At 26.9% G+C, this 72,089-nt stretch overlaps 4 protein-coding genes across 5 annotated transcripts in view; 2 read left to right on the plus strand and 2 right to left on the minus strand.

The window, feature by feature from the left end:
- Positions 1 to 15,946: 15,946 nt before the first annotated feature.
- On the minus strand, positions 15,947 to 41,889 carry LOC105367839 (sodium-dependent neutral amino acid transporter B(0)AT3). The gene is given in 14 exon segments (XM_011506658.1): positions 15,947 to 16,152; positions 16,749 to 17,012; positions 17,986 to 18,145; positions 19,519 to 19,720; positions 31,407 to 31,609; positions 32,112 to 32,313; positions 32,471 to 32,541; positions 32,544 to 32,574; positions 34,268 to 34,429; positions 35,061 to 35,144; positions 35,325 to 35,432; positions 36,260 to 36,375; positions 40,376 to 40,577; positions 41,704 to 41,889. Coding segments are annotated over 14 exon segments (2,196 nt in total). The 3' UTR covers position 15,947.
- Positions 22,507 to 34,322, plus strand: LOC105367837 (multidrug resistance-associated protein 4-like). The gene is made up of 16 exons (XM_011506657.1): positions 22,507 to 22,580; positions 23,387 to 23,497; positions 23,579 to 23,713; positions 24,239 to 24,443; positions 24,730 to 24,952; positions 25,020 to 25,176; positions 25,361 to 25,607; positions 25,766 to 25,960; positions 26,210 to 26,496; positions 27,036 to 27,219; positions 27,298 to 27,704; positions 27,810 to 28,063; positions 28,156 to 28,386; positions 28,832 to 29,364; positions 29,613 to 30,242; positions 34,276 to 34,322. The coding sequence occupies exons 1-16, from the start codon at positions 22,507 to 22,509 to the stop codon at positions 34,291 to 34,293; spliced, it is 3,891 nt and encodes a 1,296-aa protein (XP_011504959.1). The 3' UTR covers positions 34,294 to 34,322.
- Positions 41,890 to 62,851: 20,962 nt separating the features above from the next.
- On the minus strand, positions 62,852 to 65,602 carry LOC105367841 (uncharacterized). Its single transcript, XM_011506660.1, has 5 exons — positions 65,443 to 65,602; positions 65,079 to 65,214; positions 64,105 to 64,262; positions 63,053 to 63,165; positions 62,852 to 62,934 (listed from the first exon to the last, which is right to left on the minus strand). The coding sequence occupies exons 1-5, from the start codon at positions 65,586 to 65,588 to the stop codon at positions 62,891 to 62,893; spliced, it is 597 nt and encodes a 198-aa protein (XP_011504962.1). The 5' UTR covers positions 65,589 to 65,602; the 3' UTR covers positions 62,852 to 62,890.
- A 4,503-nt stretch (positions 65,603 to 70,105) lies between these two features.
- LPCAT (lysophosphatidylcholine acyltransferase) overlaps positions 70,106 to 72,089 on the plus strand; it is a 41,412-nt gene continuing 39,428 nt past the window's right edge. For both annotated transcript variants that reach the window (XM_011506663.1, XM_011506662.1), the window contains exon 1: positions 70,106 to 70,586. In XM_011506663.1, coding sequence (XP_011504965.1) covers positions 70,419 to 70,586 — 168 coding nt within the window. In that variant the 5' untranslated portion in view covers positions 70,106 to 70,418. The remainder of the gene's footprint in view (positions 70,587 to 72,089) is intronic.

Consider the following 72,089-nt stretch of genomic DNA (forward strand, 5'->3'; position numbering starts at 1 on the left):
TAACGTAGTGCTCAATAAATAACATTTATTGTATTGTAAATAATAGCTCATAGTTATAATTCATTATTATTTGGTAAAATTAATAGCAAGCGAATATAAATTAAGCAAGAGCAATAAATACAGCTTACAATACGTAATAAAAAAATTTTGAATCATCGGGCAATTAATACTTACAATTAAAAGCTACTTTCATTAATAATAAATTAAACGATTATGCCGTTTCATGTGTACTATGAAGATGCCATGATACAATTAGTTCGTTACAAAAAAAACAAAAGAATTTTGCTTTTATAATGTATACTATTTCTATGAAATTTTAATCAATAATAATCGCTTTATATAAATTATTTGTATAAATAATTATTAATACTCATTAAAATATATACATATAAATTTATTACATATTCGGCAGATATATTACTTATATTTAAGTCCATTAATTATGTTAACGTTCAGGCTTATACGAATATTATTCAAATTGATTTTTATTGTTTAAAGTCGCTAGTAATATTATAAAGTAAAATTTCGCCTTAAAATTCTTAATGACATTTTTTTTTTTAAGTAAAAAATTTGTATAAATTCAAATTAAATAAATTGATATATTTAGTTATTAGTTTCAAGTAATATTCGGTACTCTCATTTTTAAGGAATTAGAAGCATTTTAAAATATTTTAAAATCTCTTAATATGCCGCATTAAAAATTAGTTTATATAAATGGATCAATTATTGATAAATTAGTATGATAAAATAATTATGTGCGCCTTATATATTAGAAATTTAGCGAATAAAAAGTTTTTCGATCGACTATTTAAGATGAATGTTACGAATTTATCCAATTGAATGCAATGAATAATAATTTTAATAGTAATAAGAAGCCAAACAAATAAAATTGAAAGCAAAATGTTATTTATCCGTTAATTTAAATTATAATTATAATTAAATTTAATTAATGTGCATTCGTGTTAACTTTTAATTAATAAATATTCTAGGTATTTTTGATTACTCATTAGACTTTATTCGATTTCAATTACTGAAGTATAAAAAAATATTCTTTCTTTCTCGATAAGTTCGTAATAAAAGCGAATGGAATAAGTAAAAAAAAAAAAAAAAAAAAAATCACCTACAATCACGATATAATTTAATTTCTAATTGAAACGTTTTTACTTTTACTTAGACTGATTATTCAAACAAAAAGAAAAAAATATAAATCGAGAAATCGATGATGAATAAATAAAAGATGTAATTTTAATATTAGGTAACATTATTTATTATATTAATACGTATTAATATATTAATAATTTTTCTTAATTGTTAGTGTCGATTGATAGTGATTGTGTACTTTGGATTCATCGGTTATAATTTCAATACAAACAATCTTCCTTTCTCAGTCTAATTATAAGTTTAAAAATAAAGTTATTGGATGTAAAAACGATGATGTGTGTTTTATTTTTAATGAAATTTCTAATATAAAGGAACTAATAAACAATTGTAGTACATGCGAAATTGGCTAATAAATTTACAATAATTATGTATTTCATTGTTAAAATAAAAAAAAACTTGAAATAGTGAAAGGGTGCATAATATTTCATTTCAATTATACCACATCAATAAAATGTTTTGCGTCAAAAAGACCGAACTCGAAATAAAAAATTATCCAAAATTTGTATAAATCCGTAAAAGTTATCATAGAGGTTAATTCACAGCTAATAATGTAGTTTGTGTTAATAAATTCCTTAATATTATACAAAGAAAATGATATAAATATATCGTAAAAAGTTCTCTCCCACGAATAATTTGAAATAAATCGCTTAATTAAAAATGTAGTGGCTTCGAACAAAAGTATTCGTTAAAAATAAAATATGAATTGTAGATTTTAATTAATTCTTATGTAGGAAATTAATTAAAGCTCTTAATTCTGCATGAATGTTTATTACGACGTAGAGTCTTGTTAAATTTGCACATTAAAATAAAATTTTTATATCTAAAGATATTTTTCAAGGCACTCTTTTCAATACATTCTTAATAATATTGTGTATTTTTTTGTTTTTCTTTCATTTTTTTTTCTTTTTTTTTTCTATTTTTTTTCCCCCCATTAGAGTATACTATAATTTCATTGTTAAAAGTCGAATCTTTATTTAAAAGGCACGAATTAGAATAATTTCAATCTTTCTATAAAAATTTTTTAACTTCTTTTGAAATTCTTTATTTTTTTTTAGGGACGAAAGAGGAACGGCGTAAACTAAAGATACAAACACATACGATGAAGAATCGATTATAGATGAGGCGATGAATTGACCACGACACCGTCGCATTTTTTTTTTTTTTTTTTTTTTTAATTAATTATACAAACGTGATAATATGACTACTCCACTTTGCAAGAAACTCGAACATAATATTTATAAATTGTGGCCTTGCTCATTTGTACGTGTCTCCACAATGATCGTAAGATTAATGATAATATCAATTGTAATATGTAGTTGTGTCGACGTTGAAAGATTAAGCGAATTCAAACTGTTAGATTTTATGGGCGTTTGTGAATTTTTTAAATTTAATTTTTCATACAATTGGACGAATTTGGAATGTTTTCGTTTTATATATTGTAAATTTCTATAAGTTTTTTTAAAGAAAGTTGAAAGTTTTGATTCATTTTCGCTATTGTCTTATTATTTGTTACATGGTGAATAAAATGATAACAATGTTTTTTAATCGTTTAATTTTCTTAATTGTATCACAACGAATTTAAGTTTTCTTTTTTCATGCGCCATCAGTGTATGTGTACGTGTGTGTGTATGTATATATATATATATATATATATATATGTACATACACACACGCGCGCACACGCACACGCACACATATCGCAAAATTAATTATTTCAAATTATTCATAGATTTTTTGTTCTTTTATAAGATTTATAAGATTGTTTGTACATTTATAGTTCATAACGTAACGTGAAATAATAAATGCGCTCAAGTATTGCTTTATATTGCATTAAATTTTCATCTAAATAGTGAAATTACGAACTATTTGCTAATAAAATAATAACTTGGAAAACTTTATTCAAAATTTTCAACATTTTCAGTATACGGTAAACTTCACCTTTAATTTATTTCCATTTGAATATATTATTAAGCAAAATAAAAAAGGTTGTTGGAGTATTGCAATTCTAAATACTTTAAACAAACTTTTTGATAGCTCGAAATTTATTTCATAAAAAAAAAAAAATAAAACAATACAAAAAAAATTCTATAAAAAAAACATAAATAAATAACACCGACAAACTTATTAAAAACTCAATAAAAACATTTTAAGAGTTTAGAATGCCCACCATTATAAATAAATATTTTTCGAATATTTTGCATGTTTAGCTAATATTTTGTCATACCCGAACATTGTCGAAAAGTAAATAAGTAAAATCATATTCGAATGAAGAAACAATAAATTATTCAATTGCAAGATGAAAAAATTAATGAATGCATCGCATAAATTCGTGAAAGAACACAAAAGAGAGAACAATAAAATGTAACCAACAGGATTAAGAAAATAAAAGGATTATAGACGAGAATGATAGAACCCATTTTTTTTTTAATGAAAATTTCTAATGAGAACATATGATATTGTAATTATGGATAATCAACTGGAATGAATTTTGATGATTTTTGCGATGGAGATGAAAAAAAAAGAAACAAAAAAAAAATTATGAAAATTACGATTGACACAAACAATGAGAATGAACGTTGTATATGATTAATATTGTGCGGATGAGTTTTACGATGTTAATTTATACATATAAAATACTTGTAGGTTGTTTTTCTTTCTATTCTTTTGCCTTCCATTCAAAAAATAAAAATATACATCCATGCGAAAATGTGAAAACATCGATGATAATATGCTATTGAGAATGACATGATTAAAGATCCGTCATAAATTTAGAATGATTGTTTTTATTTTGTTCAGTCCTACCACTATCATCCTATTGTTGAATATTCAAGATTTTAATAACATCATTTAAAAGAAGAAAAAAAGTTTTTTAAACTCAACTCAACTTTATTTGCTCAAATATTATTTACTTTATCTGTAAATGTTCATTTTCATGAAAATAATTGTTCTATCAACTTTTTATACATTCACATCTTAATTTTTTATATTTGCCTTTTATCTCCAATTGTTCATTAAATAATCACGTAATTATTATCAATTTTCAGAATAATATGGAACTGTACTTATAAAACAATTTTTCCCCAAAATCTATACAAAATATCCGTATAATTGAAAATAAGCATATACATTTTTATTTTAATCTTTTACTATTTCATAGTTATAAATAACAATATGCATATATATTATATAGGCGGTGGAATGTCATATATTAAACAAATTTCTCTTCAATATATTTCACACGCATGTTTTCCAAAAAAAATAAAACTAAATTTGTATTGTTAAAAGTAAAAGTAAAGAATTTATTTATTCATTTAAAAGAGAGTGATATTATTTTATTAATGTTCGCGTTTATTGCTAAAAGTGTCATTTTATTTTTAACTTAAATTCATTTAATTTAAGACTTCTGACTGTTAATATCATCAAAGAATTCCATATAAACGCAAACTTTTTCAAAAAACAATCAGAATCTAGGAAATTACAAAATTTATTATATAATTTATTTATTTATTGAAATTATTTTCTTATTACACGTATACATAGTACACGATAGTAATGGATAATATTAATTGTTATTCAAAATTAAAAAACTTTTATCTCATATGCATCTCAAGGGAAGAAATAGCTTAGTCTTATTCATAAACGCTCTCATGTATCTTCCTACTTTGTTGCATTCTCTCTGAATTTTCTTTTTAACGAATACTCGTATCTAGTCGTTACACTGTTATCTTAGAATCTATAAATTCTCATATGACTTGTCAATTCTCGATAAAGATCCAATTGAATTTTAGTTCTTTTTTTTTTAATTCTAATCTTCTTTTTTTTCCAAAACAATACATAGGATGACTTTAGTAAAAATACGCGTCGCAAATATTATATTTTCCCAGGAAAGTTTTCGTTTTTAATTTCAAGTCGTTGAACTTCGTTTCTAAACAAGTAGGATTAATAGATTAGATCTGCTTTTGCAGTATAGGTATCTCCGTTAGTAAACTTAGTATTATATAATTTTAATATTCAATAAAAACTACGATCGTTTTATCGAATTTTTGAATTGTGAAATTAATCTATTTAACCTTTCAATAGATTTTAATTGTGAATTAATTTATTAATAACTTGTTGGAGTTTAATTGGTTTAATAACTTCATTATTATCTATGTATTGAATTCTATTTATATTTATAATGATTATGATCATCTATGAACAGTAAAATAACAAATAACTTATGTCATTCATAACTTCATAAATTCATAATAAGTATTATATAAAAATTTCAAAATACATTACTGAAATGTCATGTTTCACAATATAAAAGTGGCAAATAAAATTATTAAAAATTATTATTAAAAATTTATGATAAATACAAAATTGTATCAAAGCATTAAAGTATTAATGTAGTGATTATCAGCGGTAGTTCGAACAATTATTACATTTGTAATAATAATAATAATGTTTACAAATACTATAAAACAGTTTTAAAGTATTACCGAATTATATTCAAGTCGGCTGATTAAATTAATATATAAAAGAAAAACAGATTAAAATACCATATTAATAATTTGCCACTAATTTAAAAGATAAGATAAATTAGAAAATTTTACATTAATAAATACGGACTATGAAAATAAAATGAAATTTAAATTTTTCTTTTATTAAACACATTTTTTTTTTCATTTTATGTTAATTTTGATTAAATTTAGTAAATGAAAAATGTAATTTCCTCTTTATTTCAAATGATTTAAAACAAAAAAAAATTGAAAAATTGTATTCAACAGCATGAAAATATTCGGGATGCTTCGATAATATTCACTTATATATATATATATATATATATATATATATATATATCTTTTATATAGAATAATTTTATATTAATAAAAAAAATTATTTTTTACTATAACTTTTTAGATCAACCTTATTTTCATTGCACTCATACATTTAAAACAATTAGACATATTAGATAAGGTAGATATAAGTTTATTTAATTGTAATAATACACATAAATTATTACTGTACAATATCTGTAATAAGAAATAATATAAAATAAATTTTCCTTGCTAATTGATAAAATTTCAATGTTTGCAATACTTTCTGAATATAAATGTCTTTCAGGGCTTATAATAATTTATATATATATATATATATATATATATATATATATATATATATATATATAAGTGAATATTATCGAAGCATCCCGAATATTTTCATGCTGTTGAATACAATTTTTCAATTTTTTTTTGTTTTAATAAAACTTTAAAAAATTAGAATATTTATAATTACAGTTTTTCGACATTATATGATGAATTATTTATTTTAAATACCTTTCATTCGTAAGAATACTATTATTAGCTTAAATTTGTCGGTATTAGTCACACATTGAGAATTTAAAAGTAAATGATTAAAAATTAAGTAAATACGCATTGACAATAATGTTTCAATTGCCAGAAAATTACAATTGCATGATTACGTTTAAAAAAAAAAGAACAGGAGAAAATTAGCTTTCCGTAAATCTTTTAACCGAGTACTTTTTGTCTAATGTAATATAAGAAAAATCTAAAGGTAATATATGCCTTGTAAATATGGGAACAATCAAAATCTGATAGACTTTTCGATTCACTTAGATTTATTATCAATCTAATGAGTAATTGACTCATAAATTATTTGTATTTTTGCAAATCCTTCGTAGACTTTCAGTTGTCAATCGCGATTATGCCTAATATAAAATCACTTACACTAAACGGTATATTAGTGTAAAATTTAATTTTTACTCGATTAATTAATATCAAAGATAATGATAAATGATATAATAGACGATAGGTTCTGGCTTTTATAATAGAAATTTTTTAAACATTTATCTATGAAAAAGATTGTCTTATCAACATACGCGTATACAACAATACAGTGTATGGATCTCTATCCATAATATAAATTGATTATAGCACTTGTAATCTAAGAATTAATGATAAATTATGAAAAGCGCATATACTATTATTAACTTTATAAAAAGACATTTCAAATATACAGTTACACTATCTGTCTGTGACGTGTGTATGAGTGACTGACTGACTTTTATCGCTAAATAATTGTAAAGGAATTTGCATGATTTCATCATCATAAACCTGAAAGTTATATAAAATTAAATTATAATTAATCTAAAAAGTGCAAATGCTTCGTGTAATTTTTTAACACGTTTGTGCTAACAAATACAATGCTTTAATTAACAATTGGCTTAAAATGACTTAATAACAAAGATAATAAATAATCTATTAAAATAATTTCAGTTTCAAATGTTTTTTTTTTGTTTTTGTTTTTTGTTTTTTCTATAACAGTGATAAACAAAAATTAAACAATAAATTTTAACTAAAAGTCTTTTAAATATTTCATTTAATTTATGTATCTTTTAACATTTTTCCTTTGCTTATTCATATTATTTTTATATTTTATGACTTCTATAATGGTCAGTTGGATCGAAAAACAATTTTGTTTTATTTCTTAAATCAATCTTGAGTTTATTTTTATTGCTTAATATGACTAATGGAATGATTGGTAAGAAGGCCCATTGATAAATAAATATTATTTCAGCTGTCGATGTATGTATATACTAATATTGACATATTATTACATTTTTATCGTGACTTATATTTACGAATACTTGCATTGTTATGAGCATCTTTATAGAAATACTATTTTTATGAAAAGAAATTTAAAGAGTTCACTTGATACGGATATATTAGTAATATATTTGGAATTATAAATTATTCATCATAACAATATTTAAAAAAAAAAAAAAAGAAACAATAAATTATGTCATTCGTAAAATAAAGTTTTTTTTTTTTTTTTTTTTTTTTTATAAAACGTTTATATTTATCGTTGATACACTTTTCTTGAAACATTTTATAAAAATTTATATATTCCCTATCAAGCAATCCATCCCTATTTACATATTCAAGATTTTCAAAAGTGATTTTTTCCACTTCATATTCACTTATTATTATTTTAATGATTATTTAATAAAATAACCACTATTTACAAACTAAAAAAATTTATTTTCAAATATCGGTAGAAAATTATAAATAAGGAAATTGCAAATATTACTTGTGTATCATATTTAATGATTATGGTTATTGTCGGTCGAAAGAAAAATTATTAACGATCATAAATAAACATAGATTAAATTTTTAAACTAATGAATTCCTTACCTTCTAATTACTTAATAATAAGCTTATGAAAAAGCCATTAACAATTAAAACTTATTTAAACAGCTATTTGTTCGGGAATAAGTTTATAATTCAATGTTGTAAATTTCATTAAATCTATATTATAGAGAATTATAAGGATTTTATAGATGAATTATATCATTATGATTATATGGATGATTTATAGGGCAATAAACATTAACAGTCTGTCTCACGTACGGTATTTATTGTAACATATAACTGACAACAATATAATATTTACAGCTTTTAAGTATGGGCATTATTATATTTAATTCCCTTTAGAGGACATATATATATATATATATATATATATATATATATATATACATAAATAAATAAATACATAGTGCGTGGGGTGCGTGTCACGCGTGCTTGCGCTTGTATGCGCCTACGTATGTATAAACTTATGTTTATATATATATATATATATATATATATATATATATATATGTACTCATTATCACTTCAAACTAATAGTTATTTTTAAATGAACAGCCAATCTGTTTATTACAATTATTATGCAAGCTACTCTATTTTTACGGACTTTTCTCTTAAAAATTTTCTAATATTCTCATTTTCTCAGTTTTTTCCGCCGAAATATTTGTAACGTACGTTATCGTTACTGATATTTTTCTATTGTACTTTTTATTCATTTCTCATTACGATTCTTTACTCTCAGTTTTTCATTAATATATCAAAACTGAATCGGTGCTTTCTCTTTTGCAGAAAACTAATTGTATAAATTTACTAGATGGATGGACACATTACTATAAAATATCTTTTATTATCGCGCATGTTTCCTTGAATATTATGATTCTTGTGAAAAAATGTTCAGCCGATTTCAGACTTTCTTTGAGCGTATTGTAATTGTTGATCGGTTTGATTTTCAGCTTTTGAAAAATTTTTCTAACACCAGTTTGTTAATTTTATCGTTACCAATTTAAGCGATGTAAATTCAACAAAACTCTTTCTCCCTTTTGTCGAAAGATTTTCAATACTTAAACTTCGTGTATATTTTTATTGTCTTATTAGTAATAATTTTAGGCGCTTCATAATAATATTGTACCATTTTTCAATATCACTAAAATTAATATAAAGAACAATTCCCATTTATTATTTACTCGTGGATAGGTTTTGATAATTTAAAAACAATTTACATATAAGCGCGAGAGAGGTGAAGCGAAGACACTGCGTGAGATTTTTATCTGCGGCACATTAAGAAATCGAAGTTAAGTCAACGGACACATAATTAATATAATAAATTTTTGAATACCAACGCAAAATAAATGCAGTTATAGTTCAGTAATAGTTTCTATACTTTTTTTTTTTTTTTTTTTTTTTTTTTTTTTTATTTTCCAGTTAATAATCGAAAAATTAAGTGATTTTTGTTCCTATTCATTATTTACTTAACGTTAAAACTACTTCTTAATATAATGAAGAATGCTTTATAGTGAAAATAAAATGTTTTTTAGTATGAAATAATTATATATTTTTAATATGCATGAAAACCGTATTTATCCAATCTATATATTATTATTTTTATAAATTGCGTTGATTAAACGTATAAATGATATAAAAGTTATTTTTTGTTTAAATACCTCAATATAACATTTCCAATAAAATCTACTGAATTTTAATTGCACTTACTCGTCTTTATTCCATATTTTTGTATTAATCTTCGCGTCTACAAAACCCATTGATATGAATATTTGTATTTTTGTATACTATTCTTAACGATCCGTAATGTATTTTTTTTTCTTTCTTTTTTCCGTGCACACGGCAGATATCGAATTTATGTACATCGCGTGTACGTAAATAAACATCCATTGAATTACTCGATAATAAATTAATAATGATAATAATAATAGCAATGTGTTAATACAAGTAATAGTATCACGCAAGCATATTAGAATTCATTACAATTCATACAAAGCAGAAATTAAATCTACGTTTACTTTTCAAAACTTCAAAATTTTAAAGTATTGTAAAAATTCTGAAATAAGATGCTTTATAAAAGAACAAAAAATCTCGTATAGTAAAATTCTGTTTGTATGTAATTTTCATAACATTGCAATTAGCACCATTTTTATGTCCCTACAATATCTTTGAGAAAAGTTACAAATTATTTTAACTTTTCAAATAATTAACAGCAATGAACTTATTTAAATATGCAAAGTAGTTAAATGACGTGCATAATTACAACATATTATTAATACTATTAAATATATATTAGTTTTTTTTATATACGCAACGACTGAAATAGTACTTGTTATTTAATCCAATTCGGTAAAATTTATTAATATAACATCTATTTATAAGTGAAGTCTGATATTATGGCACTTGTACTTAACATAAATTTGATAAATATTGAATAATTGTTTATTATAATGTAATCTTGTTTTTACAAAATGCATACACATCTTGAGATTAAATATTCTATATTATATAATAGGAATAAATTTATTTAAAAATATAGTTTATCAACTGATAGATAATTTCGATTGCTCTCTTACTCGATTAAAATAAGAATATATAAATTATAATAATAGAATATACAAATATATAATATTTTTTAAAATATTCGTTAATCGATTTGGATTGTATGTAATTATAAAAATCTATCTTTACCTGGAATTATGGAATTATTCAATATTTTCACAAAGGATTCATCTCGCGATCTAATATACATTTATTACATTGGATTCAATATATTTTTCGAATAGATAAATGAAGTCTAATATTAAATTACTTTCTTATATCATAGTGTAATTAAAATAAAGTAAAAACAGCAAATTACTTAAGCAACGATAATGTTATTAATAATGCAAAAGCATTTCGTTCCAAGAGAATTATGATATATCGCCATTTCTCTATTGTCCTTTAAAGTATATAAATTAATGATTAAATTGCGGATGATAAGAATTCAGTTTCCATACATTTGTCTACTTAGTTATATAATTATGTCTACTTATTTATATAATTTATATAAATTATTTATATAAAATAATTTTGAATAAATTAGTCAATGATAATTCATTGAACAGTTACACATCGATACGATTGAGAATATTTTATGTACCGACAGAAAGCAGTGATTTAAAACTATTTAGAATAGAAATTCACGTATAAGTTTCGGTTATATATATATATATATATATATATATATATATATATTTTTTTTTGTTTGTTTATTATTATTTTCCATATCCTTGAAATTCTAGGAGCTTGGAATGAATATATATATATATATATATATATATACATACATACATATACGCATATACATAATTGGTATATCTCTCAAAATAATCTAATCACCAATTTCCTATGATAATGTGATTGATTGTGTTAAAATAAACTATTTAATTGAAATAAATTTAATAATAAGTATTTATTTAAAATGTATATAAATCGAAGTACACTTTTCTTTCTTATATATACATACACGTAAATTTTATTTCTGTATGCATAATTTTCTATTCTGAATCGAAGAATTGGAATTTCTTTTTGAAACATCAACATATACTTAATATAAAATTCAGACATTTTTTCAATTATTATTTTAAATTTATTATTTATTTATGAGATTTCATAGATTTAATTGATTTTCACTGGCCTTTATAAATAAAGCGAATAATGGTACTTTTAAGTATCCTATAATAGAGATAATTAGTTATTGTCAAAATTATCTTCCATTCCATTAAAATTGATCTTCCAAGCTCCTTCGACTATTACTACCATAATAAGACATTTTTTAATTAATTTTTTTTCTTTCCCCCGATTAAATGTAGGCCCCTGTGAACATTGTTATTTATATAACAAAAACTACAGGTAAAAGTTCATTGTTTTTATTATTGTCGTTCCCTAATTATCGTGTAATCATTTTCGTTATGAATTTTATTTTATCCCATCCTCGTCTTTCTAATTATTGTCGGTAACAGATTAATTTTATTGTCATTCATATTTATTGCAGAGATAATCATATTGTATAAAAATCAGACAGTAATTATATATTAAATATATATATATATATATATATATATATATATATATATAATATAAATAACGATAACGAGACAAAAATTATCGTTAAAAATTAAAACAAAATGAATATTTGTATTGAAATAAAATTAGAACATATATGGTTCATTGATTGGAGTATTGATTTTATCATTTGCAAACAAATATATTCATTAGATAGTGAGAATATTTTTTACAATCTATATTTGAATTAGTTGTATTTCAATTAATCTTCAGATAATTTATTTGTATGAAAAAAAAAAAAAAAAAAAATAATAGAAATATTGAACCGAAACATCCCATCTGATTTATCTCAATATTTTTACCAATGCGTAGCACTTGGGGTCGTGATGTCATTTTCTTATTTTTATATATGATTTCGCTCATTCATCCGATCGATCGAGAACACACACCACTGTCTTGTTCATATAATTGATAATAATTACGTGCTCCTTAAAATCTCGTTGCTACCACTATGAATTTACTTTCAATCACGATATTCTAGTCGATCGATTCTGTTTACTTCTTGTAATCACATTATCTCTTCATTCTTTTTTTCATCAATTTTATTTTTTATTTTTTCGCTCATTAAGAACTGCCAATTATTTGAACAATTTTCTATCCGTTAGATCTAAGTCGCGTGATAAAGCAAGCCGAGTATTTCAATATATACGAATAGATTCGAATGCTTAAATAGTTACAGCTCTAATCGTAGTGTCAGCATAAATTTTATCCATATCCGTGATCAATGGTTTACATTAGTTTTTATAAACATCCATCTAAAAACTTTATTAATTATTTTTGCAACTTACGTATCACATTTCTTTGCGTATACTATGGTAAAGAAAGATAATACGTAAACTATTATATATGTCTTTGATTTTAGCTTACCGTTGTATTAGTAAAAAGAAAATACCTTAAAAGGAAGAATTTTTTTTCTTTTTTTTTTTGTTTATTTTTCTCTTTTATGTTTATTATTATTTCAAACAGAAAAAAAAGTGTGCGGAATGTGAGGGAGAAATTGCGAAAAAAGTGAAAAGTCACTAACTACGCGTCAGATCGACTGCTGCAAAGATAGTAGATTTAACGACTTTATATATATATATATATTTCTTTGATTATTTAAGGTGTATTTACTGAAAAAAGTTGAAATGGAAGGATAAGATCAAGAGTTACAGCAGGACTTGATCTGTCCATACCCATGCCCGATGGACGGCTCCTATAGCTAAAAATTGTACAACATGTCGTTTACGCCTGCCTCTTGACAACATACATTGCTATCAACATTTCTTCACTTCTTCAACAAGTTGTATTATAAAAATTTCGATGCAATCAATATATATATATATATATATATATATATATATATATATTGTATTGTAGATAATGGATTCGAGCAATTGCTGACAATTTTACCGTATGCCCACTAGTTAATTTATGATATTATTAAAATATTCCAATTGCAAGCTTGGAAACTTAGAAATTATATTTAATAACAGTGTCATTATTAGTTCGAGAAAATTAATTTCTAAAGAGAAGCGTGTAGATTGTTTTAGAAAAATGTCAACATTTACGTATGATCGGCCTTGTAGTGTCGATTATTTTTTTTCTAAACGATTAATATTTGTTAAATTGATATTATTTAATAATTTCTTTAATGGTTAATAAACCTCTTAAATTTGACGATATGGCAGAGTAACAATTTGTTTCTCAACTATCCGTCTCGTTCGCAAGTACGATTTATATGCGATAGTTAAACCTTCAACTTACAGCGCTTAAGGTTATTTTATTAACCGTCAAAATTTCTCATCACAATCATTCATACAGACTCTTTGAAAATTCACAGCTTGAATAACTATTGGACGAGAACTAAGAGTGCACATATTAAAGTTTAAAATAACTATACAATCTCGGCAATAATGATTATTCAATTTTCGAATTCCACACTTGACAAAATTCAATAAATAATATATCTAATTGACAAATCTATAACGATTTCTATCAATTTACCTCTCAGTAATTGAATTATTTAAATAAAGCAATAAATAATTATCTTTCCAGACGTAACAGGCCAAATTAATATCAAATTTTCAATTGTAAGCTTAATTACTGTTAAGCTTAAATTTTTAGTAAAAAAAAAAAAAAAAAAAAAAAAAAAAAAAAAAAAAAAAAAAAGAAAAGAAAAAAAGATAAAGAATTTTAAGGTATTGTCAATAATTATTGAATTATTAGGCAAACGAGCGACAAAATGGTTATTGTCCGTATCGTTTAAAGCTCTCTTCGTCTTCATCGGTGCTATTGTAATTTGAAAGAACAAAAAATCACGATCAATTGCAAATTTCTTGCGTATTTAAATCGTCGTGAAAGGCTTTGTTTACTCGACGTATTTCAAAATTGAAATCATTGAGCGTGAAAGAGAAGAAAAACAGCTCGCACCAGCTGTTGTTCATACAACTATTTCTCTAATATTTACGAATTTTATAAATTTCGTCAAATGATAAACCGACGCGGCTAATTTTAAATCGAGAAGATCGGCATTCGACTGCACATTCTCTCGATTTCAGAGGTTAATTGACTGACATCTTCCTTGCATTTGCTTATGTGAACTAATTCAAGACGATAGTCGACAGTTTATGTGGTTAAGAGGGCGACTGAATAATAATTTTTTTTACATAAATGACAAGCCAGTAATTATTAACGCTTGAATGCTGATAATGAGCTTTTATTTAGTATGATCTAATAGAAAAATTATCTTCCGTTTCTGTTCGATATGTGTTCGATGTATGTATAACAATTGAAATCTAAGTGAACGATCTCTCGAACGTGTATTTTTTCGAAAAAATCGATTAAAAGCCGAGGATTCCAGGACGATATGTGTAAGAATTACTGTAATTCAGTCGACGTTTTAAAATCCCTTCACCTAACCACTACCACTTCAATCCATCATCCTTGCCTTTTAAAAACGCTATCCTTAAGTGAGCAGCGCCTATCCTAGTGTATAAATGTCAGTCGCCCTACACCTTGATAAATCTAAAGTCTCTCCCTCGTTTAATCCACCAATCGGCGACAAAGCATTATTTTCGCACGTAATCAACATTATCGCCAACCTTTCGTCCAAATTAAACGCATTAAATTGTAGATCTCACCAAAAAAAAAAAAGAAGGAAATAAAGAAAAGAAAGGAAAAGAAAACAACAATAACAACAATAACAACAAAAACAACAACAACCACAACAACCACAACAACATCATCAGCAGCAGCAGCAGCAACAACAACAACAACAACAACAACAATAACAAATAATAATAATAATAATAATAATAATAATAATAATAATAATAATAATAATAATAATAATAATAATGATGAAACAAAGAGCTCGCTCTTTTATCCTTTTTTCTTCTTCTTCTTTTTCTTCTTCATCTTCTTCTTCTTTTGCTTCTTCTTCTTCTGTTTTTCTTCTGTTTTTCTTCCTTTTTTGTTGTTTTTCTTTTTTACGTACTCGTGCGCATCAAATAATACAAGATGCGTAATAACGTTCGTTTTTAGGTTTTAGGTTAGATCTAGATCTTCGTCGTCATCGTCGTCGGGTCCACCAGTCGGACAGCATAAACCCTCGGATCCGTCGGTACGAATACAGAAAAGCAAAGTCTCCGCGACAGTGACCTCGTGTGGCATTATGCCATGGAATTCCTTAAGGTCGGCTGCTGGGAACCAAGCTTTTTCGTTGTCGTCGATTATTAAAATGTTGAAATATCTGTTGAGAAGCAAACGTTTTCAGTTATTTCGTCGTTATTGCGAAGGATGATGAGAAAATTCGTTTTCTTTTCTTCATTTTTTTTCTTTCTTTCTTTCTTTCGTTACCTGATATCTCTTCGATTAAATGTATAATATAGTATACAGTTTAGCATAATCAAATTACAAAAAAAAAAAAAAAAAAAAAAAAAAAAAAAACAAACAATGAATTTATATTAAATTTCTTAATGGATAAATAATTCATAGAGGACAATTACAATTCATACAAAGACAGCATTCTTTCATTATAAACTACATAAATCTTAACTTAAAAATCTTAACGATCCGTTGCTGGAATCTGCATAACAACAATTATCGATACTTCGGTATGGATTCATCACGTCATTATTTCGCATAATTTCGATATTTATTTTCACTCAAAATTTCTTATTTGACCTCACCTCATACGCCTCACTCTTCGCAATCACATCTTTTAAACAATAAGTGCCTGAATAATACTTACAAAATTCAAAGTGAACGCAATACGTGCATTTAATATCGGCGTATCTTTTTCGTTAAAAGCTACGACACAAAAGAGGTGCATTTGAAAAAACGTACCTGCAGATGGCCACAACAGGAATCCAGAGAATCGAAGCGAGTATGAGCATGAAGATGAGGACGAGGGCCCAGACCGGCCATTCTTGGCGCTCGGTAACGCCCTTACTTGCCACCCACGCTTGATATCCGCTGCCCTCGACGACAATCTCGACGAACGATGCCACGAGGATACTCAGCATTGCCAGAGGACTCAAGTATTTCCAACAGATGAGCCAATAGAGGCCGGGACGGTTTCCCGTCATTAGCTCGATGTCATCGGCGAACCTAATGCACCATTAGCTTTAATGGTGGGCTGACTATCGATTTAAATCGTAACATCAACTTCGACGTGCGCAAAGACGTGATAAAAACTAATGTAATTGTTGATTAATGATGATATTGATAATGTGGGCAAGTGTTGGTTGTTACGGCTTTTTCATATTACGACGCGCGTCCATTAACATTATTTGCGATAATTGCTCGAGCGAAAAATCATTTAGTAAGCCGTTTTAACCTCTAAGCCAATTAAGACATATATATATTTTTACGTTTAAATTATATTATGTATTTGACAATTTGTCGTAATAAATGTGTAAATTCATTGGTCGTAAATCTTAAATCCTTGCTTCTTCCCTTTGTTCTTCCCTTAATTATATTTGTACGTACTATGACCAACTATGTGCCGAATTTTCAAAAACTTGTAATATGTCATTAATTATAACGCCTACACTGACTTTGTTTTTCTTTTTTTCTTTTTTTTCTTCATTAGTGTTTCACAAGATAATAACGATAATAATCATATCCTTTATTGTAAATTTTGATAATCGATTGCCCTTTAAGCAACGTGAAACATTTATTTGGTATTTCCAAAAGATTTCAACGATCCTCACAAGTAATGCTTTCACCGCATCAATATTTTTAATTATTTGTCGATAACTTAATGCTCGGCTATTGTAAGTTTTTCCACTAACGACTATAAATTACTTTTAAAGATTTTGAATAATATGTGGATTTACGGCCTTGCACCAGGCCCCATGAAATAACAACGAACCACCGATGTTCCAAGTAAATAGGGACTTGATTTTATAAATTATCGTCAAATTTGCATTCTAATAATCCTCGCCATAACATTGAACAATAAAAAATAAGCGTAACCTGTATAAAAATAAGCATAAATGGCAATCTTACAAAAAAAAGAAAAAAAAAAAAAAAAGACACACACACACACGAACCTTTCCCATTTTATCGTTCCAATTACCTTTTTATACCATAGACATAAGAGACGCCGATGCATTCAAAAAATGCAATGATGAGTAACGGAAAGTTACCGCTAAAGTTATCGAACAAAACGAAAACATAACTTCCTGCACCATGAGCAAATGCCATTGAGATAGTGCAACAGACTAGACAAATGCCACCTAAAATAGAACAAATTTATTTTAATACATTGATTACAATTTGACTTGGAATTGATAAGGATTTTACTATTGGATCTTTTATGGAGGAATAAATATTATTCATATTATTTGACTTTAAGGGAAAGCTTTCTTTTTTTCTTTTTTTTTTTTTTTATGTTTTTTTTCCTTTTATTTTCTTCTTTTACTTCTTTTTTTTTTTAATTAGTTGACAGTGAATCATTAAATAATAATCAGTTCGCTGATTGTCACATGTCTACAACGATATATCGAATGGTATTTAGTAAATTAGTAGTGAAATGGATTTTCGAATCAAGTCGATTTGTATCATAAAGATAAGAGATCTAATTTTTATTTTCTATGTTAAATAATTGTTTGCTCTTATTTAAAAATAATATATGATTACGGACATGTATATTAAGAAATTATTATTTGTTTGATATTGATAAAATAACCTATTGTTATATGAGTGCTAACAACATAGTAACCTAATGAATCGATTATTTAGAAGGAAAAGTTGAATGATAAGATTATAAAAAATGATAACAAAATTTAATATTTATATCGAATGAATTTATTATTTTTACAAAAATCAGAAAATTGTTAATGTATACGTATACGTATACTTTGATAATTTAGGATGAATTAAATTAAATGTGCATTATGAATTAAAATACCTCATTAATAATTAATTAATGTACTTCATTTTTAATTGCAAGCATTTATTAATATAGGAAAGGAATAGTTTTTTTTTTTTTTTTTTTTTTTTTTTTTAGTGACTTTAATATATACACAATTTGTTCCCTTAAAATCTCAATTGAAATGGAAGTCGCAAATAATTTGCTCAAATTTAGAAAGTGAAATATTTTTAAATCTTATATTATAGCAAAGCTTTGTTAACTATGTATTTTAAATTCAATGATAATGCTTTACAAATTTTTCTCTCTATACTAAACCGAATGAACAATACGTAAAGCAATTGGTAAGTGAGGAAAAAAAAATAATAAAATAAAATAAAATAAAATTGCAAAACATTGATTTTAAATAGGAGAATCGGTACGTTCAATTTACAGGTCTTCGGAGTGAAGAAGAATAATCTAATAATGACAAAGTAATGTTGAGTAGCCGAATTGAAGTAGTGAAATGCATGCATTATTGATATATATATATATATATATATATATAAAACAAAAAAGAAGTAAAAGAAGAAAAAAAAACAGAAAAAAAACTTGTAATCTCGATGAGAGAGCGTAGAGTTCGCAATTTTCGCATCTTCCATTTCAAATTCGTGACTTTTAACGGAGCGAATGTGGCGCTTGGAATTAAAAGCTCGTTTAATCGATTTTCTCCAAATGGTATTTGAATAGGAAACTTACCGGTAAGTATCTCCTTACGGAGGTTCGGAAAGAGCTTCATGTCAACGATGCTCGTGACGACGCCCTCTAGAGTACCAAATTGCGAGTCAATTCCCAGCGTGAAGAGCATGAGAAAGAAGAGTACCGACCAAAATTGAGCGCCTGGAAATTGGTTGATCGCCTCTGTGAAGATTATAAAGGCCAATCCGGTACCCGACGCCGACTACAAAGTTTCTTATTAGTTCCAACACTATTGCGTCTCTCTCTCTCTCTCTCCCTCTCTCTCTTGTATTATTGCTAAAGAGTTGCAATTGCTTTAACATTAAATTATATAACATTGATTAATCGAAGAATTCAATAATGTAGGGCAACAACGAGTCTCTTAATACATCACTTTATTAAGTACTCGTATTAATCATTGGGTTATCATAAGAATTGTATTAATATTTATCCAAGTTTCTTCTATCTCAGCACTTGATAAATTCTCTTCTTCGTTTCTATTTTCTCCCAATTATTCACCCACTCTCGCAATAAATTAACATCCTTACAATTCCATACACTAGCAGTCAATTTATATAGAATATATATATATATATATATATATATATAAAAACTTTATAAAAAGCAAAATAGAATTTGAACAATTTAAACATTGACGGAGTGCATAGTTGTTTTATAATTCTCAAAAGAAAATCAACTGGCGCTCATTGTAACGAGCTTAAGTTTAAAAAGATATAATTCAATTGATGTTGCATTTATAGCTTCGCTGAATGGACATTGAACTTACAATAAGACTGTGCACTGTCATCGGCCACATGCTTCTTTAACGGCCCGTCTCAAAAAAATTTTCATGGTAATTGAAACTTGTCAATCTAGCGCTCTTATTCGTTTATTTATACGTTGGTTAATTCGAATTAAAAAGCTAAGAAAAGTCGATAATCACATTATGCCTCATTGGTTCTTGTATTCCCATTAAGATTACGAGACTTCAAAACTATCTAATGTAACACAAAAATCGCGACGATAGTGTGACCAACGCATTTATACGAAAAGCTTAAAATTCAAAAATAACCGTTCGATTTTAAGACAATTGCTTAACCTCGTATTTCATGCCCGAATTTTTATTTTATATAATAAAACCTAATTAATCAAAGTTATTATGTAAGCATAGTATTTGACATTACATTACGAGTTGTTGATGTGTATCGTCACGATAAGATATCTTAAAAATTCAATTTTAATGTACACAATACTTTTTTAAAATTCTTATCAGATTTTTACTATCGAGTATGTATTATAATAGATTTTTATCTACAAGTGACTCAAGATACGCTACTTAATTCTCAAACATCAATATTTCGTTGACTTAAAGTTTGTTATTAAGCAATTACAACTTCATTGGCAGTCAATTGTGAAATTTTGCAAAAAATATAATTTACAATTGTTAGCAATTAAACATTTATATAATAGCTCGATAAGTAGTGGAAATAGATAATTATGCTTATGTAAATAAGCATTATTAGAAAAATCCATTTGTATACAAATTATGCGGACGTTAAAACATTTTATTCAATAATACAAAATTACAATTCTTAAATCAATTAGTTTCAATCTGACTACGTAAATATTCATATTATTTATAAGATTATTAATAATCTTTACTTAGGCTCTGATGTAAAAATCATCGATTTGTTTGCTTAATATTATTAATTTTCTTCTTTAATAAAATCAAGATACTTTCGGAAATCTTAAACTGCAATAAATATTTTTTATTTAATTGATCATAATTCTATCCATTTAAATATAAATTAATTTCATTGCTCAATCAATTACAATTAATCAATCGATTCAATTCAGATTATTAAATTAACTCGCAGTCATCAAATATTCGTTAGATATATGAGAATTATTTCATTTGTCCTATTAAATGATTTATTTAGAAAATTTAAGTGTGTCTTATTTAAGTTACTTATATATATATATATATATATATATATATATATTTATATTTAATTAACTATATAGAATCGTAAATGACATGGTATCGATAGTAAGTAATGCGAATCCGTATTATGGCTAATTACTATTAATTTTCATATAACATTGCAAAATTTTTCAGTAAAGAGTTATTTCACGCACTTCTATACATGTAAAATTAATTTTTACTCAACTAATGTACAAAGTATAATGTAGTAATACTCAAAAGTAACATGTAATTTATTAATAATTATCAATTAATTTTCATTTTATTTTCACTAAACAGGCTGTAAATTGTTATTAGCTTAAAATTTCGATAAATAAACTTAATTAGACGCTACAAATGTAAGATTTTTTAAATTTTTTCTTACATAAATATGTTATACTCTATTATATTCTATAAAAGCCAAATCCATCAAATCTCATGGAAATAGAAAAATCAATTTATTCTAAAAAAAAAAAATACGTAAATATTATTGTAATATTTTTAATCATTCCCGTAATGTGTGTGTGTGTATATATAATATATATATATATATATATATATATATATATACTTGCTATTCATTGATGAAAAAAAAAAAAAAATAATAAAAAAAAAAATGTAATCATTACAGATTTTACGTAAATTTTAATATAGAAAATAAAAATAAATAACTTGGTTTGATTTACAATCTACACAAAAAAAGGCGCCACCATTATACAGAAATTACAAGAGTAAAAGCAAACACCTCCCTCCATCCCTCTCTCACTCTCTCTCTCTCTCTCTTTCTCTCTCTCTCTCTCTCTCTCTCTCTCTCTCTCTCTCTCCCTCCCTACATTTCTTTTTTTCTCTATCTGGTTCTTCGTATTTCTTGAATAGGAAACATTCGTTTATCATCAGTGCATTATACACGACAGTGACTGGAAGTGCGTATTTACTTAGTATATTTGAGTGTTTTGTTGACATGTAATTGTATATTTATGTGAGGAGAGTCTAATTTTTGTTTCGCTAAAATTAAGACTTTTAAAATTTATTAAAACAAAAAAAAAATGGATAATATTGGGAGGAGTTACAGGCCAAATCCCATGCCAACGGTCAATTTTTTTAGTAAATTGTTTTATTGGTAAGTGTATAGGTTTTTATAGTTATTAGTAGAATATATTGCAAATTATGTTGGAAAATATAATTTGTGAATTAAATTAATAAATAAATAAAAGTAAACTAAAAAATTGCATAATGAAATTTGTTATACTCGTTGGCAATGAAACAATAATAATTGATAATTTAATTATCTGATTTAACAATGAGAATTAATTTAATAGATATTGTAAGTTGTAAATGCTGTTATTCAGAGAGCAAAGTAAAAAGTCGTGTTATCAATAAATATTCACATCTTCAAAACGTATACTCGAACGACGGACTTTTATTGATGCTTCTGTAATTAATTTATTAACTTATGGCAAACAAAACATCAAAGTTTGCCTTCATACAAAGAGACAGATAAATTTTTCTTGAAGTAATAATGATATATTATCAACAAATTTAGAGTGATAAAATAAAATTATCTTCTATAGAATAAGGAAAGCCAAACTCTTATAATATATAATTGCGTCAATAAATGTCAGAATCTAACAAATTTTTAATCATTATTAAATAACAAACGATCACTAGTAACGTTTATCTAATTTTCATTAACATGTATTATATACGATTTCATTCATTAAAAATAGCAATAATGAAAAACAAACAAAATAAAAAAAAAAAAAAAAAACCAAGATATAAAGTAAGAGTAATTGTATGATTGAAATCAAAGTCTTTTAGATTTATCATAAATCAAACTTGTACAGCAAATAAAATGAAAATTTATTTTTTATGATTCATCAATAAAATTGAATTATTGAGAATTACTAATAAAATTATTTATTTCAGTTGGCTCTTTCCAATATTTATGTATGGTGAAAATCACAATATAGAAATAAAGGATCTTTATGAAATTTTACCGGAAAATCGTAGTGATTTTGTCGCTGATAAACTAGAAAAGTATATGAAAAAACATTTAAACAAACCCTTGATAATATAAAAGACGAATGTATTTATAAATTATGTTTTACAATCTTATAGAGCTTGGAAAGTAGAATTTAATGAAGCTTGTAAGAAGAGAATAAAACCTAGTTTATTCAAGGCAATTCGAAAAGCTTTTCAGAAAAATATTTTTAAATATGCTATTCACTTTTTCGTATCATATCTTATATTTAAGTAAGTCAATTTTTCGATATAATAAAAGTAAAAATAATCGTAAAAAGACTCTTTAAGTTTATTTTGTAACAGTTTACCGAATTACGAGCTCATAATCGTATAATAAAATTAAAGTATATTATTTCGCAAACAACATTTGTAATATCATTATTATTAATAAACTTTGTGAGAAATTTATTTATATTCTAATTTAATTTTACGGCATATAATATCGCGATCTCATAAGTACGTAATGGTTTATCGGTGTAAAGCTATTATGCAAATATAAATAAATATTTAGGCAGAAGATAAAATATACCGTACGGATTAAAATAAATCAAAGTATTAAATATATATTATTTTATAAACAATAATAAATTTCGCAAAGTCGCTCTTTCACTTTCCCCCTGTATGAGTTGCAAACAAAATGTCCTTTAAATATATATATATATATATTGAGAGAGATTTTATCATCATCCACAAGATTAATCAACCTAACGTTGCCAAATATAAAACAGAAATATTTATTTTAAACTTAATTATTAGAATAATGCAACCACAGGTAATGAGCTATTTAATTTGGCATTTCGATGAGCGATCGACATCAAGTACAATGGAGGCTTATGGTTACGCTACGACTTTTCTTTTTATAACCATTTTCGACCAAATTTTATTCAGTCATCTGATTTTTGGATTACGAACCGTCGGTATAAATGTCAGAGTTGCTTGTGCTTCTCTCATTTACAAAAAGGTAACAATGACATGATTAATCTTATTGAATCTTCTCCTGTTCTGTGCTCACTACTAATCTGCAAACAACGTCTTCTATAATATTTGAAATTGCTATCTTTAGCAATTGTTTAATAAATTTTCTACTATTTTTATTCATTTATATCGTCATAATATTTTGTCCAAATAAGCTTGTGAATTAATTGATTATTTATAATGACCGATGAATTTATGATAATAAATTTTACAAGCTTTATTAGCTTTAAAAAAAGAACTTAGAATTTTAATTAATGAAAGATCAATAACAGATTCTAAAACTGCCTCACTCTTCTAAATTCATCAATGAAGGGAGAATAATCACTTTGCTATCGAATGACGTTGACAAACTGGAAATTTCCTTTATATTTATACACGCTTTATGGATTATGCCAATGCAAACAATTTTAATTACCTACATAATTTGGCAAATCGTTGGCATTGCATCAATAGCTGGTGTCCTTAGTTTAATACTACAAACAATTCCAATTCAAGGTAAATATAAATTGTAATTTTGTATTTTAAACGCTTAATGTCCAATAATTAAGAGGCTCGATTTCAGTATTTAGTGGAAGAATGATTGCTCTCTTCCGTAGAAAAATTTCCATGAAAACAGATGGAAGATTACAACTGACGCGTGAAATTATCCAAGGAATTCGCGTGATAAAAATGTATACATGGGAGAAACCGTTCGAGCAATTAATGTTTTTCGCCAGAAGGTTTCTATCAAAATTTATTAAGAAAGAATAGTTGTTATATATATATACATATGAATTTTGTATTAAAAAAAAAAAAAAATGCATATTTAAATTTTTATTATTATATTTTTATATTTTTTATAAGCCAACGGCAAAAGCTTAGGCGTTTTAAATGTGATACATTTTACGTTTTTACAAAATACAGGCACGAAATTGGCATAATATCAAGAGCTGCTTATTTAAAAAGCATACTTTGGGCTTTAACAGCATTTGCTCAACGTACACCATTCTTAATCACAGTTATGATTTATGTACTTCAAGGTAACAGTATATCAGCTCACACGATCTTCACTTTGGTCCAATATTTCAATATTTTGCATCTGATGGGCTTTTGTTTTTTACGAGCTGTTAATTTGTTGTCCGAGGCAATTGCCTCGATCAGGCGAATTCAGGTAAGGAATATCACTGACTTGGCACGTCATAAACTTCCATTTAATCATAAATTGCTATATACTGCTAATTAATTATTGTCGTACAGCTATGAGAAATTAATAGCTTAAAAAAGTACAAGATATATTATTTATACACTAAAAAAATTCTTCTCGCGCAGGAATTCTTACTTCTGGAGGAGCAAATGTCTAATACCAATATTTTGAAATCTAATAACGAAGAGACGATAATATCATTAATAGGAGTAACAGTATCATCTACAGAGAGATCGGAGCATAATTTTTTAAACAATATCAATATTAATATAAAGCGAAACTTATTATATGCTATTGTAGGTCCAGTTGCTGCAGGAAAGGTAATTAGCAAATATTAGCTAAACGGAGATTTTAGTTTTGTTTGTTTTTTTTTTGTTTTCTTTTTTTGTTTTTTTTTTGTTTTTTTTTTTGTTTTTTTTTTTTGTTTTTATTTTTGTTTTTGTTATTATAATAAAACAATTGTTAGTTTATAAGCATTATGTATGTTAGAATTTTGATAAAACAGCTTATATGTCTCTAGCAAGAAAACAAAACAATAATCGAACCTTAAGTATATCGTTCCTTTTCAGACTTCTCTTTTAAAATTAATTTTGAAGGAATATATCCCACTCAAAGGTCAAATCCTTCTTAATGGCAACATATCGTATGCTAGTCAAGATCCCTGGCTTTTTCGAGGCACAATAAGAAGTAATATTATTTTTGGTAGAGCCTACGACGTAAAAAGGTACAAACAAGTCATCAAAGCGTGTGCTTTGTCCGAGGACTTTCAACACTTTCCCGATGGCGATAAAACTCTGATTGGAGAAAGCGGTATTACTTTAAGCGGAGGTCAGTGTGCAAGAGTTAATTTGGCCAGGTAAACTATCCAATTATTTAACACAGAGGTTATTAATGATGATTAATTATGTAAATTACCTCTCGCAGTAATCCTATTTCTTATTTGTCATAAGTATGTCTTATCTATTAAGATCTGCAGAAAAAAAATCTATAAAGAATATATATATATATATATATATATATATATATATGTAATGTAAAAATTAACTTTAGCAAGAATTAATTATTATAAATTAACTTAAATAAATTATTTTTAGCTCTTTGGGCAGTAAAACAATCGTGAAACCATTATGAATTATACGTAAAAATTTATTTATTTCAATAGATCGTATTTTTAAAATTTTTTAATAAATATTATTTTTTCAAAATTATAAGCAATTCTTTTATGATAATTAAAATGAAAGGATTATCAAATATTTATATGTATTTTTTATTTTTTAAGAAATAAGATTATAATATCATAATAGTAGGCCAAATATATTCAAAAGTAATGGAATTTTTTTTTTTTGAATTATTTAGTGTAAATTTATAAATTGTATGTAAATTCTGTTTTCATAGAGCAGTTTACAGGAATGCTGATATTTATTTATTGGACGATCCTTTTTCCGCAGTCGATAGTCGAGTTAGTAAGCATTTGTTTAAAAATTGTATCAATGGTATTTTAAAAGATAAAACTCGCATTCTTGTAACACATCAACTGGAATATTTAAAAGAAGCCGATGAGATAATTTTTATCGCCGATGTGAGACTTTTCGAAAAACTTTAAAATAACAAAATTAATTGTACATTATATTTTCATAACGAATTTGGCTATTAACAGGGACAAATAAAATTTCAAGGTAACTTTACTAGCTTTCAAGAAGTCGACGAACTAGTTCAATATTTAAATGTCAACGATAACAAAGTAAGCGACTTTCCTGACAATAAGGAAAATTTCGATAAGTCCATTTTATCGTATGAATCACGTTACGATAATGATCTCACCGATAAAGATAAGGAGAAGGATGTGGAAGCGACGGAAAAGCTAATAGGTCCGGATAATATTATAGGAAAAGGAAAGAAAATAGATGAGTCGAAGGAGAGTAAATTAGAAGTAATACACGGGAATTCAGTGTATTGGAAGTATTTTGCAGCTGGTGGTTCGTGCATTGCTCCCCTCGCAACATTGCTTGCTTTTCTAATTGTTCAATTTTTGTCCAGCAGTTCGGATTACTTTATTGGATATTGGTAAAACATTTACAAGGATATAATTTTCACCAATAAGCTTCATCGATAAATTATTAACAAAAAAAAAAAAAAAAAAAAAAAAAAAAAAAAAATATGTTTCTTTAGGACTAGAATGCAAGATATTAATCGAAATTATTCGCACTTTGTACAATACGGTAATTCAAGTGTGTCTAAGCAACTTGACACTTACACGGCCATTTACATATTGTCCAGTTTAATGGTTGGAGCCTTTATTATATCTATAGTTAAGATGGCACTGTACACGACCGTTTGTAAAAATTCCAATGAAAACATTCACAACAAGATGGCATCTAGTCTTTTGAGAGCGACGATACATTTTTTTCAAACGAATAATTCCGGTACGTCGCTAGCTATTACGTTTTCAATATATAAATTATTATTATTATTTTTTTTTTTCATCTCAATGGCACTAATGCGAATACTCTTTTAGGAAGAATTTTAAATAGATTTTCCAAAGATTTAGGCATGGTTGATGAAAGATTACAAGCAATGTTGTTGGAAACTATCGATTTTTTCTTCATCGTACTAGGTGTCGTAATACAAATACTTATTATTAATTGGAAATTAATTATACTGGTAATTATCCTGGTGTACGTATTTTGGAAAGGTCGAGTAATTGCTATTAAAACAACTCGTAGTATTATGAAACTCGAAGCCCAAGGTAATATATATATATATATATATATACATTTTATCCAATATAATTATTATTAATGAGCAAAAGAGTAGTTTTTCTTTAATTACAAATCTCATGTAAATGCCTAATATTCTCTTGAAATTACCATTGTTATGTTTTCAAATGGTTTTTCATATTACGCAATATGGAGCAGTGGATAATAACGCTTTAATCGTTTATATAATGTAATTAAAACAATTTATGGGAATAGCCAATACTTCATTCGTGGCTAAATTTATTTTTAAAATATAATATTTTTTTTTTTTTTTTTTTTTTTTCCTTTGCCTTTGAATAATTTATGAATTATCTTAATTACTTGGATATGGTGTAATTTTGTTTATGCAGCATTAATATTCTCCTCGTCTTATTCCGCTTATTACATCCCTATATATTCCTTACAAAATAGATTAATCTATTGATTATTGTTTAGCCAAAAGTCCAGTATTTTCTCACGTTAATTCTTCCTTTGCGGGAGTACTAACTATTCGCTCTTGTCATGCTGAATCGATTATCTGTAAAGAATTTGATGATTACCAGGATAATCACACGGTCGCTGCTTCGATCTCTCAATATGTCCTCATAGCGTACAGTTTATGGCTCGATTTGATGACTTTGATATTTATGACACTTTTAACTTATAGTTTCATAGTATTTCGAGAAAATCAAACTAGTGGTGCTGACGTGGGACTTGCAATCACACAAGTGCTTGTTCTATGTAATATTTTATCGAGAGGAGTAAAATTAACCGCTGATATTGAAACGCAAATGGTTTCCGTTCATAGACTTTTCGAATATACTGAATTAGAAGAAGAATGTTCATCGAGTAATGAAATTGATTACAAATTGCCAAGAGCTTGGCCAAATCAAGGAAAGATCGAATTTGATAGTCTTTGCTTAAGATATTCCCCGAACGGTCCATTAATTTTGAAAAATCTAACGTTTAATATAGAAGGAGGTGCAAAGGTAATGTGAAATTAATATCTTGTAAAAGAGTACCTTTCATTTAATATATATTAAAAATAAAAATTATCACACTACTACTATCAGCTTATTCTTATATTACTTATAAAACAAGTGATAACATTATTTTTTAAGAATATCGCTGTTTTAACCGATCTTTCAAGTCGGGAGTGGGTGGGTGGTTAGGTGGGTGGGGGGAGGGGCGGGCGGGGGAATCAATACATTATTAATATATGATAATTAATTTTTAGATTGGTATAGTCGGACGAACAGGCGCAGGCAAATCATCTTTAACGATTGCGCTCTTTCGTTTGGCCGACATTGAAGGCTCAATATTAATCGATAATATAGACACGCGTAATGTCGATTTGAAGCTTTTACGTAACAAAATATCGATTCTCCCTCAAGAGCCTATTTTGTTTTCATTATCATTAAGAAAGAATCTTGATCCCACGGATGAATATGACGATGATTTGATTTGGTCGGCCATTCGCGATGTCGAATTAAATGAAATATTTGATTCCTTGGATTGCGTACTCCATAGAAATAATTTAAGTACCGGGCAACGTCAGCTTTTGTGCTTAGCTCGGGCCATATTGAAGAAAAATAAGATTTTAATTCTCGACGAGGCTACTGCAAATGTGGATATTAACACAGATGCTTTAATTCAGAAGATTATTCGAGCGAAATTTGCAAATTGTACAGTGATAACGATCGCCCATCGATTAAATACAGTTATGAAATGTGATAAAATTTTGGTAATGGATCACGGAAAAGTAGTCGAATACGATTCACCTGACGTGCTCTTAAAGACAAACGATGGTTATTTATCGAAAATGTTACAACACAGTGTTAAGGAGGATTTTACAACGATCTCAGATGTAAGTTTCAATTAATTTATTAAAAAATTCTTTTCATATATAAGTATGTTTAATCATTGTAAGCCACGATTATGCGCAACAATGTAATATTCTATTATAAATAAACTTCAAAATAGTTTAAAGAAAATTTCCGGACAAAAATAAAGAGTCTTAATATTTCAAACATACGTACACTAAAATTAATTATGATTAATTAATATCCTATTTTGAAAATTTATCGATAATTTATTTCAAAATAATATATATATATATATATATATATATATATATACGTATGTAATTTTATTTGATTAAAAATTTATAGTATAACCCGATAAATATTCTAATAACTTCAGCAAGTTTCAATGGCTTAATGTATAATTTAACGTTTAAAATTTATCGAATAGAAATTCTTCGACAAAAACACTTCGACAAAAATATTCGAATTATCAAATATTTCTATATAATTTAGCATAATTCACTTTTTTTTTTTTATGAGACTATTAGTATTTACAAGTATTTAAAATGTTATTATTATTTCAGATATCAAAGGACGAATAAATAAAATTTTTTTCGTAAATTAAAGTAGCAATGATTTGAATGAACAGTATTTTTTATAAAATACATTATTAAATTATATGCTAAATACTTATATATTATTTATATATTTTATATAGCATATAGAAACAATATAAGAGTGTATAAATCAGAAAATAATAATAAACAAATAAAGAAAATTTTTATAGAAATAAATAAATTCTTAAATTTTTATTCTAAATTAAATCCTTCAAATGTTTTATTGAAGAATATAATATAAACAAGAAAGTACTACCAGTAAGAATATGTGAATTACCACAACAAAAGATAAAAATCATGTCAATAACTAAAACAAAAGTAATTACTATTATCTATGACCTCATAAATTTTACAATATATGCAATATTTAGCTGATCCGATGTCTGAATTAGTTACAAATCATATTTATCAGGATCTTTTATCCCTAAAATGCAACTACTCAAGTCTTCTCACTCTGCTATAAAATTTAAATCCAAAGTAAAATTTGATTGCCTTACTACTCTACTATTGATATTACCTGGGCAAAGTGTGCATCTTTATTAATTAAACGCACCAATAATCATGTCGAAATATTGTTACTTTGGCGTACATAATTTAAGCCGTACTCACATTATCAAGCTCCTTCTGCAAATCGCATTCGGGAAGTTCGGGCATAAATAGATTTTCGAGGCTCATGTTTGCATTAGTGAAATTGAGTAGCGAACCGCTGATTGGTAGATTATGCGGGATCTTTCCGGGGCTACCAAAAATATTAATTAACGTTGCATTTCTCTCGGCGAGGCAATGCTCGTACACCATCGTGGCCTTGAAACCTTTTATAGAAAAAATTATCGACATTACATTCTATCAATATTCATTTAATTACTTTCAAGAAGCAGAAACATTAATCTCAACGATTCAAGTTGCTATAGTAAACGTGATTTTGCAATTTTACCTTATCTTCTTGTGCTTTCGCACGGCAATTGGTAAGTTTACGTCGAACGCTTATATTATGTATTATTGATATCGATAAGAGGATGGAGATTTCTGAAAGAAAAGCGCGTTCACTGATATTCGTATACGAAAAGGAAATTAGCATGGGTTTGTGCCGAGACAAGTAAATTGATTAGAATAAAAATTATACAAACGCTCGCCTCTCACCTTCGAGCTCCTCCCTCCTTCAATAAAGAATGCAAAATTAAAATCGCGAGTTGATATATCTCTGCGTTACCACTAGCCCGATGTTACAGATGAAAAAATTGTCGCGCTTTAAACCGGATAAATAAACATTTATTATCAAAACAACGAGAGGAGAGATGAAGGTAAATGTCCTACCGATAATGGAGAAAACGACAATGCCCGCGAACATTGAAGTGAAGCAGTTCGTGAGGCTGACCATGATAGCGTCGCGATAGCAATTGTTGTTAACGGGGTTGTAAGATGAGAAGGCGATCAGGCCACCGAATGCCAATCCGAGGGAGAAAAATATTTGCGTGCCGGCCTCCAACCAAACCACCGGATCCGTCAGTGTGTACCACTTGAAATATCAAAAAAAAAAAAAAAAAAAAAAAAAAAAAAAAAAAATAAATAAATAAATAAATAAATAAATAAATATGTATATATGTATTATATATAGAGAGTGGATGCATCGTAGTTTGGTAAATACGTGCAGCAAATAAATTGCTGATCATTACCTTTGGTGTAAAAAGGTGGCGCAGGCCGTCAGACATTCCGGGCAACGTTACGCCCCGGAAGAAAAAGATCCGAGGTAGGGAAATGTGGCTGTGACGTATACGACCTGTTGATAACAAATATTTTACAATGTTACATTTCGCGCTTGGTTGAATGGTAAGTTTAGGCTCGAAAAATATATTTTACAGCTAAGTCAGCTTGAATCAGACTCAATAACACGATAGGAGAATAAATAATAAATATTTAAGAAAATAATACAACTAATATTCCGCGTGTATAATAAGGGAAATTGAATTGAAAATTCGTAAATACATTTTCATGTTTTATTTGACAATGTTTGTTAAATATAAAGTTAACACAAATAGCAAATTTGCCATATACATAATTGTGTATTAATTTTCTTTTCAATAAATATTTAATCGGAGCGAAAGATGATGAGTAAAATTTTTTTGTATTTTTACCAAAGTTTGTTTCATAAAGGATCTATTATAATTTATTCGTAAAATGCAATATTATTTAAAAAATAAATAATTTATTCGTAAATATCGATATGTTCTTCTATAAAGTGATTTTCTAAAATTCTATCAGGATCCGACTGTTATATTTATCTTTATATCTTATCGATTTTAACCACGCAATTAGAAAAATAAGATTGGAATTTAGTAATTCAGAGGGACATTAGTGCAGATTCATTTAATTCGAGATTTTAAATAAATATTTATGGAACGATAAACTTTTAAACAAAGTCGAATATGAAAACAGATACAACCTACAATCGATCAATTAACAATTTAAAATACAAATCTATTTCATCGATAAAAAGAAAAATTCAATAACAATATTCGAACAGAATAATGCAAGAAAAATATTTTTTATTTTAACGAAAGTTTATGTAAATATATATATATATATATATATATATGTATGTGTGTGCGCGCGTGTGTGTATAATTGAATTTTATGCAGGTATAAATATAATATAATAAAATACAAACGCAGAGGTAAATTAGAATTCAAAGTCATATCTTAAGTAAAGGTATTAGTCAAAATTCTGATAGATTTTTAGAATTGTAAAGTTGCTGATACTTTTAGTAAGTCTCAAATAATTCAAGGTACTCGAGAGAGTAAGAATATTTTCAGAATTGGGACACAAATATTTATCTATTTAGAAGATATCTCATTATCTATTATTTAATACCTTATCTATTATAATGTAGATATAACTGCACAAATGACAAATTATTAATTATGATATTTACTAATAAAATTTATAATCAAGTTAAAACACACAAAAGTATTGAATGTATACGTATACACACACACACACCCACACACACACACACACACACGCACGCACGCACACACACACACACACGCACGCACGCACACGCACACACATATATATAAAAGAGAAAATGGCAGAGCTTTTACATTTATAAGGGTAACAATAATCATTTTTTGCTAAAAATAATATTTTTTGTTCCTTTTGATGGGATCGTCGTAATAGGAAAACTATCCCGATAAGATTTAATCGTTTGGTGAAACTGAAAATGGGGAAAAGTGATTCTCTCTCATTGTTCTCGAGCTGTTAAAACGTAAAAATAGCTAAAACTTTTAAAGTAAATAATTCCCATTCAAGTGGCACTTTTTTTTTTTTTTTTGTTTTTAACTCAGCCATTGAATAATTTATTTTCCAAAAAGTTCTCCCACAAGTATCCTTACAATTGCCAATAATTGTTACCAAACTAGCAAGATAAACATCACCAATGATATAACCGAAGTTAGTGAGAAAAAATTTACCTTCCCAGATGAGGCGATTCCTTTAATCATGCACATGTAGACGAGGATCCACGCGACGACCAGCGCCAGCGCGATTTTCCAATTGAAGACATCCGGTGTGTTTATATCCTTGGAAACCATTAAAGTTGTCCGATACCAGAAATATTGCGTTGGACTACTTTGCTGCAAGATCCAGACAATTGAACATCCTTGTCCACGATTTTACACGAGCATATTGTATTTTGATAAGAACTTAATTATATCGATGCCATAGTACTCCGTAATGTTAATAAACATATATTAATGCAACAATGAGAAAAGTTACTTTTCAAAACAATAAACTGAAAGTGCCGTAGCATTTAATATCAATGTATTGAAATAATTTGTGAACAAGGTGATGAACAAAAAAAAAAAGTTATTTTTATAGTATTAATGTTCATCATTACCTTATAAATAAAATAATTTTTTTCCTTTAGCAATTTAGATTTATGATAAAATGACAAGATAACAACGTAAATAATATACGAATGCTCGAAAGAAGAAAAACTCTGAAAAACAGAAATCTATAATGAAACGAGAAACTTTTAATTTAAAAAATAAGTTTTCTTATTCCATAAAGATGTTTCTGAATTTTCTCTTAATTATTAAAATTACGGTCAGCAGTGATATTAGCATTAGTATTTTATAACTAATGACTCAAAGTATTGAGAAATAATAATAAATATTAATTTCATAAATACTTTTTTAATCATAAAAGTTATCAAGACAATTAAGCTCGATAAAATAATTTAAAAATAACGCAATTCAATATTACCAAACATTCTGCCTCGGGCGTGTAAGAATTATTTTGAAAATATTTATTAGGACAGTGTGCCCATGGTAGCTCGGACTGAAAACTCTAAACATTGAAAAATAAATGTCAATGTAAGGCCTGTCGTGCTGAAGATACATTATATAAAAGAGATATTTGATAATGAATGACGATCGATCGATGGATTTGCAATTATATCTCTATTATTATTATTATTATTATTATTATTATTATTATTATATCCTAAAGCTGCCAAATGACATTTACCTGAACAAAATAGAATAGGCACCAGGCGATAATGGTATTATAGTAGAGAGCCACGTTAAATGATACAACAGCGCTGCTTACACCAATCCCAGCCATGTACGGAGAGACCTTGAAAAGAAAAGAAAACAATAAGGAACGAGATATTTTTTGGGAGAGAGAGAGAGAGAGAGAGAGAGAGAAAAGTAGAAAAACTCTTTCTTTATTTCACGATTATCAATCAATTCGTTTTTTTTTCTTCGTAAAGTTGTTTCATTGCTTTGTAATCGAGAAGATTGTAATAATAACGAGACCTTTTACATATTCAACTTACACTTGCAACATCTATTTTATATATTTCCTTTATTATATTTTTGTAATTACCGACCGTTTTGTAATTTGACAATAAGCGATAGAAATTAAACTTAATTAATTATGTAAAGATGGCTTTCGTATGAATTAGGAATTCGTTTTAAATGTATCGATTCTATGATTCGTTAGACTTTCAAGTGAAACTTCATTGCTGAAAATTATATCGAGACTTTATGAAGTTTTCATTAGAATGTCTTACGAAAAGCAGATCTAAAGTTATACAATTTTTTTAATAAGACGAAGAATATTAAAGATCGGCGCAGCAAGTGCATTTACATACATGAAATCATTACTTCTTACGGACTTTCTTACCTTTTCTGAAAAATTCTCTACCTATGAATTCTATATCTAATAACAATAATAATAATAATAATAATAATAATAATAATTATATATATTATTATAAATTTCAATGAACCAGATTTAGATATTTTTTGCTTTCTTTAATAATAATGCCAGTTTGCATTTGTATTTTTTTCGTTTATTATTTTTTTTTAAAAATTATTATTATTATTATTTATATTCATAAATAGTTTCGAGCGAAAATTTTCATTCTTATTTTACATATTATTAATGGAAAAAGTGACCTGATTCCAAACGCCAATTGCACCTTTGCGTAACCTCTGCCCAATAGCGAGTTCGAGATAAAATATAGGAATTCCTTCGATCGCAAGCATCACGAAATATGGTATCAGAAAAGCACCTGAAATCATAAGTAACATATTATCATTATGTATGCATATACGCATATACACATACATATATACATATATACATATATACATATATACATATATATATATATATATATATATATATATATATAAAATATGCAAATAACCTATAAATAAATTGCGCGTAATGTTTGAATATAAAGTATGATTTTATTGATTTTTACGCGGTTCCGTAAACTCATACATATTTATAAAATTTTAGAATACAATGGAATTTAGAACAATATAGAGCAAACTAATATAACAATGTGAAATATAACTTTCTACTATTTGTTGAAAAATATTTCTTTTGAATAAAGCTAGCTTTCGTCTGATTTAAAGTATACTTTAAAGTATAAGAATATATTAAAAAATTAGATTAAATTTTCAAATTACTTATAACTCACAATAATTATCGAGTTTCATTAGAATCATAATTTTAAACGTAATTCAGGCTATAATACTTTTCATTTCAATTTGTGTTTCTTCATTGTTGAACAAATATACCTAAATCCTAAATACCATAAGCTTTTACGTTTCTACACTAAAGTGCCGTACACATTTTATTGTTTTAAATTTAATAAAAATACAAATCGATCATTCTATTTTCTATATGTTTTTTCTATGCCAGTTAACTAATTTATTTATATATCAATAAACGAATATTATTGCTCAATCGTATTGGTCAGGTACAAAATAGTTTATCCTTGAGACTTTATCCTTTACTCTGCATTTTTTTTTTCACAATTTTACAGGCTTTTGAAAATTTGTCCAGACCCCCATTCTATTTTGCGTACGTATCGTGTCATCGAATTTCAATTATTGCCGTTATTCCATAAGATAAACAGGATAGTGATAGGTGAAGTTGGAATATATCCTTTGAAGTACTACGATTCCAGCTATTCGACTAATCCGGTATTCCCTCTGCAATTTGTCGCCATCGATAGTCTGCGCATTCTATCATTGTTGCTCGTACCACTTGTAACGTTTTAGCAAGTTCCAGTGCATTTTTTTTGTAATCTTTTACTCCATTGCTTATTTCCTTATCATTGTAGTTTTTATTTATTTAATTTAATTTAATGAGTCATGAGCTGAGAAGAAAGTCAAGAAGAAATAAATTATATATATATATATATATATATATATACACATATAAACTCATTACCATTTGAAAAAATCGAGTTTATACGTTGGTCGCACGATTAAAGAAATTACAAAAGTTGCGGTCGTTTCGATATTATAATGAGACAATTTATCTGCTCATAACCTCCCCTTACAAGATGGAGAATCCAAACAATTAGAACAAAGAAATTGTCCTCTTTTACAAATTTACATAAAGATTGATCAAAGAAATGTCGAAATTCGCCCTACTTCATTTAAGTTTATAAAATCGTTGCAACGACGTATTTTCATCCTAGGATCTATCAATGTAGACGTCTCTCATGAAGAATTATCGAAGATTTCTCCCAAACGAGTCAAATAGGATAATGTAAAAATGTAAACCGCAAAGGGCAAATATGTTGTTTATAATACTAGTGGTGACAGCTAAAATCGTGAACTAAGGACTAATCGAAAGACAAAAATATCACTCGAATTTACATTTTCAAAAGCTTAATTAAGAATATCACAATGGTAATCTTATGGGTATTTTTTATCCGTGAATAATAGGCCGTTGGATGTTTTAATAGTAATTAGCAAATTATGGCAATTGAGTGTTAGGAATTTGAACTACATTAATCGAAGATAATGTCAACATTATTTCGATTCCGTAACTAAACGTCTTCTGTTATTTTAATTACACTAGTAATTGATTCAGGAAGTATTCGTTAACTCGAGGAGATTAAACTATGGTTTAACTAAGTGAAATCTCATTTTGTGCTGTATTGGGTAGTATATCTCGGTCAGGTCACCAATGTCAATCGTACACACATCAATTTAGAAATGATCTTGGCAGCGCTAAGCCTGTAATAACTAATAAATGTAAGCGAGTGCGCAAGTTCCACCGAGAAAACTTCCCAATAAACTGTAATAAACATTCTCTTAAATTGTCATTTAAAGATTAATCCCAACAATCCATTGGTCTTTTAATCTACAATATTGTTAATTTGATGGATGAATTTTTAATTGTCAATACACTGTTCGCATTATTAACGATACATAATAATTTAAATATTTTTTTGACGATTTTTGTGAACGATTTTGTTTGTTTGTTATTCTTTTTTTTTTTTTTTTTTTTTTTTTTTTTTTTTTGTACAACGCTAATTATTATTAGTATTATTTCTCTCGTTGTCGTTAAAATGCTTAAGCATGTTTAATAAATATTTGATTACCCATAGCTACATCTAGCAAAAATTCTTCAACGATAATAATCAAATTTCGCATAACCATTCGAAATAAAAAAAGTTTTTAAGAATATGATCGAGTTTGAAATAATAATAATATAAAAATTAAAATAAAGAACATAAATCTCAAAATAATCTCTCAATCTCTTATATTTAAATGAATATGTTATTACAGATTAGAGCGATTTATTAGAAAGCAACCCAATTACAAACAATTTTTAAAAATATATTTTCAAAAGTATTCAACAACAATGCACTCACATGATTATAATCAATACTTTTTATAAGAAATATATTTAATTTAATTTCATCTGATAAATTATAGGTTCAATTTGTTTTATAATAAGAAATTTATCATGTACATATCGGGTACGTACATCGGGTATGTAATAATATGCACAGCTCATTTTATAAAAGCTTATTACAAAAAAAAAAATTTTTTTAATTTAAAATAACTATTTATAAATAATGAGTTAATAATCAAGTATATCTATGTATCGTACACAGCTGATTTGGATTTTTTGATAGATTCTATCCATTAAGATTAATGAAAAAATACATGGCACGCATTGTGGTAGTTTTATGAAATATTTGTCAAAATTTATATTCGTTAATAATGTATTTTTTTAATATTTATTATCTATTATTGGTTATTTTGAGGGTAGAAATTAATGAGAAATGAAATTAATACTACTTATAAGTCTTTTGGTAACGTGATAAACATAATAATTATTCGTTCAGAAACTTATGCTTTGTTAAGCTGGTTTATTGCTTATAAAGTCAGCTATCGTTTTAAAAATTCTGAAGATTTATCGTAATTATTTACTAATTTTAACGATTATTTATATTATTTTGCATATTTAGAGTAATTTTTTTTTTTTTTTATACGGCTTACAAGATTACTTGATTAATAAGAAATTAATTATTTTAATATTGCGCATCGCGCGTTACTTTAATAGTCTTAAGATTTAGTAGTGAGTAGTATTTATAGAACTTAACCGTTTAACAATATTAATACTGTAGAGCTTATTATATTTGCAGATATAATGCAAGCAAATGCAACTAAATACCTCAATCGCTTTAAATAATTTAATATAATTTAAGCATTACGGAAATATAAATCCTCAAACATTAACATTTATTCTGTAAAATACAATAAAAAAAAAAAAAAAAGAAATAAATTTTTTATTTAATTATTACAGCCGTATTATTTTAGAAATTTGTTGCATGGTAATAATCTATTTGAATATCAGATTGTCTTTAAGAATCTAATTGAATATCAAAATTTAGTTTGAAAAGGCGGTAAACCGCGTTATTTCTGAAATGAAAAACTTTCACTGAAAAATCATTATGCCGAGTATATTGCTGATTTCATCAGCAAGCCATTGCCACTCTCGTAAAAACATTAAATAATTTTAAAACTATAAATTTTGTTTTTTTCTCTTCTTTTTCCTTTTAATTACGTAAGCGCCATTGAAAGCAATTGGCGCCTGAATTTCCGTGATTAGACATAATATTTAATAATGTTCCACGAGCTCGAGTAGCGAGCACAGCTTCACCAACCGTCACAAACCAAAACGAATCTCAGCATTTGGTCCAACCAATTGTTTCGATAATTTGCTCCCTAAGCTAATAATGGAATACCTACCGCCGCCATTCTTCTGAGCGAGATAAGGAAAGCGCCAAACGTTGCCGAGTCCAACCGCGTAGCCGACGGTCGCAAGGAGGAAGGTCAGCTTACTGTCCCAGTTCTCCCTTTCATCCTCCCCGGCCTCCGGTTTGAATATTCCCTTGCCTTCCCCGCTGCCAAGTTTACTGCCCCCGCCGCCGGTCGCCACCAGCTCCAGATCCTTCCCACCACTCTTATTCTAGGCATTAAGTGAGCGTGCAATGCAGTGGACGGGCCATGGGATGACGCGCATTATTATAATAAGGATGAACGAGGATGGCGAGCTCACGTGTCATATTAATCGCAAGTGCACAAGTAACACCCGTCGGTGCGATTCTTCCATCTTGTTCGCTCGTTGTTTCAATAGCGAGTTACGTGGCCGAGTTACTACCGCGACTTGACGCGATCAATAAGGAAAATGCGAGCCAACCCCGTTTTAGGACCTTAACGTCAACGTTGATCCGCTGATTATCACATCGGTATTTGCGCGAAAATCCATTATTTGCGTTTTAATAATAGATCTCTTCGTACGCTCATCTTTGCATGACATGCGATGAAAATGCGACACTGAGCGTTTGAGCGTTAGAGCGTTCGAGCGTTTGAGATAATAATTGACATGTTCGTACTTTACCGACTCAACGATTATCAACGATTATTATATGATGAATTTTATATTTCGACCGATTATTTTGTGACTTTGCGTTAAAAAAAAAAAAAAAAAAAAGGATTAAAAATGACGAGGGCTTGGCACAAATGTATATTCTCGCGACTAAACAAATTTCTTTTAATTGTAATCATTGTATTGAAAATTGTGCTGAAATTATTTTATAAACTTTTCATTATTTAATTCAACGATTTAATTTAGGGGGACGAAAGCAACGTCATTTTCATCGACATAGATGTCTATATGCTTGCCAATTAAATATTTATGCAAACATTAAGCGACAATTGCTCACATCCCTATATCATTCGTAAATATACAATGCCCCTAGATCTTATTATAATAATAATAATATCTTTTCACTTGCCTTCCTATTAAACTCAAACGTTTAACTCAATCTTTACACTAAAGCGTAATTAAACCCCCAAAAATTTACGTTCATGCCCAATGAAAGCTGCAAATTTGCAATTCTAGGATGAAAACTTTGCGTTTATTAGCCTTTCGACCATTAATTATCTCGCTAAACAATTAATCCACTGACAAATGATGGATCATGCTGAAAAGAATGATTTAACTAATACGACAGATCAGCCAGTCGAATGACACATGTCCGGCTACCAGGTGGTTAAGGCCAATAATAGTTCACCTTGGCATTGGGACTGGAGTCCTCGAAGCCGGCGTTGGTAGTCCCGTAATTGGCAGTGACGTTGCTCATGCGACTCTCGACGACGAGTCTGCCTCGCATCTCCTTCATCTCCAGCTTGTCCACGCTCTTCTGAGGCTTCAGGTCGCGGGAGCTCTGCCTGCGCATCAGGTGAGCCGTATTAGCCATTTTTTACTTCTGATATCGCCTCGATTATCAAGGATCAAACAAGAATCGTGAAGACTGGCTCGTCCGTTGACTCCATTCTGCAATTTTTACACGTACAGTGGGCTTTTAATACTATTTATTTGGTTCGCTATCAGTGTACGTGTACGTGTGTGCAGTATTCTCTACCGGTGTAAGAAATCATATTGATAAGTGTAGCCCTAAATTCATATCAACGGTATACGTCTTCTTGTACATTGCATTCTAAAGTTAACGAATTCACATGGAAAATCACGGACTTTCATGCAAATTCAATGCTTTCTTTTTCTTTTTCTAAATCTTTAAACCATAATACTCGTTTGTTTAATTTCGGAGAAAATTCGCAAACTTATTTGACTGTGTAAAAAGTAAAAATTTAACACGTTATATTTGCAATTTTAATTTTTAATATTGAATATATTCTAATTTGAGGCTTAATAAATGACTCAGTAATATTCAAATAAAGTATTACATGAAAAAGTTAAGAATGAAGCAAATCTCATTATTAATGTTGTATTATTATTGCATTATTATGTTGTATTATTATTAATAATTGATGAGGGGATAAAATGATAAAACTTATCCGGAAGAATTTCCGAGAATGTCAAATAGAAATGCAATTTTGCAAAATCAAATTTTGCAAACGATAAATTAATCATTTCGGCTCTGTTAAGTGAACTGAATTTTTAATTAAAAAAAAAAAGTCTTTTTAGTTGAACTTAAGTAAGAGCGCTAATACTGATTTAATGATAGTAGAAATGAATCGATTAGAAGATATGAAAATATTGAAGTTGAAATATTTAAACAAAATTTTAAATAGATTTTGTAAAAAATGAATACAAATGTTAAAAGTTCTGCAATGTATATTGTTATAATAATTACAAATGGAAATTTTGAATATTCGTAGGATTTTTGTAATTAAAGATGAGTTCATAATGATATATTTTCATTTTTTCAACGTAATTTATCACTCAAATCTGACTACTTTATTTTAATTTTAACTCAATTGAAATTAATTCATTGTGATAATAATGGAAATTATTAATATATAGATAACTGAATAATATTAAAACGTGATAACATATAAATAAATGTCCTGCAATTAGTTTTATTTTCAAAATATAATACTGCAATCGCTATCATTTCTGTAGTAATAAATTCTGATAATATTTACACATACGTACGGATATATTAACAGAATTTTAAAAAGATATTTTTAATCATTTTTCCTTCGATAAATACAATATGTCCAATGTAATAATAAACGTTCAAGATCATTCAATCAATTTAAAAAAAAAGAGATAAAACTAAAACAATATTCTAATTGAAGGACATATTATTTAATAGAGCTTTTAATGTGCCAAATAGACTTAGTTAAATTTAATAAAGGCTAAGATAAAAAGAACTTTAATTCTTTAATTATATTATAAGAGTATTTTTATTATAAAAGTATTGTATATTGCTTTCAAATTATATTTACAGTTATTTAGTTAATTGTATGCTAAGTCATTGTAAGTAATTATATATTACTAAATGAATCAAAGCATTTAAATTTAAAACATTGCGCTTCAAGATTTAAGAGATTTATAATAAGCATAGAAAAATTTTTTTACCTATAATATATTGTCTTATGCTGAATTTAGTTTGTTTAAATTTTAACCATACAATAATAATAATGATGATTGATGATTTTTAATTAATTTATTTTTTACGTTATAATTTTTAGGATTGAAAAATTGAAAAATTGAAAGATTGACAAAAATTTGCGTAATAAATAGCAATAGAATTAGTATTGAAATTAGTATTTTTCTTATTTATAATTGAACAAATAAAATTGAAAATATTACTCGAATATCAAATACTTATAAAAATAACATGGAATAATTTCATAAAAAGGAGCATTGAAATAATCAATAAGTAAAATAAATTTTTAATTTTTATAAGTACAGAAAAATATACTTTTTTTATATTCTTAATTCATAAGAAATGTATATATATAATTCTATATGTTGATAATTTCATTCAATTGACGCTAAGTAAATATTATAAAAAAGATTTTTTTGCGCCGAAATTTTCACATAAACGATTTCTTTTCAATGTTCATAGAACAGAGAGGTAAAATAAGTTTCGATCTGTAAAAGTACAAATTTTATTAGAATTACTTTTCGATCCTAATTTGTAATGCAATTAATAAATAGAATATATTGTTATACAATTAGACAATTAAAATTTATAATTTTAATTTTTTTGATTTTTTTTCAATTAAATATACACCATATCGATACAAATCATAAAAATTTTGTAAAAAAAATTTGTATAATTACAGATTATGCATTACAATTTTTATTAATAAAAATAAAAATAAATATCAAAGAAATGGTTAAAAGTTTATAAGAAGAAAATGATATGTATATGCGTATGTGCGTGCTCGTTTGTTTATGTCTGTTTTTATTGCTATGAATGTGTCTGTGTGCATTCATGCGCGCGCGCGTGTGTGTGTGTTTGTCTGTGTTTGTTTGTTTGTTTGTTTGTTTGTTTGTTTGTTTGCCTGTGCGCGCGTGTGATAAAAATAAAGAATTTGATTTTTATTTTATTACTTTGAATTATACTTTTCTATATATTTATAACCAAGACCTCTGCAACGATCCAAATATTCATCTAAACCTTTAGAGAAATGAAAAATATTTGTTACTGTTAAAACAAAGTATTATGGAGTAGAATATAATTATTATTAATCGTAACAAATAAGTTGAATATTAATTTTTATAGTACAAGAATGTTGTTCTTTTTCTTTTTTTTATTTATGTATATACTTTAGTTCACAATATTTAATCTTTAATTAGAATCTTGCAATTTGTCAAGTAATAAGGTTAATAAATGTACACATCATTCATGAAATCAACTTTTAGAAAAGTTGCATAATGTATGAACTCGGTACTTTAAAACAGAAACTTAATATAGAGATAAGAACTCAAATAGTACAAACTTGTGAAAGAAGAATATTGGAAAAATAGCATAAGAAAAAGTTATAAAGTCTGAAAATTAAGTTTAAAAATTTAGATGAATGTTTCTTTAAGACTGACGATAAACAATTAATTTTAATGCAAAAAATAATCGAGCTAAATATAAACAAACGACAAATTCTATTATTTATTACTGTTATTTTATGTAAATTTATATAAAAGTATATCAATAATTGTAAATCTTATTTTAATTTTTATCATATTTATTAGGTGGCAACTGCTTTTGTCATTTCTGGATATTATTTACGATACCAGATCGTAAAAATTCATCAGGGAATATGCAAAAATAATTTTCCTTTAGCATTTCTTTTTCAAATGCATATATAAGTAGGAGAATGAAGCGTACCAACTTAATGATAAATGTTTACATTTCGACTACAATACTAGCTATTATATCTAATAATAATAATAATAATAATAATAATAATAATAATAATAATAATAACAACAACAATAATAATAATAAGAAGAAGAAGAAGAAGAAGAAGAAGAATCTTTATATTTTAATTACTTTGAATCGATAAGAAAATTAAAAAAGAAAAAAATTCATTTAACTTACTCTTTACGCATTACTAATACACAGTTTTGATCTATTTTTATAGGAGATTTCAAGACTCATTGTATTCAAAATAGATTCATTGTGTTTATGGAAGCTGTCGACAAAAAATCCGTTGTAACCGCTGGTAATTTCCGCAATAGCAACGATTAAGAATTTCTCCTCGGGCGATTTTCAGAAAATCACAACTATTAGATGACGAATTACGTATACACGTCCGTGTGCGCGCGCGCGCTAAATAATTCTAAACATTCTGCTTATCATCTAAATCTCGGATAGAATTCTGAAGTCTACTTTACATGAGATATACATTTACTTGTTATACGTTACTAAATTCAAAGACATTTAAATGGTTTTATATAAATTTCAATTATGACATGTTTTTTTTCTTTTCATTCAGGCATTGCCGCTCCACTTTCATTGCCTTTCACGATTTTTGTTCGTTTTATTTGAATTAAAACGGGGCCATCCTGGAGGTTATTATAATTTTTCTGCAGACTTTAGATGCATTATTACTCAAAAACACTTCAATATCATCTCAGTGAACTTTGTACATTGTATATGCGCGTACTTTTGCTTTTTTTTCTAATAGTCTTTATTATTTTCACTATGAAGAGAGTATTTTTGCATTTAATTGACTCGATGAATTATATAAAATTTTTAATTTAATAAGTAGCATATTTTTACAAAATTATTTTATCTTTTTACTCATCTTCTTCCTATCTTTTAATAGAATCGAGTTTACTTATAATATGAAATATGAATGACAAATAAATATTCTATAATTTTATTTAGCAATATATAGTGTCCATTTAATTATTTTTTTCTTATTCGATTCTTTTTTATTCCCTTTACGCTTATATTTGAATAAATGTTTAAATGACACACGCATGTCTTATTTAATTACCATATCATTGCTATAATACATTAATTTCAAAAATAGAAATTGTTAATTATTGGAATGAACCCTATTGTTTAATCAAATTACTTTGCGAGCAACAAGCGATGCTGAAAAATAATGTTTTATACTTTATCGTTCTTGATTAATACATGCTCGATAAACTCAAAATGTTTGTTAAGATTTATGAATATTTAAATTTGAGTCGATAGTGATTGAAAGAAAGTCCAGGAATGGCTATGCAGTTTAAATATTAGACACTACAAAATTGGTTTTAAAATTAATCTTGACATCAAGATATAAGTTTATGTTGTATAATTTTCGCATTTTCATGTAAATGTACGATATTGTTTAAATATTCAGACGGAACTATTTTGTTATTCAATCGTTTCATCTTTATTATTACAAACATCAATTTTATTCAAAATCTAATAATCGTTAGACAGCTATTGTTGAAACATTTTACATACGAATCGATGTAAATTATTTCTCTTGTATTTATCATAAAATATGGTGCAATAAAAATGATATCTTACAAATTAATTCAATAAAAAAGAAATTTTTTTTTTTCAAAACATTAAATATAATTTTAGAGTTTTAAAGTACAATTTTACAATTATGGAATCGTAGCTTTCGAACTTATATTCAAGACATACCCAGAAAGAAATTTATAATCTATATTTAAATATGCACATATACAGCTAGTAAACTCATAATAAACGAGTGAAAAACTATGTTTTTATAAATTCGGTGAAAATTTCACATTATTTAGTTTCAATTAAACCATGTAGTTTGGTTTCAGAATCCTAAAGTTTATCTAAAATAAATAAAAGTAAATGTGTTTTATGCCTCGTTATCTAGTGAGAAAAATTTTTTATTCTTAAAGACTGTATTTTCACTCTAAATCAGTTAATTGAAATCACCTATTAAAAGGCTACAAAAAAAAAAAAAAAAAAAAAAAAAGGAGCTCCTGAAAAATCTTTTATTCTATATTCTGATATTTCATTAGGGAATTTTTTTTTTTATTAGAGATGCAATTTAATCATAAATACGATCTGATGACAATACAATATTGAATAGAATAAAGGTAAGGACCTTAAATTTATAAGTTGTACTCGTAAGTTGAGGGGGGAGTTAGATTAGCCTTTAACAAAATTTCAAGGGATTATCGGGTTTAGTATCTTTGTTCATCCTTATAGGTTGATGAGACTGAGGAATTGCAAAACTCATTCTGAGCTTCTTAATGCGACTATATGACATTGTTACAATATTGACCGCAGCCTCACAGAATATTTACAAATGAAAGAGTAATTGCAACAATTTCATTCCTACACTCTTCTCTCTCTCTCTCTCTCTCTCTCTCTCTCCTCGAAATAAATATGATAATACGAATAATAACAACAATAATCATTAATTATTTATTAATCCTTTGGCAGTTGTATTATGATCACTCATACAATTTTCATAAACACATCGTTAATAATTTCAATCTTACAACAGTATATTATACAGTAAAAAATTAAAAATAATTATTATATATAGATGCGTATTAATAATTATCAATTTATGAAAAAACACTTTGATAAAGTTTGTACCAAATTTGAAAACTTTAATTAAGAAATTTTTCTCATTTATATTATTAAAGTAAGTATTTAAAATAATTTTTACTTTTTCCTGTAATAGTGAAATTAATAAAAAATTTGAATTACTTTACTCTTTCTATATTTCATGCCATAATCTCAATTTATTTACATTGAATCGAGTATATTTCACAAATCATAGTCATATGTTTTATTACATCAAATTGAGTATTTGAGAGATATGCAAATAACTGCAAAATCTCAATTTTTAATCTCAATAAGTAATTGATAATACGGGAATACAGACTTGACCCAAGACAATTACAAACTATTATCGTACACGATTATTATCTGAAAGATTTTTAACAACATTTTTGTCTTTATTTTTGTCCATAACTCTATAATAATAATAAAAAAAAAAAAAAAAAAAAAAAAAACAGTGCAAATGTCTGTCTGTCTGTCAAACATTGTTATTTATACTTATTTAACTATTATTATTCGGTTACTTGTCACAAACCTAAATTACCTTGAGATATCAATGTCTCTTAGCGATGAAGACATATGATTGCAAAGAGGGATCCTGAAAATTATAGGAGTTTTGTGTGGTGATATAATAGTTTTAATAATTCAACACACGAGGAATGAAGTATTTTACACACAGAACACCGTTGCTCTTGATATTTTTAGAATATTAGAAATCGAAAGTCTAATAATACTCTTTCCTAAGATACAAGAATAAAAATCCTGTAATTGATACTATATGAATTTAACATATTTTATATATTTAAATTATTTATTTTATAATGATAATATTCATTGAATAATTGTATAAGAAGATAATTAAATCAGAAGAGAATGTAATAAATCATCATTGATTTATTTGTAATATTTTTGAAATATGAACTAAATATATAACTAATTATTTTTATAATATTTCAATATAAAATTATATTATGCTAATTTTTTTTTACTTTTTTTTATATAATTAATGTGTATAGTATTTTATATATTTTTATTTCTTATCCATATTTAGCCTTTTCTGACTTTTTATCGTTACTACCATTACAAATATACTTAAAATACTAAACAAATATCAATAATAATTGAAATAATTATTAAATATCATCATATTTGTAAAATTACATAAATATTACAATTATATTATATTAATATTAGTGAAAATTTTTGTTTCTTATATACGATTTTTTTCCCATAATGAAAAGATATTCGAATTATAAGTTTCTTTTTTTCTATAAAGTTTTCACATTCTATAATAATCTGTATGTAGTATTTCATCAACGTAAAACTTTTATCATTTTATTTCTTTATTTTATTATTCGTATGATATTAAATATATCACATTAAATTAATAACACATAATAATAGTAAAATTACATAATATTAGCTCAGAATTTTCATTTAATATTCCAGTTGTATGTGAAAAAGTATAAAAGAACACGTTGAATCGCTATTAGTTCTATTATTCCTCAATGCAAAGATTATTTATCTATTCATACAGTATCAATCTTGTCTGCAAATTTTAGAAACATCATATTATTATTATATAAATAATGTATTGTGAGATATTATATAGAATAATATTTAATATAGAAGAAAATCTTTTAATCTTTTGAAAGTTAAAGATGAAATTGGGATGATTATTTTCTACATACAGGAATTAAATAATAAGTAGATCTTTCCCGAATATAATTATCATTACTGAGTAAATATGAAAATCACTTATTTCTTTAATGAGGAAATTATTGTTGCATAAAAGGTTGAATACTCTGTAATTAACTAGAAAATCAAAGTGTAATGAAAACAAATTTATATTTAGTATTTTAGAAATTTATTTATTTAATGCAACAAGTGTTAGGCGAATGTTTTATTAAAATGTATTAACATATTTATTATATGGAATGTATTAATTACTTATAAATTTTGAATATTATACATCTTTTTTCATAATAATTTTAAAAATATTAAACCATCACTCTATTTAGATGGATGATGGAAGGATCGTTAATTATAAAAGGAAAGGGGCACAACTTAAATAAGATTAAAATATGAAAATATCTACATAGAATCCTTTAGAAAAATTCAAATCATGTATAAATGTACAAAAATGTTGAATTCTAAAAGCCAAGAAAAAAGACTCGGGTTGCCTTCGAAATTTACAGATGACCCTGACCTAAAACATCATCCCTTCCGCTATTCTGATATACTCTACTCTTTCTCTCTTCTCTTTTGAATTTTGCATACTCATATTACACAACGGTTTAAAAAGCACTAATTTCAAATTCTGGAAATGTAAGAAATTTGAACTTTTTTCGTGCATTGTTCTTTTCTCTTTAATTTTTTCCCTTTTCTATTTGCTCGCGTGAAAAGCTCGATTTTCGTATAATAGAGAAAAAAATCAGACAATTTCAAGTGATCATTGAGGCTTTGAATTGCTTTTATATTCGTTTAGATCATTTTAAGTTAGATCACTCTTTTTATGAAATATTTATTTACACAAATATATAAATAATAAGTACAATATTAATTATTACAGTACATTATTACAGTAATAATAATTACAGTACTAATGATTTATAATACCTATTTTTAATTAAATTTAAAATCAAAATTTGAGAAAAAAATTGATTTTTTTTATTAATGACACAAAAACAAAATATTATTTTTAATATTATTAATTTTCAATTTATGTGATACGATTTTGCATGATTTTTCAAATTCAAATATAATAATAACGTGTTAACAAAAATTGATTGTATCTAATATTATTTAGGATATAATTTCAATTTTAATATAATTGATAAATTCAAGCGTCATTTATATGTCTATTAAAGTTGTGAATTTATTTTTGCATGTTCTCTTATGAAAAACAGTGACATCCATAATTGATAGATTATTTTCAATATTTAAAAACATTTTTATTTACATCTTATTAATAAATTTATTAATTAAAATTGCAATGTTTCACACACACACACACACACACACACACACACACACACATAATACTCGACGTGGTTGATGATTTAGTTTTTGAGAATTTGTAGACTAAAAAAATAATTATTAAAAATATGCGCAATATTAATAACTAAATATAAAAATTAAAAGTGTTCACTACGTGTAATAAAAAAATAATAAATTAATCTTTACAAAGTACTTTAAGAGGTTAGACTCTTATAATATTTAATAATAAAAAAACAAAAAAAATTAATATCACTAATTTTAAAATATTTGATTATTTGCTATACATCTTATATATAAGTGATATTATTATTAATATCTTTGACTAAATTTGTAGAATATATTATTAATACTTTATTAATTATTAATAAATACTGTATTAATTAAATACTGGAAAATTAGATTACTATTTTTTCACTAAACTCCTGTATAATTCTAATAACTGTATTCCTTAAGTAGAATATTAAAAAACTTGTCTAAATAAGATGTAAATGAATTAAGTTGAGATTCCATAACTTTTCTACTTATGCTTTTCATTATATTTGCAAGTTTCCAACTAAAAATAAACTTTTTACTATTTAATAATAAAATAAAAGTTTTAATTCCTTGAAATTTTTATAAAATGTCTAAAAACTTAGCCTCTTCCGACTATTAATTCTCTTCATCATCTATCAGAAAATTTCTTTGACCCTTCTAACGCTTTATTAGCTACGACTCTCATAGGATATTGAGACAAAATAGTAACTTTTAATGTAAAATTTGAAACAAATAAGATGTTATGTCGACTTTTAATTTATACGATACACAGATGATGCAGAAATTTATTTTTTAAAGTTATATATATATACCTAGACATTCGAGATTCGAGATGTAAAGTAAAAAAATAAAAAATTCACATACCTGTATCGATCGAAATTTTAAGATACACAAGTACATTATCAGTCTTTATTGAAGGACTTACTTTTTTTAAAAGAATATATAAGAAGCGTTCATTTATAATGGAAAATAAAATTTTACACTGAATTGTATCAATTAATAGTTGGTTTTATCTAAACTAACTGTCCAGACTTCCAACACAATTGTTATAATGAAAATTGTTCGAACAGTCAGTTAAAAAACTATTGTATTTTTTTCAACGATAATATTGAAATATCAGTTTCGTGATTATTACTTACCATTACCATATAATCACTAGCAGAATAACAATTATATTGAATATATAACTAAGATTTTTCATCTTTTACCTTATTTATATCTTACTGTATTTCATAATTTTTTAATCGAATTTTCTTACTTTAATACTTACTATATTAATGTGAGAATTTCAAAAAAATTTTAACAAATTGCTAGCAAAAACTTACTACATATTGGCGTAAAGTATTAAAACTTCAACTGTGATGTTTTTAATCGCATAACCAATTAGATAATTATATTCGAGTCTTTCACAATTTTGTCATTGGAAAAAAAAAAAATGAAAATACCGAGCGAATAATGTTCATTTAAACTTATAAAACTGTAAATCGTCGATCTTTGATCGAATCTCAAATACTCCTACTATGAATATAAATTTACGAATAATCATTTCCATAAATTTTCAGTCACAAAATCGTACTGAACCAACCTTGGACAATACATGAACTTCGTAGTAGTATAAACGTGTATTCGGTCGGACACTTATCTAAAGCTCTCTTCTGTGCACACACAGTCACACACATCCGTTCGTACAGGCGATGAATACACTTATGATAAACAACTAAAAATTTAATGAGAAAATAAGTGAAAGTGATAGATTCCTGTGATAATAGGCGAAAAGGGACTTTAATCGGGCACTGACGGGGCGGAGAATGCGAGGCGACTCGACGTCGACGTCGTCGTCGTCGTCACTGACCTGTGGAACGGAAAACGCTTCGAGTGAAAGAACGAGAGGGGTGAGAGAGGGAGCAAGAGAGGGAAGTGTGCGCGCACTCAGTAGAAGTGAAGAAAACCTAAAGCAAACGGCCTTTTTATCTTTATGTCCCTTTAAGTCTTTCGCCTAACGCTTAAAATGTATCTTTACTTTCGGCATAATTTAGCATCTTTTTACTGTACTATTTTGCGAAAGTAAAGTGATTCGAAGCTTATAAATTTGATATATAATGTGCTTTGAGCTAAATTACTAATGAGTTATATTACTTTATTATATATAACTAAATAATGATGTTTTTAAGCATATGAGCAACGTATGTATAATTAGGGAAACTTTTGAAATATTCGAAATGTTTTGAATAATAAAATGTATCATAGTTTCATCAATTGTATAATAAATTCAATTTTTCTTTATATTTGCATAAATTAGAGTGCATATAGTCCTCAATGGGTGTATGCCAAACGTTTGATTCATAAAAATAGAATTATTATAAGTTTATGAAAATTTACTTTGAAATTTGAATTTGAAAATCTTAGACTATAGTCATTTATGTACAAGAATTAAAATGTTCATAAATACTAAATTTCATGGCATTTTGTAAAATTTCAATTTACATTGGAATAAACATTTTTCAGTTAAAATTAAATGAATATAAATATTTTATCTTGTGTAGTACTTTGATTTAGAATTATAACGCATATAATATAATTTGATAATTACTTAATTATTAAATTTAACAAATCTTTAAAGTACGATTTTCCCTTTCATACATGATTTAAATCAATTTACAAAAGCCATCCTTTTAACACGTTAATCAATGTCCTTTAAAAAATATCCCCAAATATAATGATTATATTTGTAAGAATTTTAAGCAAAATACAAAGTAACAACGACAATAAAACGAAATTTATTTCAATTCAATAGTTGACTCGATTCAATACGAAAACAATAAAATGAATTTAAATAATAGGCTTCGCTCCTCTCGCTTCCTCTTCCTTTACTTTTCAACTGACTACCGGTGGCACCATCTATACGAGGTCGTGGCTTTACTCCCTGGAAAAGCAGTGGTGGGATTTTCCAAGAGAAGGACGAAAGATTGAAAGAGATGTTGCGTGTGTGCTGGTGTATTTGCCTATGTGTTACCAAATCAATAGTAAAGCGTGAAAGCAACACCGGCGCCCCCGCGGATGACGACATGGACGCGCATCCGAGGAATGAAAAACTGTACCAACTCCTCGCACCATGTTTGTTCCAATATGCAATATCAATTTTATCCGTACCTTGCTTCTCTTCATTCCCTCCGTGATCTCTCTCTCTCTCTCTCTCTCTCTCTCTCTCTCTCTCTCTCTCTCTCTCCCTCTCTCTCTCTCTCTCTCTCTCTCTCTCTCTCTGTCTTTATGTTACTCTCACAATTTCACACTCCCTTCCCCTTTTCTTGTTCGTTAAACCCCCTCCCCTCGCCACCACGTTCTCGTTCCGACTCTGTTACCAAATATAATGTGTGCTTAATTATTGCATATGCATAATAAATTTTATCCATATGTTATTATTATGTCAATGCTATCACTCGACATTTTCAAAATAACCACGTCCTCGAGTATTTCGCCCGTAATTTAATAGCCGATTGAGTAATTAATTATCATTATTATATTAATAAATGATTGGATTTTTAGTTTTATTACGACGATGCAATTTTACGATAAATTATAAATTATATTTATCAGAAAATTCATTTTATTAGCAAAAGAAATTTTTCATGTCTTACATAACTTTTAACAATTACGAATTATTAAACAATGTATAAGTATATGTTTCCAATGAAATTTTATATCAGAATCTCTCAGTACATGTTGTTATAGTAATTAGAACATTTGATACAAAGGATGTAATTCCTTGTTCTCCATAAAATGCTAAATAAGTTACATTTTCAGATTCTATTAGTTATTATTCTATAAAATAGTGAATGCATTATCAGGTACTTGCATATTTAATCAAAATAGAATTTCGAATTAATCTTGTATTCATTAAAAGAAACGTATACCAAGAAATAATAAATTTTGTGCCTTACATATTTTTTATCATGAATCGATTGCTTTAAAATTCATTAAATAATATATTTTCGTCATATAGACACATAGAGCTTAACTTTATAACACAACATACATAATTTTATAATTATGATAGTCATATGTTTCATATGTAACATACATACATTTATTTCATTTACTTATTATATTTTTTATAATAGAACTACAATTAAAAAAAAAAAAAACAACAAAAAAAAATATATATATTTACATCTTTATATTGTGCTACATTAAGTACGTTTATCCTAGTTTATTAGAGGATTTATGAACTTAAATAGCTCTTAAATTTATCTAACAAGAATTGTTAGTGATTTTAAGCCTTTAGAATAATTAAGCATCGACGAGTGCTAAATTATTACTCGAGTATGTGTTATCATTCGAATATTCTCTATTATATCAATAAAAATAAATACTTCAAATAGCAGACTATTAATATTCGGTTTTATTTCGGTAATAAATATTAAATATTAAATGGGCTCCACACAAACTTAGTATTAAATTATGCACAATACTTTTAAAAATTATATAAAAAATATCATTTTAACTGTTTTCCTATATTCTGTAGATAAATAAGTGCATAACGATAAAAATCGACGTAGCTACTAGAACAAGAAGTTTCAATATAATTTATAGGCTTTCCTAAGCCCCAGTTCCAAGCGTTTCATTACTAAAATTCAGAAAGACAATGATAGTATTTAAATTAAAATTATAAAAAAGAAAATACTCTTTGAAAACACAAAGATCTAATTAAACAAATATTTTATTCTTTTTATTGTAATATAAAAATGTGCAACACGTCATAATGTTAATTGATGGTGTAAGTGTTATCAATATTCTCGAATAGCTTGTGTTTGAGTTCGTTAAGTTAAGGAACTCCAACTTGAAGTACTTGCTGTCTCATTTTTGACAAAGTCACGATCGTGCAAGAGATGAATTGCAATTGAGTTATAAATATAATAAATCATAATGATTATCTTAAAATAGCTTTCATCTCAAATCACTTATATAGAAATTCATTAACCAATCAATTCTCTCTTCTGTTTTTTTTAAGAAGTAATAGCTACGCATTATTTTTACAATGCTTTCTTTATTTACAATAACATTACAATAATTAAATAATATTCTCATACTTTTAAATTATCTTATAAAATTGTGTATTATTTTACGCAAATTCATCAAGTATTTTGTCAATTATGTATTTGTCATATTAATTTTCGCTTAAAGGTGAATCGATGTTTGATCCACGTAAAAATCTGAGCCAATTAAATATTATTATTTTATTAAATCAGAATAGTAATGAATTGTCGTTCTTTCGAGTTTAATCATTCATTCAGAATCAACGAAAGTGTCATACATATCGATAGAAAATCTACGTTTTTAGATTTATATTGTGCATATTTTTCTATTTAGAAAAACTCCTTAGATTATTAAAATATCATGCATAATAAATATAGTAAAATAATTACCAAAATGAAAATCGAAAAATATAACGGAGAAATATAATTGTTCAAAATTCGACTTTTGCATTTTTAAAAAGAATATTTTTTTCCATTTGTAAGCGAAGGTCGTTAGAGTAAAAAATTTTGCATTTTCTCCCTCTTCCGGGAAGCTAAGACTATAAAATTATAAATTATAATATTTTTATTCAATATATTGATGCCAATACCCTCTGAAAATTAATACATTGTTTATTATAATGAAATTACATCTTACCTATTATTATTACCAGAATTAGTTGGATAATATTTGACGTGACATTAAAATATTTAAGAAAATGTTAATTCAAAGTTTGAAAAGACGATTGTACTAAATAATCGTTAGTCCAGTAGCTTATGTGTCCGACTTGAATTTCTAACAACTCAATTTATATTAATATAACACTCAAGTTGTGCTACGTACTATGCGATAAATATCCAGATATTTGTAGCAAAAGATTAGTGACATTAATTATCGTCGAGCATACATAAACTGCCATAGCATTTAATATCAAATTTACAACAAATAATTTAATATCCATAATTAGTAACAGTACACAATATATTCATTGCATAAAATTAAATCATAAATTATAAAATTAGAAGCATTGGATGTAATTTATGTCGAAATCTCTTTTCCTGGTACAAGTAAAATATAATTTCTTAATGTCGCCTGCTTATCCGCTCGTTAACAATTATCTTATTTATCATTGTATTTCAATTAAAGGGGACATTATAAATTATCCTTCAATATAATAAGATGTATTATGGATTATTGAAAATTATTACTTCGTTTAAACGCCAGTATTATGTAAAACTATATTAAATATTTAATAAATTAATGCTACATATATATATATATATATATATATATATATATATATATATATATATATAGTTCTATTGTTTTAATAATACGTAGAAAAAAAAGAGTAAACATTAAATATTTCTAAAAAATTAATATCTTTAAAATTTAATATGTATTTACAATAATAATAATAATAATAATAATAATAATAATATAAGCTAATGTAAGCTGACTGAATCTGCATAAAAAAAGGTAATAATAAACTTGAGAACATTTTTATTAACTAAATTAATCCTCATCATTTGATTGCTTGACAATTATATAAGAAATATTTAGTTGTTGATTAAAAGTTTTAATTGTTTAATTCGAAAATCAATACACGCATCCTGATGGAAAATTACGCAAACTCATCTTTGGATTTCGATAATATGCGATTTAATTTCTTTGTACAGTGAGCAATTAAAAATACTATCTATTACTTTTTTTATACTCTTAAGCTCGATTTTTTGTAAAAGCGAAGCAGTTTAATCCATGTATCCCACATGCTTATTATTAAATAATAATTATTCCATTATTCTATAATGTAATAAAACAAAATGACTTTAAAAATGACGAATTCTGTGCAAACATGAAAACATACACATATATTTACACGTCATTATATAATATCACAGTATCCCGAAATAATTTGTTTATCCTTCTTGTCCTGAGACAACACTGCTCTAATCAAACCAAGTAATAGTACAGTAACATATTTATATTGATTCTCCCTACAGCTGTCGTACATTCCCATTGGTCAAACCTCCATTCATCATATTTTATTATATAACTTTGAGAATATATTGTCCGAACCAGTGATTCTATCGGCTTCGTGTCATTCGTTTCGAATGTTCAATTTCTATCTCAGTCCAACCATGCCTCTACCATTTAACGAGCTTTCACTTTCCAGCAAATCGAAAGACAATGCCATGGACTGCTAGTATCATAATCTCTGAAAGCATGCATTAAATTCTCTTTGTTGTACTTAATGTACTTTCCCTATCGCACCTCCTCGATCAACCTTTTCACTTTATATGAAATGCCGACCGCGATACGTATACAAACGCATAATCTTTATAGCTGAGAGCTTTTAATATTGAGCGTAAGTCTACTGCGCCTTATAATCAATAGCCCTTCCTCATTAATAGTACAATTTCAAGTAATTATCAAGTGCCATTGCTTATTACGGCAACTTTGATCTCGAATTTGGCAATTTTTCATCATATCGCCACCCCCAAGCGTATTAAAGTTGTAAATCGTCAAACAGAAACCTGCGTGGATGATCGTTCAGAAAGTAATTGCATAGATCGGCCTAACTCATTTATATAATAATCAAACAAAATTTAATGACTGACACTAAAGCAATAACTACACGTTCAATTAGGATAATGAAGAATAGCATTCCCATTCGCGTTATTACGCCTTATAATATTTTCTATGTCATGATCCAATATTCATCCATAAACACATTAGAATATCATAAAATATTACGTCGTGATAAATAATTAAAAATGTAATTCAAACAGTATAATCTATATGAAGATTTTATTCGACCATTGCGTTACTGGATGGATGTGTCGATGTTTATATTCAATAATTTCGTTATCCTCCTTTATAAATCTGTCGAATTAATGGTTTTTAATATGAAATATACACGTAACAAATTATTTCTTATATCCAATAAACATTTTACATTTTGTACGACATTAGTGTAGATTAAAAGAGAGTCGATTATTGAAATGTATGATTTGCCTAAATATAAGCGAGCTATTATAATAATATTAAAATAATAATTGTAAAACCTCCTGTTATATTGAATAAAAAAAAGTTTCGCTACTACTCATTCCCCTAAATTATTTAAAACGCAAATAAACTGAATTCAATAAAAGCTAATAAAATAAATGCTTATTAAATATAGTTAAAATCAATAAAAAAAAAAAATAAATAAATAAATATTCGTCTCATTCGTCGCAAATAAATTTGTTACTTTTTGCAATAAAAGTACAAAATACAACCCATGCAACAAACCTTCAAATTATAAATTTTTATAATTTTGTACAATAATTATGTGGAAACTGCTGTTTAGATAAAAAGTGTTTATTTTCTGTATCTACTTTGTGAGCGAAAATATTCTTGAAAATAAATCACTGATACACATATGTATAGATATTTTTTATATACAATATTTCAATATATAATTTATGTTGAAAAAAATAACAAAATTATATATTATATATACTCTATTTTTAAAAATGTCTTCTATATTTATAAAGATAAATTAAAACTAAATCGATAATGTTCGAGATATATGGAATGCTTGTACTTATTACGGATTGAGAGTAAAAGTAAATCTTTGGAATCCGTGTATCATAAATCAATAGTAAGACGAACTTTATTTTCAGGATGATTGGAAAGACCTACTCAGCTATTTTTTTGTCTTCTCCTAGTCTTCTCCAAGTCTTTTCCTATCTAAGGCCAAGTTTGAATGAAAAGTAAGAAGAAAGGACAAATTCATAAGTAGCATCAAGTGAAGTAAAAGAGATATCACTATTATATTTATTCATTCATGGATGCACAATTTGAAAACTTTAAACTAAATAGTTTTAGGTTTTTTTTTCTTCTTTTATTATTATAGTACTACTTTTTCAACTTAAGGCAATTAAGCTTTACAAGTTTTTGATGCTAAGTATATTATTAATAGTAATGAATGAAATTTTTTGAATAAATTTGTTGAAATTTTTCATCAAAAGTCTAAGATGAAATTATTGAATATGTAGTAGCGCATATGAAAATTCAATTAAAAATTTGATTACCGTTAAAACATTTTCATTTCTAATCGAGGTATCTTAAAATTATGACTATTTAAATATAGTCTTGAAACTTTATTGATTTTCAATCTAAAAAGTATATTTCTGATAATAGTTAAAGGCAGTATATACGAATTATAAATTATACCGAATAATACCGTTGACATAGATATAAGAAACTTATAGAAAAGTAATTTAATTTTGATAGAAAGGTAAATATATGCATTACTATTGATTTTTTATGTTGGTTGCATAAAAAAAAGAACAGGATGTAAAATTAATGATAGTGGGATTATGAAAACATGCACATTTTCTAAAATTGAGTTAAAAATATTTAATATTTATTTTTAATCATTTTTAATATTATTAGGAGAGAAAAAATTGCAAAATCATCGTAAAACAAATAAATTCCAATTTGTTATTTTCCAAATGTCCAAATGTTATTTTCATAAATGTATTTATAGATTTTTAAATAATAATATTAAAGTAAAATTAATTATAATTGTCATGAAAAATGTTTTCAAACAATTGATATTCGTATTCAATGTTATGAGTAAACATACAAATGGTAATGATATTTATATACTATTCATTATGTTATATACTTTATTAATAATAGTTTGAATGAAGTGAAACATATTATTATTGCACTAAAATTTTTTTATTTTTAATGTCTTATTCCTATCGATATTGTCTGAGATCAGACTAAAGCTTCCCTGAGGTGTTGAGGGGAGGCTTGTTGGCAAGTGGAATGGACAGTGCAATAAATAATTCAATGCGGCCTTTTCTTTGAGTTGAATTTCATTTATTAAATATTATATAATAAATAGTCAATGATCTATTGAAGTGAATTGGAGGTAGGATGCAATGAGTAGGCGAGAGTTTCTTTGGGTGATCAGTAACTAGTCTTTTTTATTGTATTCGTGGTAGTGCGCGCGATTCTTCAATTCTTGCTTGTAATTCGTAGTGATGGAATGAGATGTGCTGATAATGTGTCTTGACGCCGCCGGTTGCCGCTGCCGATAAGCTGGAGCGGCTTCGGAGGCGCGGTGAGCGGGGAGCGATACTGTTACGTCACTCTTTTTGGGCAATGATGCCGTTATCTTGATATGCTGCACACTTGGCTCGTGTGTCGATGATGATCCGTAGGAATGCGTCTGCTAGCGTAGCTTACGTGTAGTGAGGTCGATCCGTGTTTTGGTAGTAAGCCGAATGTGTATAGCTTACGTGTTAGTTGGAAACAATCTGTGTGTATTGGAGGTGATCTCTGTGTAAGTGGTGTTGACTTGTAGGACGGCGATCCGATCTTGATGACTGCTTGATTGAACTAGTAAGAGGACGAGAGCGTCAAGCGCGTCTTCTTAAATATTATCGTACAGGCTTACGATTCCAGTGAATTCTAGATTGCTCTTGTCATGCTGATAGTTGAAGTGACGTCACTAGAATCTAGCCTTGGAGAGTTTGTCGGCCCTTGTTAGTCGGAATTATGATGAAAATTTGACTATTTGAATATTGAAGTTTCCCGATTTTGGAGAATCGTGTTTACGACTTGGCGCGCAATGTTTTGACCGAAACAGATGTCTTTACCTCTCCCACTTTATTTACCGCGTAAATGCTGCAATCCGTAACAGATATTAATATACAATTAATTTTTTTTTTATTTTTTTTTTTTATTACTCTAATTCTTATTTCACTAATATTAACGTAATAAAAAGCTGTTAATGGCTTCAGAGATAAGCACGCGATAATCACAAAAAAAAGCCTCATAATTTCTTACATCTCTGGCTTGCTTTTTAATGAATAAGCTTACGCGTCATTACAGTTAAAGGCACTAATGGAAATCACGCAAACTTAATAATGCAAATTGACTGTAAATTAATCACTGGATTAGTTTCCATTGGACATTTTTCATGCATGAAAATGGTAATTATGGTCTATCGGCTTTTAAAATTTTATAAATAAATGCATCTGCATTTGTTCATGGAATATTATCATTAAGCACAATTATTGTAGCACGTAAAAAGTAAATTAAACATGAAGCTTCGTCTGAAAATATCTTTGTGTATACAGTAAAGTTTTACAATTGTTCCTGAAAATTTAACATCTCACCTTTAACTTAAAAATATATTTGAATGCGTCGACGTTGTGAAATATTTGTGTAATTAAGAAGTCAAGTGATTATTCACTACTATATAATTCACTGAAATACCTACTCCGCTTGCTCTTTTACATAATTCTCACAGACGACGGGAAAGGATTATGATTAATGTACACGAGGGTCCTCTTACATTTTTCTCCACTAATGAAACAAGCTCAACGAATAAGAAAAATATATAAGAAATTCAGTAGGTCAACCAAGGTACAAACTTACATCAATATTTTATCAATTATTCTCTACGATATTTTTCCTTCTCACAATATTTGCACATATTTGTAAATAAATTCGATATTCCTTACCAATAATTCTTATTCAATTGTATGATTATGATTAAATTGCGAGATATTCAAGTGAAAGTAATTATTTTAACTTACAATATTTAGTAATAATGTAATATAAGTACTTTCGTATTTTTCATACGATATTATATATTATATTTCTTAAATAACATGTGCATGTATGTTTAGATTTATAGTGTCCGCTACTAATTAATATATGCTAGATTGTCACATGAGATTGTGGTGTATTTTTTGAGCAGGTAATCAATGAAAAGCACGATGAATATCATTATTATAAAAATAATTGATCTATTTTAGAAAATTAATTATATGAATAAGCTTAATTATAGGTAAAAAAAAAAAAAAATTAAATAAAAAAATCTATATAATTGTTAACAGGTTTCTTGAGCTAGGAACTGTGTGTATGCCAAAATACCTGAAAAAAAAAACGATTTGTAAACAAAGAGCCTTAATATATAAATAGAATTAAAGATTAATTATCCTTCCTATTTTCTGTATAATTCCAAAACATAGGAATGTGAAAATATACGTACGATCGATCTTCGTCCTCGGCATTTCTTTTTCAATAAATGATCCGGCAAGTTTTTGGATGCTCTGTTCATCCTTATAGTCTAGTGCTTTTAAGCTGTTATTTATACGGTAATATCTGATTGATAGATGATGCTTAGGATTTTACAATGTTCAATTAGAATTTCGATAATTCGACATTCGCAACTACTGCAAATACGATGGAATTTTTTATATTATAAATTATTCGTAAATTTCGCAAAATTTTTTTTTTTTTTTTTAATAGCATTTACAATGCTTAGAAATTAGATAAAGTAAATAATAAATTATGTTAAAATTATTTTATTAACTATGAAGATGCCGATTTTTCTATACAAATTTTATTTTTGAAATATATTATACAATAGAGTATGTCCAAAGAGATATTGAAATGAAGCAAATATGCACGTTAAATTATTTATAAGAAATTAATCGTAGTATGAAATGTTCCGTTAATTATTTAAATTTATTAAAAATTCAATGTTCAAATGGATATATTACTTATTTGATCGATTACATAAGAAATAAAATATTTATACAAATGTAAATGTCAAGTGAGTAAGCACAAATTGTTCCCATAGAACATGAAAAATTTAACAATAATTTTAAATATAGTTAAAACGTAAATTTAATTCGAAATCTAATTCGAAAAAATTACTAACGAATACAAATTTAGATTTTAGATTTAGGAGTATGAATTGTAAACAAAAATATATTAACATATCATCATAGAATAAAGTGAAAAAAACTTTTTTTTTATAAAATCGTTTGCATACATTCAATTGGTATAACGGCATTGATTAAAACATTAATTGATCTATTAAAATAATATCTGAATTTTTGAAATTTATACCTTCCTCAAATACAAATATAATTCGTCAAACTTTATAGAAAATACAGAATAGAATCAAATTTTCACATGATTCTTTTCTTAACACCAAACATGACAATACATAATAACAAATAAGCCTTTCAAACCAAAAGATCATTCTATTATATACTTGATAAAAATCAACAAAAAAAAGTAGAAAAAGGATACATATTTTGATAGTAATCGCAGGCGTCAATCGCCCACTCAAGAAGTAAATTCAACTTGGGTCTGCGAGTTGTCCCATTCACCAGCTCACTCATGTTTTCGTGATCCAGCGATAATTTGCTTCGGGTTCTCTCAAGATTTATCAATCTATTTTTCAAATCCTATGGGAATTGTGTAGGAATAAAATTTAACTTTTAAAAATCAAATACCTTTTGTATAATTTGAAAATGTCATTTCAAATATAATGAAACTATTTTATCAAAAAAAGGAGAAATAATAATTTCATTGATAACGAAAGATTCTTGAAAAATAAATGAATAGAAATTTAATTAATTATTTAATTAAATGAAAATATTTTTAAAACTATTTTAATACAATTACATTTTTTACAAATATTTTAGTATTAAAAGTCTGTTAATAAATTTATAAATATTATAATAATTAAGTTAGTTTTTGTTGGTGTTAATTAATAATTAATTAATTTCAAAACATATGTACGTCATTCGAGAAATTTTAACAAGTCCTTTTGACATTATTATTATTTTTTTTTAATTATTATTCATACACGATATAATAAATTAATATAGCGTTTGTTATAATAAATATCTTAATCACATAACATATGTAATAAGCTTGTTTAATAATCAAAGAAAATTTCAATTATTTATATAATATATAAAGTAAAAAACATTGGACATTTATATAGTTAAAAAATAAATTTTAATACTCCGTAAAAGTACCACGAGCTTAAAAATAAATATTGACTTTTAATAAATTATGCGATTACTCGTTATTTCCACTAATCGATATATTTATCGTTTTCTAATGTTCCAATATCCTTATTGTAGCTTGGCTTTTCATTAGAATTGTAATATGCACGCTCTGAATAAACACGTTTTCCTTAATTTTAGATCAATAGTCGGGGGCAGAATAAACGGAATAAACTTTTGTTCTTAAGTAAATCAATTCTATATTACCTGAGTATCATTGTTCAACTGCGTAAGAGTATCATAAATAGCAACGATCTCCTCATCGATTCCCGCGTGTATTTTGAAAATTAATTGATCGCGTAGCCCCTCGATTTTAAAGAGCTCTGCATTGTCGACCTCCGAGCTGTAAGAAAGTAACGCCGTCTGTTGAGTAAAGCGCGAATTACTGAATAATAACAACAACAACAACAACAACAATAACAATGATAATAATAACAATAATAATAATAATAATAATAATAATGATAACAATAATGAATTCATATTTTATTCATCGGTCGAACTTAACTGCGCATGTTTTGATTCGGCACTGCGCAAATGAAATATTCTCCCTAACTCCATAATTACATACCTTGTTACATGACGAAGTTGCTCAACTTGGTTTCTCAAAGCGTTTAATACCTTTTCATTGCTCTTCGATAGTTCCTTCCAATTATTGTCCAGACATGCTAATTTCGAGTAAAAGTCGACAAGGCACTTGAGTAACTTTTTCTCCATATCAGCTTTCTTTTTTAAGGTTACCTATCAAATTATTTTGCGCATGCGTCAAATATATCATCTATTTAAAATTATCTGACAAAATAACCGTTTAATCTTCGAATTATTGACACACCGTCGATATAGAATAATACTATTGATATATTTTCGTAAAGATACATTTTTAGATAAATTTTATTCGGAAAATTAATAAGTTTTCAAACACTTTCGATACAAACAAAAAAACAATGTAAAATTGAATGAATTGATAATTAACGATAGTTGCTTATTTATTATGTCTAGTATTTATGAAAATGATTAGTGTTTCAAGTGCTAAAAATCATTCGTACTAAACTTTTATATACATTTTTGTAATACTAATTTGTAATCTGACATATCATTTTTCTTTTCTTATTTTTTTAAAGGATATTTAATTAATATATATATATATATATTAATAAAAAATATTATGTACTCTTTAAATTAATTTATATTTATCATTGTCTTAAATTTCGTTTGAAATTTAAAAAAAAAAAAAATTCATATAATTGATAACTGTACGATAAACTTAGGAGTTTGAAAATATTAGATTATATTAATTATTATCAATTCTTTTAATATAATAACTCTAAACCTGACTTTTTCGACAATTCTGAAATGTAAATTTGTACGTGAGTGTAAATATTTGTCGTCGAGATAATAAAGAAATGTGTGTCTACTGTAAATTTAGCCAAAATTTTAAAACGCACTAATTTAATTTCAGTTCTTAATGTTAAATGAAGTTGAATGAATCATCTTAATCGATATAATGATTATGGCTAATATATATATATATATATATATATATACAATATATAATATGTGATAATTCATTTGTCAAAGATTGAAACTGCTTAGAAACAAATTGCCAAAACAAGTAGAACTTTTGAAAAATATATTTTCCAACTATATATATTTATATTATTCTTTTATTGCTAATTTTATGTTGATATTTTTATTCGCATTGATTACAATTTCTATACGCGAATTTCAAATAATTCTATTATTGAATTTTGTATATAATATGAAAATGTATAATAATTTTTTATTTGATATTTCGGTGCAATGTAACGGTTTTTATTATGTACACAAAAACTGCAAAGTCAGAAGAGACTTTTATTTTATTGTTATTTATGTGATATTTACTCTAAAAATTCTTGATATACTTTATTATACTATACAATTTGATATTCATTTAAGCCGAAATACATATCGCGAATATATAATGAATTATGTTTAATAAGATAGCGCTTAAATAGAAAAGAAAATAAATAATTTTAGAAAATATTTCTACATTTGTACCTTCGTTTGGAACTCATTATCTTTTTAAATAAATATTTTGTTCGTTTTCTTACGAAGAATTAAAAAAAAAAATATTTAATTTATTTATTGAAAATGTATGAAATAATTTTAAAATAGAATAAAATTGGACATTGTTAAACGAAAATGAAATTCTGGGTTTTTTTTTTTAAATAAAAAATATATTTAATATCCAGGGTAATTTTGAAATTTCAAAAAATGTTTTCATTGAACATATTTTTACAGATGTTTAATAAAATCAGTTCACAAATATTTGAATAAATAAATAAAATATAATTATAAGTGTATATAAATCTGACAAGTATCACGAGTAAATATAATTTTTCTAGAATTTTTTATTGTATATATTTTTTAGTAACATTACGGAGTAATATTCGGCTTACTTTTATTTGTCTCACTATTACAAAAATCTGCAAGTCGGTTATAGCAAAAATAGTAATCCTTTCTATACGAATTATAGAGTTTTTTTTTTCTTTTAGATTATAGAATTATAGAATTATGAACTTTAATAGAGTTTTTATATTCGTTTTTCGTTAGTTGTAATCTGTTATAATATATTAAACAGTAATATAGTAATAGAGTTCTGTAATATATTAAAATAATTTCATTCAATTTAATAAAATCAATTTCATTTTCAAATATTATGCAATTAGACGTTTATTTGTCACAAATGTAATTCTATAAAAAGCTTATTACGTGAAAAATATAATACAATGATAAGTTAATAAAAAAAAATTTAATTATTAGGTATCAGAAATAGGATATGAATGTTTATCTCATACTTTTAATAAAATTTATTTAAAAAGAATAGCATACAGGGAAAATAATATAATTATAATTTTGAAATTTTAAATTATCCGACAATATTATGTACAAGAATAATATTTTATTTGAATACTAAATTTAATTTAATTTAATTTTACTTGAATACCAAAGATCTCAATGGCATTGTATATTATTATTATATTGCACGTTTTCTATCTATCTTTTTCTTTTATTGCTGTATTATTCGTACGAAATTGGAAAAGTTATAGGTTTATGAAAGCAAAGGAACATGTTCAAATAAGAAATTTGATAAGAACGTTATTTATGTGACTTTGTTGAGTTAAATCTCTATCAAACGAAGCATTTTTCTTAAAAAATACATTTATTTCTTTAATTCGTACAAAGTTTTCTCAAGCGCATTTCCTCGAGTATTTAAATTACCAATACATTTTCAATGTATTTCGTAATTTTTATTTAAATTTCATTAATGATACAATTACAAATCCTCCTTCCTGTTTCTCTGAATTTTTATAAAACAAAACAAGCATATTATGTAAATCAATGCTGGATCGAGACAATTATTTCTAATGCCATAATAACGTTTTTTATCATAGAATTCTAAACAAGCATTATGTAACAGCTGATGTTTCATTATTCTTCGATATATGTATATGGTCATTCTTTTAATGTAATCTATTGTTACAATATTCATTGTAATCTATGTTACCTGCTTAGCCAGTCTATTTTATTTATCAGAATACATTGTAATAGAGGAAAATGAACAAATGTTCCAAAAATTTTTTTCATCAACTGTATCATATATTTATTATTATTATTATTTTTTTTTTATAATAAATCAAGAAACATATTACCGATAATTGATAATACAAGTATATTGGAATAGAAAATATGAATACTAGTAATCCAGAGTAGAAGCATCACTGCACGTTCCAAGTACGTTTCATATTATTTCATTCAATTGTATTATCATGTTCTTCCTATCCTTTAAAAAATGTCCTAGGTGCTTCGTACAAAAGATAAAATGAACTTATTTTCCTTCTATTTTCACATTAAATTTACCGTTTATAAAATGAATCATTATATAACACAATTAAAAAATTACTATTGATAAATTTTTTTTTCGACTGTAGTATTGATAAATAAATCATAAATATCGTTTATATTATATTTTCTCTATTATTTAATATGAATACATATTTACACTTTATAAAAATGAAATATCTTATTTTATTCGCAATTCGATCATTGTTACTTTGAGCCCAATATTATTTCATTTTTACTCAATGGAAGAAATATTAAAAAACTTTCACAAGCCAATGTATATATAAGTGTTGTGTAGAGAATATTTATAATAAAATTAATATGCTTTTAAATAAGATAATTCAAATTAAAAGATTTTTGGCAGCATTAATATATGTACTTTCGTATAAATAAGAATTTTTATATTAATGCATTCATATATATTCCAATTAGTTTTATTTATAACTTATCAAAGTTTATAATTGCCTGATATATCAATGATAATATAATAATAAATTTGTATAAATAATTTTTTGGACTTCTGCAAATACTATATTATTCGGAAGAGTATTTTGTCAGATTATCATAATGTTTTTTTTTGTCTCTCTAAATATGTAATCGAGAGGTTTTCATTTATAAAAGAAAGACACGCTCCCCTATCAAATCCTATTATTTCGTCTGTCAATTGTTAAATAAATCATCAAAAAGTATATAATTTTTAGAAAGACCCGAATGTCTGAAAAAGTGCGAAAGGATGAAAAAGGTAGAAAGCTTGAATAAATGAAAAGGAAGTAGTAGCGAAATATCAGGTAGTATTGTGAAAATCCGGGGACCGCATGATCGATCGAGTATCGTGCCAAAATCACGCAAAAGTGCATCGAGTTACCAAAGTCACGGTTAGCTGCATTTAATAAACAAGCAATATCATTCTAAGGGCGAAGGCTAATAATACGTGAGAGGTGGAGGGGGTAGGCGGGTGGCACGCGGGTGGCTCGCGGGTGAGCGCGTGTGCGAGAGAATAAGCGTGCGATGGTGGGTTGGGAGGTGGGAGACAATGGAAAAAGAGCGATCAAGGTGAACGAGCGGAGGGTGCGAGTGCAGCAGGATTACGTAAAGGTAAAAATCAATAGGTGAAGGGGAGTTTGGAAAACCTTGGGGAAAATCGCATGGGAAACAGGGAGCAGGCGGAGGTGCGCGTCTTTCCGGGAGACCCTCCGGAAGATGGACGAAATCGCGCGCTCGCACTTTCCCGTGCAAAAGCTCCCCACCCCACGACGAGCGCCTCCCGCCGCCGACGCGACTGAACAGGAGGAGCCCCCCACCAGGTCGGCGGCCCTCTGGACGCGCATCGCCGTCCGCGCATTCACCGATCCGTCGCCGATGCGTCGACACGAGCGCTGCCAGGCTGTGCAAGCGGCATTTATTCCTCGTCTCTGCCCCTCTCGGCCCTCCTCGCCGCCCTCACGCTCCCTCCACGGCCCCCTGTCTCTTTACCCGTGATGTCGTCCGGGCGATGCTGCCCCGGAATCGATCGCTGGCGGTATAACGCGGGGGTGCATTAGGGCCGATCGCCGGACCGAAGCGCGCGTTGTTGTCTAGGTTTGTAGTGCCTTAAAGGAGCTCCCGGTGTGCTTGTTGTTTTAATTGGCTGGCGGCCCCTCGTCCCGGCCCCAGGAGTCGCCCAACATGCGCTACAGGAACAAGGAGATCGAGGTTGCCGACGAGATTATGGAGGAGAGCGAGAAGCTGACCAGCGGCGGCAAGGACGACATTTTCCAGGGGACCATCGGCAACGAGATACTCAATCCCTTCGTCCATCGGCTCGAGCTCGAAACGACCTACGACAAGATCAAGGTTAGCGTTACGACTTTTCGCTTCATACTCGCTCTCGGCGGCGTGCGCGCTTTTCCCTCGCTCGGGGTGAAAGTTCGGGATTGCTCCAATTACAGTGAAAGTAGCGTGTTTGTATTTATTTACAGCGAGTTGTCGGCCTCAGTCTGTCTCCCTTTGGCGGCCTTAAAATTCATAAGCTTTCGCGTATCAGAATCGTACGTATCTTGGCTGGCTGAAAATCTAGCTAAATTAGATTGTAATCTAAGATTACTTCGAATGGGACAATAATTTAATAATTACGATAAATAAATAAGTAAATAAGATCGAAGATTTAGAGGTAGATGAGCTGTTGAGGCAAATGATAACTTGATTCGTTGATTTTCACGGCTTTCTTTTCACACGCGGAGTGCATTGTCATTAAAAAAAAAAAAAAAAAAAAAAAAAAAAAAAAAAAAAAAAAAAAAAAATCTACTATTTATCCAAGAATCTTTACCTAAATTGTAATAAATATACTTTTAAATGAGATTGTTAAAATTGAAGGGCATTTTTAAGCATTAATTGTAATGAAATGTAAACGCAGTATTATTATTGAACAAGTCAAACAAGCCGAATAACAATGCCAATAATTAGCAATCAGCGATTACGTTTAATTGCTCGTTTCGCGAAAGCGTTAATTAACATCGATTTCGTGGACAATATAGTCTTATCGAGATAATACTTTTAAATTTTGAAAATATAACAGATGTGTAAAACACGTAACGATGAGACATTATTTGAGAAGAAAAAAATAAGAATGAACAAACAGAGACAAAAAATTCAGATAAAACTATTTTATTATATCCCTAAGTAATGACAAAAAAGCTTGCTAATACTTTTATAAAATAGTTGAGCAATGACGTAACGATCGTCACTCGTTCGGTTAAAAAATAATTCTTTCTTTCTTTTTTCTTTTAAATGAGTCGATAAGAAGCTGTCAATGGACGTGAGTCATAATTTGCGTTAATAGTTTTGTCGATAGTAGATGCAATAAACTGCATGCATTTGCATCATAAAATTCTGCTCTATTTTACCAATGCTTTTAGCAAAACCAATGCTTTTTCATACGAACGAAATGATAGATACGTTGAAATGTTTGGAAATGCTCGTTCCGCGCTCAAAGTGACTAACGAGCTGCCAATCCTATCAGATTTCCCTCCAAATAAAACAAAATCCAACATCCAAACAGCGGAATTCGACATGTCAATAAAGCTCCATATTGCCATTGCAATAGCCGCTCATTCGTAAAGCAGCAGGAGCTTTTGCGCGTTAAGTTTTTCTCGCAATCGGCTGCGTTATCGTTATAATTAAAAGGCGAAAGCGCGGAACGTGCACGTGAGGCTGAGTGCGCGGCGAGTCGATAAAAGCCGGGATTGTTTCGCGAATGCGACAGAGCAACGAAACATAATTAACATAACCATTGCAATTGGTCTTGTTAATCGACGTCTTGTTGGAAAATTTTGTGCAGCCGAGCTGACGTGCGACGTA

The sequence above is a fragment of the Ceratosolen solmsi genome, unplaced genomic scaffold (assembly GCF_000503995.2).
Source record: "Ceratosolen solmsi marchali unplaced genomic scaffold, CerSol_1.0 scaffold6, whole genome shotgun sequence".
Classification (NCBI taxonomy): domain Eukaryota; kingdom Metazoa; phylum Arthropoda; class Insecta; order Hymenoptera; family Agaonidae; genus Ceratosolen; species Ceratosolen solmsi.

Bases quoted from the DNA above. Each gene is read 5' to 3' on its own strand.
- LOC105367837 (XM_011506657.1), top strand. From the start codon at position 22,507: ATGGATAATATTGGGAGGAGTTACAGGCCAAATCCCATGCCAACGGTC. The intron at 22,581-23,386 runs GTAAGTGTATAG...TATTTATTTCAG, and splicing joins TTTAGTAAATTGTTTTATTG to TTGGCTCTTTCCAATATTTA. The intron at 28,064-28,155 runs GTACGTCGCTAG...ATACTCTTTTAG, and splicing joins TTTTCAAACGAATAATTCCG to GAAGAATTTTAAATAGATTT.
- LOC105367841 (XM_011506660.1), bottom strand. From the start codon at position 65,588: ATGGAGAAAAAGTTACTCAAGTGCCTTGTCGACTTTTACTCGAAATTA. The intron at 64,263-65,078 runs GTAATATAGAAT...CAATTCCCATAG, and splicing joins AGTTGAACAATGATACTCAG to GATTTGAAAAATAGATTGAT. The intron at 63,166-64,104 runs GTATCCTTTTTC...TCTATCAATCAG, and splicing joins TGCGATTACTATCAAAATAT to ATATTACCGTATAAATAACA.